The sequence below is a fragment of the Coloeus monedula genome (assembly GCF_965178545.1).
Source record: "Coloeus monedula genome assembly, chromosome: 2".
Classification (NCBI taxonomy): Eukaryota; Metazoa; Chordata; class Aves; order Passeriformes; family Corvidae; genus Coloeus; species Coloeus monedula.
Window position 1 is genome coordinate 105082569 of NC_138782.1, and position 70581 is coordinate 105153149.

General features: G+C 47.5%; 3 protein-coding genes across 3 annotated transcripts; 2 read left to right on the forward strand and 1 right to left on the reverse strand.

Moving 5' to 3' along the window:
- Nucleotides 1–1951: 1951 nt before the first annotated feature.
- On the forward strand, nucleotides 1952–15359 carry KLF11 (KLF transcription factor 11). The gene is made up of 4 exons (XM_082303293.1): nucleotides 1952–2099; nucleotides 4500–4754; nucleotides 10841–11834; nucleotides 13861–15359. The coding sequence occupies exons 1-4, from the start codon at nucleotides 2058–2060 to the stop codon at nucleotides 14163–14165; spliced, it is 1596 nt and encodes a 531-aa protein (XP_082159419.1). The 5' UTR covers nucleotides 1952–2057; the 3' UTR covers nucleotides 14166–15359.
- Nucleotides 15360–21433: 6074 nt separating this feature from the next.
- CYS1 (cystin 1) lies at nucleotides 21434–37101 on the reverse strand (the record flags this gene model as incomplete). The annotated part of the gene is made up of 4 exons (XM_082276774.1): nucleotides 21434–21835; nucleotides 22811–23011; nucleotides 28303–28352; nucleotides 36889–37101. 3 exons carry the CDS (start codon nucleotides 37099–37101, stop codon nucleotides 22909–22911), a joined length of 366 nt encoding a protein of 121 aa, XP_082132900.1. The 3' UTR covers nucleotides 21434–21835; nucleotides 22811–22908.
- A 22947-nt stretch (nucleotides 37102–60048) lies between these two features.
- Nucleotides 60049–64830, forward strand: RRM2 (ribonucleotide reductase regulatory subunit M2; the record flags this gene model as incomplete). The annotated part of the gene is made up of 10 exons (XM_082299494.1): nucleotides 60049–60177; nucleotides 60254–60331; nucleotides 60806–60940; nucleotides 61067–61183; nucleotides 61688–61821; nucleotides 62513–62607; nucleotides 63417–63550; nucleotides 63935–64039; nucleotides 64171–64284; nucleotides 64678–64830. 10 exons carry the CDS (start codon nucleotides 60049–60051, stop codon nucleotides 64828–64830), a joined length of 1194 nt encoding a protein of 397 aa, XP_082155620.1.
- Between the last annotated feature and the right edge of the window lie 5751 nt (nucleotides 64831–70581).

The following is a 70581-nucleotide window of genomic DNA, read 5'->3' on the forward strand; positions in this document are numbered from 1 at the left end:
TGTGCCACCTCAACTGTGCTTTTTAGGCACCTATGGCATTTTCACAAATTATTTTTCATTCTCTGTCACACAACTGATTCCCTTTTGCGAACAGAACTCTTTAACGTTAGAACTCAATTTGCAGTTTGAATTATCAGCATTTTCCTCACCATCATACAGCAGAGGCCAGGGCTGCAGCACGGCAGGTCCCATGCAAACACAGGGAGAAAGCTGCTGGTAACCTACGCACGGCACAAAGCGCTGGCCAGGGAGATCCTTCTAATTTGTTGTTTGATGGGCTGGGAAGTGGTAGTGCCGGGAAAGCTGAAGGACATGAAATGTGCAGTAATGGAGACCAGTGCGGTGAAGCTTTAGAAACTACATGGGCAGCAGGGAAGTACGGGGATTCGGGAGAGCTGTAATGGAAAAAATAAACCCCAGTGGCCAAATGAAGCTGACAGCAGAAGGAGCCAAGAGATTCAAGATGATTCTCTGTGTGGACACTTGAGGATGTCACATCTTGAAAAACCAGGGAAGGAACAAATAGAGATAATTCAGCAGGATAAAATGCTTTTTGCTGTCCATATTCTGTGTCAGGGAGGCACAAGGGAGGGGGCAGGGGCGGGTTGGGATAGTGCTGGCAAGGCCAGCAGCCGTGAGAGGCCTGCAGGACCCACGTCTGTCCTGTCCCAGGGGACACAGCTCTGACCCTGACCCTCCCTGGGGACCCAGGTCTTTCCTGTCCCGTCCCAGGCTTTGGGATGCAGAGCTGCCCAGCTGGGGTCAGTGCTGCCACTGCCAGCACAGCCACAAATCCTGCTGGAAATCACAGGGCCAATATGCTTCAGCGGCCATTGGAAAATGAAAACAAGGGCTGGGGACAGGAAAAACCGAAGAACACAAATTTTTAACAGAATATATGTTGTGCCTTGAATGCTTTTAAGAGGCACATGCTGGGCTGGCCCAGGGGAGGCCTTCCAACACCAATGGATGCAATGATCAATCACACTGACCCTTCATGGGTTTTGGGAGGCGGTTTAGGGTTATTTTTAATCCCAAATCCTCCATCCGGCAAAGCAGTGCCGTGGACGGGAAGGCACCCGACCCCCTCCCTACCGCATGTGGCACGCAGGACCTCTACGGGAAAACTGGCGTCGGATGCCGGGAATTTGCAGGAACACAGGCGCTTCCCCAGAACGGGAATGCCGGCGGCGGGTGTCGGGAGCCCGCGGGCACAGGGCTGCTCCCCGGAACGGGAATGCCGGCGGCGGGTGTCGGGAGCCCGCGGGCACAGGGCTGCTCCCCGGAACGGGAATGCCGGCGGCGGGTGTCGGGAGCCCGCGGGCACAGGGCTGCTCCCCGGAACGGGAATGCCGGCGGCGGGTGTCGGGAGCCCGCGGGCACAGGGCTGCTCCCCGGAACGGGAATGCCGGCGGCGGGTGTCGGGAGCCCGCGGGCACAGGGCTGCTCCCCGGAACGGGAATGCCGGCGGCGGGTGTCGGGAGCCCGCGGGCACAGGGCTGCTCCCCGGAACGGGAATGCCGGCGGCGGGTGTCGGGAGCCCGCGGGCACAGGGCTGCTCCCCGGAACGGGCGCGCTTGGCGGGAGCGCTCGTGCCGCGCCGCACGCACCGCGGGGGGAGGGGAAAGGCGGCGGCCCCGCCCCCCCGCGCGCGGGCATTCCCGGCCGCCGCCCCGCCCCCGACCTTTCCCCCAGTTTCCAGCGCGCGCTCCCCCGCCCCTGCCGCCCCGCCCCTCCCCGCCTTCCCGCCGGCCGTGCCCACGCGCCGCCCTTCCCGCCGGCACGCCGCGATCACGCCGCCCGCCCGCGCTCATTGGCCGAGCGCGGGCCGCGGCGGGCGCTGATTGGCCGGGGCCGTCCCCCCCCCCCCCCCCCGCGCTGCTTGGCGCAGGCTGCGCTCCGAGCGCTCCCCCAGCGCGCGGCCGCGCCGCGCCCGGCGGGCGGGGCAGGAGGAGGCGGCGCCGCCGGGTGCCGCTGCCGCCGCTGCGTGCGCGCCGCTGCCGCCGCTGCCGCTCCCCGGGCGCACCGCTGCCATCGCCGCCCGCCCGAGCCGCGCCATGCACGGCTCGCCCTGCTCGGACATGGAAGATGCGCCCGCGGTGAGCACCGGCCGGGCGGACGGAGGGAGAGAAGGGAAGAGCGGGTGGCGGGGGTAGTACTGTACCCAGTACAGCCCGGGCACGTGCTCGGTGCCGGGCAGAGTGCGGGGACCGTCGCCACCTCAGCAGGGTCCGCTACTCGCCCTGCGGGGAGCGGCTTGGTCGGTCAGCGGGGACGGGGTGGCTGTGCCAGGACAGAGCCCTCAGCAGCGGGTGTTGCTCCGGTCACCTGCCGGGAATGGGGGTCGCCCTCCCGAAGCGACCGTGTGGGGGCGGCGGCAGGGTGGGAGGTGCCCTCCGCCTCCTCCTCCTCTTTCCCTTCGCGCCATCCTCCCCTCGGCGGCACCGCCCGGCCGGGGGCAGCGGCTGTGGGGAGGGGAGCGGGCGGGGGCGAACGCGGCTCTGGCGGGCGGGCGGGCGGAGGCGCTGCCCTGCGGGGTGACCCGCGCTGCCCGCACGGCAGTGCCCGCCCGTTCCCCTTGCGCCCTCACTACCCGCACGTCCTTGCTCGCTGCTCCCAATTGCCCGGGAGCGACCCGCCCTGCCCGCCCGCCATGCTCCCTGCCCGTGCCCCATCCTTCCCGCCAGCGACCCGCCCTGCCTGTCCCCATCCTGCCCACAGCCCGTGCTACCCGCGCCTCCTGCCCGTCCCCATCCTGCCTGCAGCCCGCGCACGTAGTTCCCGGCGGGGTGATGTGAGGACAGGCGCCCGGCGCGGCTGGCCATTTCCCTGGCAGCAGCCGGGGAGCCCGGGCTGCAGCGCTCGTCTGCAGAAAGAGCTTTTTTTGTGAGGTTTTTTTTTGGATTTCGGGGTTTTTTTGAGGAAGCGAGGCACTTTTTTTTTTTTTTTTCACATTTCTTTACGGAGAGCTACTCGTCTGAAACATAAGGCTGGAAAAAATAAACCCGCTGTTTGCAGGCGCACTTAGAGGAACACTGGCAGACTCAGCTCAGTGCAGAGCGTCGCCTGGCGTGGCCCCGGTGTGACAGGCGGTTGGGGTCCAGGCTTGCAGGCACACATCGTGTTTTCCTCTAATTTTTCAATGGAAAATTATCCGTTTTTCAATGGGAATTCTTAGAAGTCTCTCTCCAAGCTGTTAATCACTTTTACCTCTTCCAAACCCCTGAATCTTGATATCTCCATGCCTGGTACCTCGTGTTTTAGGTGAAAGTCCTCTATGAGTATGGTACCAACATTTTTGATCCATTATATTTAGCATGTTTGCTTCCACATCCCTAGAGTGTAGACAGTGTCACACAGCTTTACATCTTTGTGACACTGAATAAGGATTGAATAAGGATCATCCTACATTACTTAACTCAGTAACAAAACTCATTGACTTAAGTGCTGTCACCCATTGAGAAGAATTCCTTCTAGGGCTTGAGGCCATGCTAATGGTGTGGTGTTGCCTTTTGAGTTAAAACCTTTTTCCTGCAGTATATAAACACTCTGTGTAACAGCAGTAGGCTCAAGAGGCTTGGTCCATGCTTCTGAATCCCAGCCTTCAAGTTAGTTGGTGTGTCTAAAGACTGGAAGAGTTTGGATGCCTAGTTTGAGACTGAACTGGCGTGTGAGTAATAAACCACGAGTGCAGCATAGCTTTTGGAGCCACTGCCAAGCACTGTGAGAGCTTTATGAAGTTTGGATATCCTTTTGTAGAGAAGTCAAGTGTTTTGCATGTATACACATGCACGCACAAATACTCTGTGATGCTTGCAATTGGAAACAAATCAGTGTGATTACATTTGTCTTCATGTTACTCAGAGTGCATTTAAGATACCTAGCACCTATCAGACCTTTCTAAAGTACAATACAAATAGTTGCCACTGCACTTTGAAGACTATTTTCCTTCCATCCTTTCCCCATCCTGGCTTCCCTATTAAAAATAAGATTAAAATTCTTTTGTGATGTGCAGTACTCCAAGTCAATGATCATACCTTAAAGCATCTTACTGACAGCTGAAATTTATTTTATAAATGTTTCCAGAATGAGATTAGTGCCAAATAGCAGTTGTCTTTTAAAGGATTCAGGAAACAGCCTTGTTTAAACAGGGTTGGAAGTCAGCATTTTCCTCTTTTTTGCTTGTGTGCAAGCATGGGATGTGTTTATTCAGAGCAGTGTAATCCAGGAAAGTAAGCTTGGAAATGTGAGCCACACACAGATACCTGTTCTTTTCCTGGAAAATCACACGTCTTCCTTTTTTTAATTTTTTTTTTTAAGAGAAGGGATTGTGGAGACAAGCTGCAGGGGGGAAAGTGAGAGTTGAGCCAGTTGGTAAAAGGCTTGCCATGGGCATGGGATCTGTTTCAGATGACCTTCATTGTGAGCAGACAGTGTGTGGGTGGTGTGGGCTTTGTATTCTGACTTGTCCTAATAGCCAGTAATGTGATTACACTCAGGTTGACATTGTGGACATCTATGAGTCTATCCGTGAACGGCAGCGTCATGACAGTGAAAGGTCTACCTGCAGCACCTTGGAGCAGAACGACATTGAAGCCGTTGAAGCCCTTGTTTGTATGAGCTCCTGGGGTCAAAGATCACAGAAAGGTGACATATTAAAGATAAGGCCCCTCACGCCCTTCTCAGATTCTGGGGATTTCACAATGCACGCCGAGGCTACGGCTGAATTACCAAAGGACTATCTATCGACACTGGTAAGAAAAACATGAACACAAAATAAATATGCCCAACACCTGAATGCCACATCCGTGCAATGCTTTGACTTGGCTGGAAAAGATAGACTTGCTCAGGTGTCCCTTTGTGTGTGTGCACAGAATAGTGAGGTGAACATGTTGAGTTTAGGGTTTTCTTTCTGTCTCTGGTTTAGCAAATACAGGGGTTTTTGTTAAATTTAGGTGTGAAAGCCTTTGCTGACAGGTTATTTGATTTGACAGAGATGTCAAGATAGCTGTTGTAGGTTTCTTGGAGCACTTTGAGTAAGAATGGCAGAGTGAGCCTTGGTGATTTGGTATCAACATATCTGCAGACACTGTATAAAAAAAGGCCCTTGACGACATTATGCTTCACTGGTCATTGTAAGAGAAAGTACACGTTACCATTATGAAATAGGGAATTTAATTAGTTTCTGTACTATGTGTTTGTACATGTAGTCAGTTATTTCTCCAGACATTGGTCTATTCCAGCTGACTAATGTTGGTTGAATCCACTTTTTTTTTTCTTTTGTTTCAATTTATATTACAACAAAAGTAAGTATTAAAAAATGGCTTGGTGTCATTAAGGTTTTAGATGGTTAAGGCCCATTTCAACCAGTAGGCTTCTAGTATGCAGCTGCCAGGAAAAAGGGGAATAATAGAGGAAAGAGGCTGAGATAAGAACAGCCTGACAAGGAGCTGCCATAGTATCTCCTGCTGCTCAGTGTTGACACTGTCTCTTGAGCAGCACAGGAGATACCTTTCAGTGGTAAAGGAGGAAGGAGAGGTGATGCAGGAAGACAGCATAGAGAGAAATGGATGAATAAGGAGGGAGAGAGCAGTTTCATTTGTCTTTATCTTAGAAATAGCCATGAGATGATGAGGGAAAAGATCTAGGGCTTGCTGGGAGCTTGAAATGGAAAGGTACAGTATTGCTATCTATTGCTGGTCTGTTTATTCTGCTCATAGCCTCTTACAGCTGTGCCCATTCTGAGGGGGAAGGAATGAAAGACTTTTTTGTAGTGCAGTGATTGCAGTGTTTTATGCAGGTTTACAACTGCCTCATTGCCTTCCTTTTATTAATATGCTTTTGAGCATCATCAGAATGGCCATGAGATGAGGCAATGTAGTGTCCTGGTTTTGGCTGGGATAGAGTTAATTCTCTTCCTAGTAGCTGTCACAATGCTGTGTTTGTGATTTAGGATGAGAATCATGCTGGTAACACAGTGATGCTCTAGTTGTTGCTGAGCAGTGCTTACCCCAGGTCAAGGACTTTTCAGATTCCCATGCTCTGCCAGTGAGGAAGTGCACAAGAAGCTGGGAGGTAGCACGGCCAGGGCAGGTGATCTGAACTGCCTAGAGGGATATTCCATACCACAGAGTGTCATGCCCAGCATAAAAACTGGAATGACCAGTGCTGTTGGGAAGGACCTGGACATTGGTTAGTGGGTGGTGAGCAACTGTGCTGTGCACCACTTGTTTCTCTTGGGTTTTATTCTTCTCTCTTTGTTATCTCCCTGTAATAGTAATTACAATTGTCGTTAATATATTTTACTTTATTTCCGTTATTAACTTGTTCTTACGTCAACACATGAGTTTTTTCTTTCTGTTTCTCCTCCATGACAGATCTGACCAGAATGTTTTGAAACAAATTTGTTACCAGGATTCATTTTATTAGTTTAATAGTTGTTGATCACAGTGTTGAATTATTTGGTATCAGTTGTGTTATGTAACAGTTTACTTGCTGTGTATGTTTCCTCTTGTGTTGTGGTGTCATCTCTGGGGGCTGGGCTAAGGTTATCATTTTATTGCACTTCGTAACACTGGATTATGAAAGAACAGAACTGCTGGCCTTGAAACTAATCTGGTTTTCATACTCTCAGCACCTCTCTCATCACCTCTGTACTTGGGGAACCATCTATTAGAAACTGCTAATAATGGCATCTTTTACCTTTTTGCCTCAGAAAGCCAACCTGTGTAGAAGACACACACAGTCTTCCCCTTCTGCTCCAGGCATGGGAATTTTGAAAATTTTGAATATCCTTAGGATGTTGAAACCAGCATGGTCTGTGAATGACAAGGAACTGTGAACATGGTTCAGGTCTTGTTTAGGGTTAAGCAACTGTTTGTGGCTGCTCAGACTGTGGCATCATGCACTGTGACTACTCAGACCCCAGCAAGGGATGATGCAGCTGAGCCAGAGGATGAGCTTGTGCCCTTATCAGTTGTCCTTGTACACAAGAAGAAATGGACATGAAAGTCAGCTCATTTAGTAAAGGGGGATGAAGCAGGGCCATCACAAAAACTGGAGGAAGAGGCAGAACAAAAGGTTCTGGATCCCTATCCCTGAGGGAGCTGTGGGATACGTGAAAAGGTTTCAGCTGCCATCCAGTTGTGCGCATTATCACCTGGCTGCTCCAATGGGGCTAGTAGTCTGGAATTAGGAGATGGGGAAGCCAAGCAGTTGGGATGACTTCCTAGGGAAGAGAGCATTGACAAGGTGATAGGAAAAATGACACAAGTCTTCAGCCTCTGGAGGCAATTCTGTCAAGTGCGAGGGAAAGGTATCTCTTCAGGAAAGAGATTATGTCACCCAGGCAGGTGGGCCACTGTGGGGAGAGATAACTGGTACCTGAGGGAATTAGCTGTACCAGAGGGGATTTCTTATGACATGAGCAAGGCACAGTCACCCACAGATCCAGATGAAGTCAGTGTGCACAACCCATGACTGAAATTTGAACCATTTGCCATGGACTGATCCAGTTCCGAAACACCTGCAATATATTGGTGATACCAATACAGCGCCAGAAGTTTTTGAGAAAGGGAAGACAGTAGTCCAAATCCCTCTGAGAGCTGCCATAAAACAAAGTAAGGTCTAGGAACCTGCACAGGAGATCCAGTTTTTAAGAATAAAATAGCAAGGTGGATGTCATCAGATCCCAATGGATTTGATTAGCAAAATAACAGCTACGTTTCTAGCAACTAGTAAGAAAAACACAACCTTTGGTAGGCATTGTGGGTTTTTGGAGAATGCACATTCCGAATTACAGTCTGATTGTCAGCCCTCTCTGTCAAGTGACCCAGAAGAAGAATGATTTCAAATGGGGCCCTGAACAACAACAAGCCTTTGAACAAATTAAACAGGAGATAATTCATGCAGAAAATTAACTCTGTCCCAGCCCTTTGGCCAGTCCAGGCAGGACAAGATACAAAAAATGTGCTCTACCTTGCAGCCAAGGAGAATGGCCCTACCTGGAACCTCTGGCAGAAGGCACCATGCGAGAATTGGGTCAACCTCTAGGATTTTGGAGTCAGGGGTACAGAGGATCTGAAGCCTGCTGTACTCCCAACTGTAAAAGAGATACTGGCAGCTTGCGAAGAAGTTCCAGCTGCTTTGGGAGTGATTGGTACTGAAGCACAGCTCCTCCTCGCTTCCTGACTGCCGGTGCTGGGCTGGGTGTGCAAAGGATGGGTCTTGCACATCATGTAGCTGATGCTGTGTGGAGTCAGTGGGTCTTGCTGGCTACACTGGGAGCTCAAATTGGAAATCCCAGTCATCGTGATTACTTCCAAGACTCCTGAGACTGGCCAGAGAGCAGAGATTCCAGGATGCCACCTGAGGAGGAGGTGACATGAGCTGAAGAGACTATTGTGTAATAAGATATCAAAAAATCAGAAACAATATGCCTTGTTTGATGACTCCTGCTGGATTGTAGGAAAGCACTGGAGATGCAAAGTTTCTGTATGGAGCATCTTACAAAAAATTACAGAAACTGCTCAAGGAGAAGGTAAATCGAGTCAGTTTGCAGAGGTGAAAACTGGCTTTAGACACTGCTGAACAAGAAAAACAGCCAGTGCTTTATCTCTGTACTGATTCACGGGTGATGGCAAATGCCCTGTGATGGTGGTTGCAGTGATGGAAGCAGAGCAGAGGTAAACCCATCTGGGCTGCGGCCTTGTGGCAAGATACTGCTGCCTGGGTGGAGACCCTGGCTGGGAAGGTACGTCACGTAGATGCTCATGTACCCAAGAGCTGGGCCACTGAGGAACATCAGAACAACCAACAGGTGGATCAGGCTGCTAAGATTGAAATGGCTCAGGTGGATCTGGATTGGCAACACAAGAGTGAATTATTTATTTCCTCGTGAGCCCATGGCATCGGAGGCCATCAAGGAAGAAATGGAACATGTAGATGGGATGGTCAAGGGGTGCACTTGACCATGGACACTACTGTAGGGCTATCCATAACTGTGAAACATACATTTCAGTTACTCAAGCTGAGCAGTTTAAAGTCTCTTTGGTGGGGAGGACAATTGCTGAAATAATATATGGGGAGACCTGGCAGATGGACTCTATCACACTCCCACAAACCCACTAAGGCAAGCACCGTGTGCTTATGATGGTGGTAGCAACCACTGGATAAGTGGAAACCTATCCCACGCCCCATGCCACCACCTGGAGCACTGTCCTGGGCCTTGGAAAGCAAGTCTTACGGCAACATGGCACCCCAGAAAGAATTGAGCCAGACAAGGGGACTCATTTCCAAAACAACCTCATAGACACCTGGATTGAAGAGCATGGCATTGAGTGGGTTTATCACATCCCTATCATGCACCAGTCTCCAGGAAAATTGAATGATGGAATAGACTGTTACTGAGAGCAGTGGGTGGTGGGACCTTCAAACAATGGGATACACGCTTAGCAAAGGCCACCTGGGCAGTCAGCACTAGAGGATCTGCCAGCCCAAGCAAAACTTTTACATACTGTGGAAGGGGGATAAAGTCCCTGTAGTGCACAGAAATAAGACTCCGGGGAAAACAATCTGGGTTATTCCTGTGTCAGGCAGTGACAAACCCATCCATGGATTGCTTTTGCCCAAGGACCTGGGTGCACTTGGTGGGTAATGTGGGAGGATAGGGAAGTCCACAGTTTGCTTCCAAGGGATGTGGATTGTATGAGAATAGCCAGTGATGTGGATTGTATGATGTTAGTTGCCATATAACACTCATGTCACCACTGCTGAGGTGGCTACGTGCAACATCGAGAGTATTATGGGAGGAATCACCCAGATGAAGGAAGACCAGGCTTCGATGAAACTGGACAAACACAGCGATGGAATGAGAGCTGACTTCAGCAGGCAGCAATCCTGCCTAACACACCATTTTTCCTGTCCTAAAGGGACTGCTATGAGATGGAGCCCAAAGTGATGCATAAATGAACTCAACAGATGTTTTAGTGGGATGGCCCACAGACTAAGGGAATGATACTTGTATCAAAAGACAGAAAAAGTGATGGTGGTTAATTGGGATGTATTGAAAAGCGTGGGCATGGTATAAATGGCATAGAATATGGGGTGGGTATTGTCCTGTTTTCAGCTGGGATAGAGTTAATTTTCATCCTAGTAGCTGGTACAGTGCTGTATTTAGGATTTAAGATGAGAATAGTGCCACATATTGATAACACACTGATGTTTTAGGGTAAGCACTGCTCAGTAACAATTAAGTCAAGGACTTCTCAGTGTTTCCAGCTCTGCCAGTGAGAAGGAGAAGCTGTGAGAGAGCATGGGTAGGACACTGCTGACCAAACTGGCCAAAGGGATATTGCGTACCATAGAGCATCATATTCAAGTGTATAAACTGGAGGGAGGTGGCCAGAAGGGGCCGATCACCACTTGGGGCCAGGCCAGGTGTGTGGTGAACAGTTGTACTGCATATCATTTGTTTCTCTTGGGCTTTATTTCTCTCTCTCTCTTTTTGTTATCTCCCTTTTTATTGCAATTAGTATTTTTATTATTGCATTTTCCTGTATTTGAATTATTAACTTGTTCTTATCTCAACCTATAGGTTTTACCTTTTTCTGATTCTCCTTCCCATCCATCTGGGGGTGGAGGATGAGTGAGTGAGTGGCTTCATGGGACTTGGTTGCCATCTGGGATTAAACCACTGCAGTATACTTTAATCACTTTGTCCTAAGAGGCATATTCTGAGATGCTGGGGGAGGGGTTGTAATTTTACTTTTCAGAGTAAAGATAGGGGAAAACCGTGCTATGGAATTACACTGATCCATGCTGGTGTGGGGTTTTTTTGCAGTGCATGACTCCTCCGCACAGCCCTGACTTCGTGGAGATGTCGGCAGCTACGCTCCTCTCCTCACAAGTCACTTACTCCAAACCAAGGACTGTCATGGCAAACACAGCTGCCTGCTCAGTCACATCAGCGACCGGTGCCTCTCCCATAACCAAGCCATCCGTTCTCAGTGTGGGGCAACAGTGCAGTCAGAAGCCAGTGATCTCTGAATCCTGCACACCTCAGCCTTGCAGGGCCATGGCAACAAGTGTCATACGTCACACAGGTGATAGTTCTGCTTACCATCACATTCCTGCTGCGCAAGAGAAAACAAAGGTAACTTCAGGTTACAGCACTTCCAGAGATTGGTATGGAGTGGATGACCGAAAACATTCCAGACTGCCACAGGACATGTGTGCTGCGGATGATTTAATCAACAAAACCTCTCCAGTACATCAGCCTTATGCACATGACTCCAGTGATATTGTGACCAATAAAGGGCAACTACCAGTCCGGCCTGTTTCGCCACAAGCCCACTTACCAAAGAATTGTGACAGTGACTTGCAAAAAAGAGCTACCCCAGTGACACCTGCCCCTGTCTCAAGCCCCCAGGTTCTCTGTCAAATGATCCCTTTAAATGGACAAAGCAGCATGATCAATGCGTATGTCAAGCCTTCAACTCCAGCACTCTCAACTCCCATGAAGCCTATTTTACCGCAGACAGCCCCGCTCTCCCAGCCTGTACTCATGGGACCTTCTGTGCCTCAGGGGACTGTGATGTTGGTTCTTCCGCAGCCCGCTGTCACGCAGACACCGCAGTGCCCGCAGACCGTGGTGACTGTTGGCAGCACCAAGTTACTGCCCCTCGCTCCTGCTCCCATGTTCATCGCTTCTGGCCAGACCTGCGCCCCCCAGCTGGACTTCTCCAGGCGGAGGAATTATGTTTGTGACTTCCCTGGGTGCAAGAAAACCTATTTCAAAAGTTCCCACCTCAAAGCGCACCTTCGCACCCACACTGGTGCGTACGAGAGGGCTCTGGCACTGCTTGTGTTGGGATGCTGAAATGCACGTTTTTTGTGGGAGGGGGGTGGGAAAGGGAAGAAGCAGGTGGCAGGGAAGCTTCTGCTCGTATCAGGGATGGAAGGAATGTTCATTCTCTGTGGACAAGCAAAACAAGACATACTTTGTTCTCAGACCTCAGCTGACCTTGTAGTGTTAGCTGAATTTCACAGGCTTTAGCTGGAGTGAAGCTTTGCTGTTTGTGTGCGTGTGTTTAGATGTAAGTGGAATCCTGCCATCTGGACTAGATTGAAATGAGTTCTGCGAGTCCCTTGTTTTGGGGCATGGAAAGGTCTGGTGTAAGCAAAGCATAGTACAGGTAGTTGGTCTTAATTGTTACATGAGTAAAAGAAAAGGGAAACTCAGAAGCTGCCTTTTTTTGTTGTTGTTGTTTTTTGGTTTTGTGTGGGTTTGGTTGGTTGGGTTTTTTGGTTTGTTTTTTTTTTTTTTGTTCCCCCAGAGTTTTGTTTAGGCTAAATGGGAATGCACTGAGATTTTGGGCTGCTGTGTTAGGAAGTATAGCTGCCACAGGAATGTAACTGTTTATTCAGTTACAGAAGGGAATTTTAGAGGTAAATGGAAATTAATTGTTATTAATATGAACTGATTTGCTCCATAAAATTTGGTCAGTGTGGAAACAGTATACATGTGTTTTACTTACACTTTTCCTGGTTCCATGATCTTGTTAAATTAAAACTAACTTCGACTTCTGAGGGATTATTTTTGGTGTTGAAGGATAGGCATAGTAGGAGATTGGTACAGGATAGTTCTGTCTATTTTTGGTTTTCCTTGACTTTTTTCCCCTACCTGCTGTGATCAGTCACTGGTTTATTGGATGTCAGCTTGTGTGATGGGATTTGCATTAGTTTGCCAGCTTGTCTTTACAGTTCCTTTGGGGAAAGGCTTAACCTCTACATGAAGCTGATAATTCTTGTAAACCATAGTTCAGAAGTAGAATGATGCTTCTGTTTCTGGCTTGAGAGGCTGCTGAATTAAACCTGGTGCTCCAGGATAAACAGACTATCAGCAAGTGCCTCGCTTTGTGCACATCTGGGTGCTGATCCATAGGGAGCCTGTGTGTGTCCCTGTATCATCATTAAGACATCAATGGGAGGTGAAACACACTGATCCCTTGCTAGCCAGTTCACATTACAGGATCAGGAGGAAGAGTAGTTCAGCTTTCTTATTCTACCTTTCCCCTGCATGCTGACTAGCTAGGTGAGAGCACATCCAGCAGACACAGACTTTTCTCTCAACGCCTGAAATATGAACACTCCTATGGGGCTTCCTTTCTGCAGGCCCCTTGTCTTCCGCTCCCAAGTGTCCCCATAAATTTGGGCCATGTGGTAGATGCTTATCTGGAGCTCTGTGGGAGTTGCAGGCAGTAGTTGCAGTTGTGGTTGTTCAGGACAGGTGGGATGTTCAGCAGTGGCCCAGGATGAGCAGCGGCTGATGTGGGCAGCCTTGCTGACTGCTGCCATCACTGGTCTGTGGTTCTGAGCTGGCAGGACAGGCTGTGCCTCAGGAGTGCTTGCTGGGGTGTGTTTGCGTGCAGGACTGGATGACTGGAGCAGCAGGACCCTTAGGCTCCATTCCAGGCTTCCTGTTTGCCTGCAGTATTTGTGGATGACATGCTGCAGCCATAGAGATGTGGAGACACAGGGATGGGGGAAGGGGCTTGCTTCTAGTTTAGTCAGTGGATAAGGCATCTTTATGAAGGATTTGTATCTTTAAACTGGGATTTTGGACAGCTGAAAAACCAGACTTGATTAAAGAACACTTAAAAGAGATACAAGGGAATAAGTAGAAACGATACCTATTATTTTTCTCTGGAACAGAACTTGAGCTTAAGCTTGTGTTGACTGCACACGTGAGCAGTTCTGTGAAACTTGTTGGTTTTTTCAAGGCAGGTTTTAATTTAGTTCTTTGATAAAACTGCAGCACAGCTTCGCAAAAGTAACACAGGCTTCCTTTATGTCCTGCAGGAGAAAAACCTTTCAGCTGCAACTGGGACGGCTGTGACAAGAAGTTTGCCCGCTCGGATGAACTGTCACGGCACCGCAGAACGCACACGGGGGAGAAGAAGTTCGCCTGTCCCGTGTGCGAGCGCCGCTTCATGCGCAGCGACCACCTGACGAAGCACACCCGCCGCCACATGACCACCAAGAAAACCCCCAGCTGGCAGACAGAGGTTGGCAAACTCAGCAGAATTGCCACAGCAGAGAAACCCAAGAGCAGCAGCGCTCTGAGTATGCTCATCCCCGTGCCATCACCTGTCTGCCAGGGCTAGAGTGAAGAAGCACCTTCTCTGCAAACTTTCTGAAGATCAGGAAGAGCTCCAATGGCAACAACAGAATGGGCAATGGTTTTTGTTTTCCCCATGTTTATGCATACTTTAGTTTCCTGCAGTTTAGGTCCTCTGTTGATAGTGCTATGTGAGAAATCTGTCATATTTCCTCATCCCTTCCCTGTTTGTTTTTTTTCAGTACTTGGGCAATTGCAATCACCAGCACTTCAGGAAAGTAGAACTCTTTGGAAATTATTTTGGCAATAGGTTAAAAAAAGTTACTTGTAATGCTTGCTGTTAATATTTTGATGGACAGTAAAACAGGGTGGTTTTTAATTTTTATACTACTATTTTCTATACCAAATATATTTTCTATTTGTTCATTTTGGTCTTGTTATGCAGGCAAATTACCTGCACTAGTAGGGCTGTGCTGGATGAGACCCAGAGTTTTGAAAACTCCTTTTCAGTAAACCTAAACAATTGCATTCAGACTGTTTTGTAAACACTTAGTATTTGGTAACTCCTACTGGTTGGTGTTTTCATACTTGCAGCTCCTGATCCTGCAATAGGCTAGTGCCATTGCACCCTCTTATGCAGGTGACATTGGAGATCAAAGTGCATCAGTCATTTTTAAAACAAACCAAACCAGAACGACTTAATTTGAGAATACAAGTGTTGAAATCCTCAACGTTTTATGAATTCATACCCTTTGCAAGTAGAAGCCAATGTGGCTTTTGGTAGAAGCACTCCCGAGTCCACACTCCACTGGAGCAAAGTTTGGAGGAGCCAGACTGCTCTGATGGAGGTAGAAGCACAAACACTGTTGAGAAATTTTGACACTAAAAGTTAAGCTTTATTTCTGGTCCTATAAACCAACATATCAAAGTAAACTGAAAAATGCAAAAATGGCAAGATAGCCCATGAAAAATTAGTGGGTCTCTATATTTTTCTGAGTAGAGGAGAAATAGAAAATTAAAGGGTTTTTTTGTATTGTGGATGCTTGTGCACCTTATATGAAATTGTTCAAGGCTTTCTTTTACCTGTATCAAAGCACCAGAGGAAGTACTAATTGTGTCCTGAGTTAAGAAATAGCCACCACGTCAACTTGATGATGCTCTTCATGTGGCCTTATACTTCTCCATAGTACTTTGTATAAAATCACCCTTTTCTATTAAACAATATGCTCTCCCTGTTGAATGGATTTTCTTTTACACAAAGTGTAATGCTAGTTGAGAAGTGGAAGCAGTGGCTGCAGGAGTGCTGTGTTGTACTGGCATGGTATGAGTAACAAAATGCCCGTAGCACAATTGGACTGCTCCGTTCCCCTGGTGCGGAAGGAGTGTGTATGTCCTGTAGCACAGCTGACAGGAGAGCAAAGCACCAGGTGTTTTGCTGAGAGGCAGCTCCCCACTGAATTAAATATTTCTGGAGTGTTTACTCTTTCTGGACTCTTCTGCCTTCAGCCACTCCTGCACTGAGGCTTAATTGAGCACTGAGGATTGTTTTTCCTGTATGCGTCAAATGTGGATACCTAGGAATGCACTGTCTCTTTTACTGCTTTGTTCTGAAATCCTGGTCTTGCTTCGCAGTGTGGGCACAGCATGGATCTCATCTGTGTAAGTGCTGACTTGCCGATCTCAGCTGGCACTCGCCTGGAATTGGCAGAGACCTGTTTCAGTTAAAGCTATTCATTATTTTTTACACTAAAGTCTGTAGTTATATAAGTAAGTTTTCAAACTGCACTAAATTGGAGTATTGTGCTAAGTGTACTGAAGTTTTTGTGCCTGACCTTTCAAAGGCCCACACCCTGTTCACTGACACGTGCTGTAATCCCACTGACCCCAGCGTACGTGCCAGTGAGTGTGTGTGTGGAGCTTGCTTTGGACTCTCCAAAGGGCTCAGCTGGAACCTCTTTTCCTGGTGAAGTGGATCCGTGTAGTGTTGCTGTTCTCTGTTGCTACCCAGTTTTCCGAGTTTCTGTGGTGAACAAAGAGATGTTGCTGCTCTTACTTTTTTGTTTGGTTTTTTTCTCAGAAATACCTTAGAACAAGAAGTCTGGCTTTTGGATGCTGTTTTTGCATGCTTTTAACCAGGGGAAGCATGTCCTGTCTCAGTTCAGTAGCCAGTTTAGTACTTCATTTTTTTTACAGACTAACCATTTATGGTGCTCACCTGAGAAAACAGTTTGGAAACTCGTGTCATAATTATATAAATTGTTATGTTGTTGCATCACGGGGGGGGGGGGAAACAGTGGACTGGAGAATACAGACTTTTAAAAAGTGTGTCATGTATGTGTGTCATGATGTGGAAAAGCAACTGCTCCCTCCTTGTTTGGGTGTACCTGGCCTGCAATTCCTGGCAGCCCATTCTGGGATGTGTGGATTGTTCTCTTGTGGATGTGCATGAATAGCTGTGCCGTGGTGTGGCTGTGTCTGCTCTGTCTGTTCCTTCCTGCTGTGTAAGGGTTATTTATGGATTAAGCATGACTGGCATAGCTGCTGTCTTTGCACTTTACTGCCTGAACTCTATCGTTCAGTCTTTTTATTTTGAGCCTATATTTTAAGGAAATGGAACTGCATTTTTGTACGTGTTTTTAACTTTTATTAAATAAAATGTATGTAACGTGACTGGTTTTAAGTCATAAAAAAATCATGAATTTTCAGGTTTCATAGGCGTCCACTCCAGAACTATGTGAATCTTCAGTATTAGGTTGTATGTCTAGGCCAGTGGAAGACTTTGGAGCTTGTTAGTTCACTTATCTGTAAAGGCAGGATTTTTTGGATCCTGTTGGGTGACCAGTGCTCGCTCGATTATGACTTTACACCACTCATCTCGTGTATTTGGTAGAAGGTGCACACTCCCACCAGGGCTTGAGGCGTCTCTGTGCTCTCTGGGAACAAGAGTTCCCAGCTCCACACCACTTCCAGCCCAGCCTCCAGCAGCTGTCAGCAGAAGGGATGTGCTGGGTGCTGCTCTGGTGGTGTTGCAAGCTGTGCATGGAGTGAATGCTGGAAGTAAGGCAGAGATGAGAATTTAACTCAAAAGATGGCTGTGCTAGCCCCAGCTCTTCCTGCCCTGGTGGGGAAGTGGCTCTGGCAGGCTGGGTGTTACCTCCCAGTCTCAGCTGGGAAGGAGGTGTCCAGAGATGGGACAGCAGCAGCAAATACCTACATTTTTCTGCTGTTTCCCTCTGACCAGTTCCTGAGCTGCAGAAAGTATTTCAGCAGGAAGGGAGAAGGTGTAATGATTCCAGCTTTTTGTCACAGCCTTTAACTGTGAGGTGGCTCAGTCTCTGCAGGCAGAGCCCTCAGAGCTACCTGGGAGCAGTGACTCAAGGTTTTGTCCACAGAAGAGCACATTGTTCTTGCAAGTGTGAGGAAGGTGGAAAGAGAGGATCTCATGGATGGTTCTGCTTACTCGTCAGGAGAACAACTGGAAGGGAAAGCTTAGGTGCAGGTTCAATGCTCTGGCAGAATAGCACAAATTCTTCAAAGAGCCCCTGGGCTCTGCAGCTTGCCACAATGCTTTTGTCTCCCAGGGGAAAGATATCCTACCTGTCCCTACTGTTATTTTTCAAGGAAGATTTTTCTGAGCATCCAATTATATCCCTAAGAATACTTGGGGGGTTTTTTTGCTGATTTTTATTTTGTTTCCCTGGCTTTGTTTGTATGAAACATGGCAATGGATTTCACAGTCTGTGCTCACCTTTCTGCTTTTCCTTAGAACCAAGATGTGATCTGAGCTGTTCCATGCAGCCAGGAGGTGCACTCAGAACACATCCTAATGGGGCTGGAGTCTGGAACAGCTTCATCTGGTGAGAGAAAACAGCCTGCACTCAAGGAAGCCTTCCCAACTGCCCCTTTGCTGACACAAGCATTGTTGAGGGCAAGTCTTTCTGTCTTGAAGCCATTCTAAATCCATGAAAAGAAATAATTTTCTTGAGGAAAATGGATTTGTGTTCAAACATGCCTGTTGGCTTAATGCTTCATTTTGCAGAGTGGCATTGCTTGTTACACACACCACCCTGCGTGGTTGTACACCAAACCTTGGGCTGAGCAGCAGCTTGAGTTGCCTTGCAAACCAACGAGCACAGATCCTCTTGAAACCTGGACACTGGAAGAGCGAATCCAGTCTGATGCTGCAGAGGTGGCCTGTGCTGCACGCTTGGTGTGCTCCTCCCACTGAGGCCACAGCTCTGGCTAACTCTCCAGCTGTGAAAGCTGTACTCAACATCCTTCATCTGTCATCTCATGAGCTGAGTCCTACTCCAGGACTGCCTCTGGCTTGAGTTCATCTGCAGGGGTAAATCTTCTGACTGGTTTCGAAGCTTAATCTGTGAGCCCATCTGCCTGTTTACCTTCCGTTCATGTCTGGCAAGGCAGCTTGAGGCAGGCAGGCAGGCTCTGGCTGTGAGAAGGCAAACTTCCATGCGTGCAGCAAGAGTAAATCATGACTCAAAACCCAGCAACCTGCAGGCCAAGGAAATGGTGAAGACAGTCCAGGAGGAAGCTGCAAAGCCTCAGCCATGTCTCACAGTCCAGGCTGTCCTGGGATTCCCTTTCCTGCAGCATGTTAGCACTGAGCCATTTTCTTTCCAGACTGCTTTCATCCTCTGTCAAATACAGTCTTCCTCATTTTCTGCTTCAGCCCTCTGGTGCAGGAGAAGGAAATTGATGGCTTTTATGTCCTGATGTGTGCAGAAAGCAATGGGCACATCTTAAACATGCAGAAAACTCGCAAGAAAGGGAGCATACCCCTTCTTGGGAGAATTTGTCTTAGATGGGAAGAATGCCTTAGGTTTAATTGCTTTTCTTGTAGCATCTCTTGAGTTCAGAGCAACTTCTTTCTGTTGGTTATCACTGCCCAGATTAACCCACTTCACCCTGTGCAAATAATTGCCATGACCTGTGTCCAGAGTGGGGCAAGGGGGAGCCCTGCTGTGGATGTGGTTTGTGCCAGGCAGCTGGTGCTACACCTCCCTGACAAATGTGGTGGGGAGCTCCGTAAGATTCCTGTGGCACAGCTCCAGGCCTGTGGGCCCCTGTTGCCCCCTTGCAGCCCCCCTTGCTGGGGCAGGGGCTCTGTTTCAGCAAGGCTCTCTTGCTCCTTTTGGACTAGTGCAAAATGCAGCATGTAGCATTTGTCTTTGTTAGATGAATAATGTGATTTGGTTAAAAGCAGTGGCCTTTTCCTGGTTTATTAATGGAGATTAACAGTGTCAGCTCAAAAACCATCATCAGCTATCCTGTCTTATGCTGCAGGTATTGAATAGGAGGGCAGTTTCCAAAATGATGAATAGGAGACTCTCCAGAACCCTGCTTAATTCCAGCAAACTGTTTTAGGGGCAGGAAGTACTGGCAAGCTGAATAATTTTTTATCCTTCAAGCAGTTTTGATTTGATGGTGGTTATAAAGAAATACCATGAAAAGGAACTTTCCCATAATTCAGCTGGTAGGATGTCAGCATTCACTCCCTGAAATGAGGCAAAGTGATCTCTATAGTGCAACTGTCCTTTTTCTGAAAAAGCCATTAATTCAAGAAGCTTCTCCTGAAATCTGTCATGGGCACAGCTACTGCTTCCATACTATTATTTACCTACAAATGATCTAGTGTCCTATTTTCCCTCAGCAAAGGGTGCACCAAAAGCAGAGTTACACTGACACCAGGTAATTAAACTGTAATTGTGCCTTGCTGGACACCAGCCCCACTGCCACTATCCCTTTCTGGCGTGCTGCTGGGTGCAGTATGATGCGGGTGGAGGAGCAGAGTCCCCATCAGTTCTTGGGCAGACTGGGAAGCTGGCTGGGTACCACCATCCTGTTCTGCATGGTATGAGAATAAGGCAGATGGCTGTGAGCTGTGTGTGCTGGCTGGCTCTGTGATCTGAGCTCAGTGCTGAGCACTCATCATTTCATGGCACAGGGGAAAGCCTGCAAGACCATGCCACAGTTTGAGGTCCCTCCTTGCATCCCCAAACTTACTTCTTGCACCTTTTCCCTGGTGCAGTGACTGTCCCAGCTGCATCACTCCTTTCTGGACCTTCCTGTGTTCCTGCAGCTCCTCTTTTTCTGTTGGCGATGATGAAAATGTTATCTGTGAAACCCACTGCGCCTTTGTTCCAGGTACAGAAATGTGCTTGTATCTTGGTTATTTTAGAAACTCATTTTATAAAGCAGCTTTGCTGTGTTCAGTTGAGAGAGATTTTTTCGCAGCCTAACAGTATGTTCAGTTTAGGTGTTCTTTTTAATTAGCCAATTTCTGTAATTGTTAATACTTAGGCTTTCCTGTAGGAGAGTCTGACATGGGTTGTAGAGCTGTTACCTGGGCCAGTCACCAAGTGCAGCCTCACAGAGAGAAGCTCTGTGAGGGCAGGTAGGGCTCTGGTCCCTGCCTGCTCCTGTCACAGCCTGGTCTGACAGCAGCGTGGCTTTCCTCTGGTTTGCTGTGTCATTGGAGACCACCCAAAACAGCAGCAATCCACTGGGCCTGCCCTCACGAAGGGGCAGCTGTGACTGAGCTCCTCGAAGTATCTCCCCACATGTGCCAGAGACTCTGGGGACCTTGACAGAAGGTCTTAGTTGGAAGAATGAAATCCAAATTGAAAGAAAATCTAAACCACTACAGTGATTAGAAAAGAATATGGAGTACCATGGTCCCCTGTGGTGCTGGGGTCACTGTGTTTCTTCTGCCCTCCACAGGCAGTCTGTTCATCCCAGTAGGTCTTTGAGAGCTGCTGAAAACTAACACAAGCTCTGGGAGATCTGCTGAGTGGACTCTTGACACATTGTAGAGAAACTGTGTTCCTGCCACAGCTCAGTGACATTAATAGGTCTAAAAATGACTGTTCCTGTGAATGAAGTGCTATTGTTCAAAACTGGATTATTTCCGAGGAGGGTTAGAGAGCCATTGCTCCAGAGGGCTCACCCAACTTCTAGCAATTCAAGGACATCTGCTCTCTACTCCAGCTATTTCTGGGCCACCAAGCTATCACAGAATCATAGAATGGCCTGGGATGGAAGGGACCTTTAGGATCATCTAGTCCCACCCCCTGGGACACCTTCCACTAGACCAAGTTGCTCAGAGCCCCATCCAACCTGGCCTTGGACACTTCCAGGAACAGGGCATTCACAACCTGTTCCAGTGCCTCAACACCCCTAAAGTGAACAATTTCTTCCTTATGCTCAACCCAAATCTACCCTCTTTCAGTTTAAAACCATTATCCCTGGTCCTGCTGATGTGCCCCAGCTGGTGTGCTGGGAGCTCCTGCCTCCAGGAATGCACAGCTTTGTGGGAGGTTGGCTCCCTTCCCACTGCCCACCCCTGGGCTCCCAGGCAGAGCACAATGTCCAGCCTGGCTGAAGGCTGCTGCAGGGAAGACAACTGGGGTGTGATCTAGTGCCCCCTCAAGGCATCCCACCTGCCATCCTCCAGGGATGCATCCTGCTTAGTCTCTGCAGGTACCAGAGGATGATTTCCCAGGTAAGACAGAGAGCCTTTTTCAGAATATTTGATGCTTTCATGGAGGGCTACATAGAATAAGATGCATTTATTTCTGTTTCACAGGTCCCAGGAATCAAAAAGTACTTAAAATACAGCATCTTAAGAGGTGTCCTGCAGTTTCTTCTTGCATTTACACATAGTGAAGATTTCATCTGATGCCTTTTATGCTTCAGCTGAAGATAGAAATAAAGTATTTTTCTACTTCTGATAATAAGCAGATGCTTATAATATGTTAAGATGCAAGTAAAATAAAAGCAGAAACCAAATATACCAGGCTTCCCTGTCTGGGAGCACTGAAAAAGTACTATTTCCTTAGGAGAGGTAACTTTCCACTTTACTTTGTGGTCAGCTAATGGTAAAAGGTAGTGATTTTTCTTCTAGGATAAAAAGTGTAGGGGAAGGCCAGGACTGGTAATTCTGAAAACTGATCACAAACAGCTGCTCTACAAGAACATGCAAGTCCCTCTCGAGGTGGCTGATTGAAATGGGGATGTGCCTCCTGCTTTCACTGGAGAATCCACACCAAGGAGCCCCAGGTAGGACACCTATGCTAGGATCCTGCCCCAAAGGGATCATACAAATTCTGTGTTCCCTGATGGCTCTCAGGAGCCTGATTTGCCTGTGTGGTGGGATTTGAACTCTGGGATTACACTACCTGTGTACTGGATGGTGGGCTCAGTCCCCTTCTCCTCCTACCTCCCCTACTGGGAACCAGATTGAAAGAGACAGTACCAAGTTCAGACCTGGACCTGAGGCTTGCACAATGCAAGGAGGACATTTGGCATATTTTAAGTGGCAGGAACATGAATTTCATTCAGCATCCCCGTAAGTAGGTTCTGGCTCAAATGATATTGATGCATTTTTCTTATTAAGTCAAAGCAAGATCTTACTTCCAAGCACCACGTTTCAACACCTCTAGAGTGACACTTCAATTCTAGTACATGTTAATTTATAAACAGCATTTAGAAATGAGCTCCTAAATATTGACTCTTAAGATGAACCGGTCCCTCTTCCAGTGGCACCATCAGCAATCAGCAGTTGGTGAGGATCTCTGTGCTCTCACCCAGAGCTGATGAGGTGAACTTTCTCCTCCATGCTCCCCAAGCAGCCACGCTGCCTCTCATGCACCACCACCCTCCACCACCCACCTCTCCCCTGCTGTCTCACTGTTGTTCTGTCAGTAGCAGTTCTGCTCCAGCTGAGCTCTCAGGATCATGCCTGACATTCTCCTGCTGTGGAACTGGATTCAGCGGCAGTACTCCCGCTCGATGCTTGCCATGAGCTCCTCCTCTGAGTAATCATATAATATTGTGGACTGTCCCAATGGCTTCTTGTTGCTTTCTGGGCACCTGTCATGGAAGGGAATGAATTATTGGTGTTATGAGAGACAATCAGGCTCTGAAGACACAAGAAGACCCTTACTTAATTTTTTTTGTGAATGGAAAGATCGAGCTGCATGTGGCTTGCTGAGACACAGATACTCTTGTCATGTCTAGTTCCCATACCCCACTGGCACACTGCCTGCTGACTTCTGCTATCACTTGGCACCAGTTTAGTCTGTGAGCTCATTACAATACAACCCTTGCAATGCTCCAGATCAAGCTCCCAGAACCTTTGCATGAGTTAAGGTTCCAGGCCCAGCTAAAGGACTGTGTAATCTTTATGCTACTTTTACAGTTTTATGGATAAAGAGATTATTTTGTTTGTATTTGTAAGGGATCTGAGTTTCAATGAATGCAGCTCCCTCAAACTGCTCTTACGGCTTTTATTTGTTTCCACATCAGCACAGCCCTTCCATGAGTGGGAACTGATCTATGACTCAAAGGGAACTGGTATGGGGTTTACTGGTGTTATCAAAGGTGGTTTATGTTGGGTACAAGAGAAATCTGTCCCTACCCGCATGAGGAAGTACACAGTGCATACTGAAAAGTCTTCTGCAGGCTTTGACCGCTGCACCTCATGCTACCAATTAAATCTACTTGATTTTGCCCTCCAGGACTCAATAGAGGAGCCATCAGCTGACAAGTGGGTGCTCTTCCTTGGCCTTGTAGAGATCTGGGAGGCGAGCAAGCTGGGCTGTCAGGCTTGGAAGGCATGGCTCCTTGGAATGGAGGTCATGGTGAGGTGCAGAGATACGTGGAGAATTGAGCTGGTAAATCCAGACTGCAAAGTGCTCTGCCATGCCTTGTGAACCAAGGCTTTGTGATCATCCACTAGTGAAGAATGAGTAAACAAGAAATAAATGCTTCTGTGTGTCAAGTTAGTTCATTGCCAAAGAAGAGAGATTTTCACATGCACTAGCATGGCTCCAGATCTGCCCCAGACTCACCATGTATTATCTATTGAATTACCATTCCTCTAAAGATGAGATCAATCCCAACCATTGGTCTTGCAGCTGGGATGAATAAAATTCATCCATTACCATCCTTTAATGAAAAAACTGAGGACCTGTTTACTATATGAAACCCCAGAAACTGCCCCAAAGCAGGTATGTAAATGTAGAACCAGAAGTGAAGGAAAGAACCCTGAAATGCTTTTCTAAGGACACTTCGTCCTATAGAGGAGGTGCCTTCATTCTGCTCTCCTTGGGCCTGGGAGCATCCTCTGTGTTCCTCCCACAGGCAGCAGCTGCAGAGTGAGTGGCCACAGTGCAGTGCCACCCTCCCTCTGCTCTGCCCTGCCCTGCCCTGGCCACAGAGGCTCCTGCCCAGTGCAGCTGCTCTGACCAAGCTGTGTTTATGCTGTGCCCCCCATGTGTCAGAAATAGTCTGGTGTTTTTCCTGGAGTCACCCAATGGACAGCTGGTGACACTTGGTCGTGTGGGTGTTCTACACTTACTTACACTGCACCGTGCCCTTGATGGCAAGTTCTACTAGCAGCAACTAGGGTTTAGCAGCTGGACTCTTCTCTTATTCCTTTTATTCATTTTCCTGCTCAAGGGCTGCAGGGTATCTGATTCCCACTGCAATAAATAAGACCTGAGAAGAAAGCTACAAGCCCAAGAGCTTGAACCACACAGCAGTATTTACAAAGCAATAATGGGAAAAGAAGTGCAGAAATCTGAGTTAAAACACACGATTTACTGATTTAAACTCTGCATTGTGACAATCCTCAAACTAATTTTATGTTACGTGGTGAATAAGAGGCAGAGCTCCTGGCAGCTTGCTTGCAGGCCCACAGAAGAGCCATTGTTTCCCTTAGCACTTACATAATTTCCCACTGTTAATTATTCTTGATGCTTTGGTTTGCATGGAGAAAATCTCCAGGTAAAACTCTCTGAGGCACAGACATGCTTTTGAAAAAACAAAAGCAGGCTCCACTTACCATGCACACCCCAGAAATGAGAGGAAAAGAGAGGGCTGTGTTTCTTTCAAGAGCAAAGGAAAAGCAAGCTGCTGTTCATACTATTGCTGTATTTGTGGCAAAGTTCTGTATCATTTAATATGGGAAAATGAAAATAGAATAAAAAATGAGAGCTTTAATCTGGATAAAAGGAGAAACTTCTGCACCCTGAGGACAGCAAGCAGAGGAACAGGCTGTGTGTGGTCGCACAGGCTCTACCCTTGGAGACTTTCAAGACCTGATGGGACAAAGCCGGGAGCATTCTGCTTTGACTTCACAACTGATCCAGCTTGGAGCTAGAGCTAGGAGATTGGACTGGAGACCTCCTGAGGCCATCCCAACCTAAGCCTTCATCTCAAAGGCACATTGGTGCAGCTATTTCTGCTGATCCTAGAATTTAGTGAGAGGCTGTGGCAGGGAAATCCCAAGCTCAGGATGTGCACAGGACAAAAGCTGGTGGACCACAAGCCTGCTCCCATGCTCCTCCAGCTGCTCCAGCAGCAGAGGAGACACCTTGCTGCTCTCCTCACCACATGCCAGGGCTGCAGAGCCTGGCTTCAAACACATTGAATCCAGCTGAGGGCTGTTAGACCTTCCAGTCTAGAAAACAACAGGTCAGTACCTTGAGAGGAAAGACTTTTAAACTCCAGATGTTTGAGGGAGGAGAGAAACCTGTGAAGCAGCAAAGCTGAGAGAGAAGGAGTTAGCTGAAAAGCATACAAGAGGGAATTTGCTGTGTGGTAGGACAGCAAGGCAAAAGAAGGCTAGTGCAGCTCCATCAGGATTACTGGGCAGGCTGCTGGATGCCTCATTGCTAAAGTGTTATTAACAGCTTGGAGGGAGTTTAGAAAGCCGCAATAAAAGTGATTTAAAAGGCTAGAGCAAAGCAATTTAGGAAAGAGGAAAGCAAGAAATGTGCTCCATTTTAGCTACAGGCCTCTGGGTGTTTCAAGTTTCTTACGGGAAGCAGGAATTAATGGGTAGCTTTTCTTGTTAACTGTAAAGACAACGAGCTATGCAATGTGGAGAAGGAAATGCAAAGGGAAAAATTAGACCAAAAGTGAGCAAAACCACCTTTGAGCAAGATCCCAGCAGTAGGGAGGGCTGTCAGTGCCATATCCCTGGCGTCGGGCAGGTGCCTGGGGGGAGCGGCCTGAGGGCTCCCATGACAATGGCCCTGATGGGTCACTGGGGTGACAAGCTCTGAGGCGCAAACCTGAGTTAAGTGGCTGAAAACTAGGTTGGGATGAATCTAGGCCAGTGGTTTTTATCATTTTGCTGAGGATGGGGAAGTCCAGGGTTAATCATTAAAATGCCTTCTCCAAGACCTAGCAGCTGAAAAATGGGTCAAAACAACGCCCTGGTAACTGTGCCAGTGACACGAGCCTTGGCAGCAACTGTAAAATCACTGCCGTGTGCCTGGGCTGTGTCATCCACCCATGAACTACCAGATGCTAGAGAGCAGTTCCCAAAAGATTCTGGGGGAGGGAGGAGGAGAGGTAACATAGCCCAAGCAGCAGCACATCCAACTGTGTTCCCATGCACATCCAAACTATTTACCAGGGGCTGGTTTAGATGCTTGTGTGGTGTCACATGAGCATGCACCAGGACAGGAGGTGCACACCCACCTCTGCCTCGCATGACTGCTCTCTTGACAGACAGCATTAAGTCTCTATCTTTTTTCCTTCTAGCTTTTCTTCTCCTTCCTCGACGTTTACCTCTCCTTTAATTGGCTTTATGGGAACTTCTTCAGTCAGCAACTCTATCAAGACAAGGCTGACTTTTGCTGTTTGTAAAGTGAGTGTCCACCTAGAATGATTCCAGCCTCAGAAATGTGAAGGATGAGACAGCTACGCACACACACTGACCTCTGTTTCCATGGCTTGATACTATTTGATTTGATGTCTTCAAAATTTTGCTTGGTGCTGGGCCATTTCCAAAAAAATATTTGCAGAGTTCTAGCCAGCAGAAATTGCAACTCTGCTTATCTCAGGCAGTACAGGCACGTCACATGTGAGCTGTGCTATGGGGCTTTGCAGTGGGTATAAAGTAAACGTTATCTAAATGAAAGTAAGCTCCTGCTCTGTCATCCCAGATCAGAAAACATTTTCTGCTCTCTCAAATCTTCCGTCTGCATGTCAAAAAGGGTGGGAGAAGGAAAGCCTTGGCAGGGTGTGAGGGGCCAGCGGGTGCCTGGGGCTGGGGAGCTGCGTAGGGGACGGCAGGGCTGGCTGTGCACCCCAGGAGGAGACTGCTCAGTTGCCATTGTAGCCCAAAGCCCACCGACAACACTGAAAAGCACAGGAGAAGTTGAAGTCCCTGTGAGAACACCTGTACAAGCCTTGCCATCAGAAAAGCCAAGGGCAGCTGTGTTTTCTGAGCGCTCTGGGAACCAGCAGCCTTGCCAGGTGAGCTCCCTGCCAGACGGGAGGGAGAGAGGGAGGGAGAGCAGGAGGGGAGGGCGGACAGCAGTGGGTGCCTGGGCTCTGCTGACACATCTACCAGCACTGCTGGGTGTTGGTAGGTCACAGCCCACGGCCAAGATCTGCAGATTAGTCTGCTCATGAGTACTGCAGGAGCAGAGGCACTGGATGACAGCCAGAGCTTAATCCTGAAGAGAATCACTCTTTAGTGTAAGGAGGTGATAAATTTTAAGATGTTTTTTTAGGACTGTTCATTTCACCTGGGGTTTTTTAACATGTGTTAAACTGCCCCATTGCTCTTGGTGCAGGCAGACTTGAAGGCTCAGTTTGCTGGGCAGCTTTTGCTTACGGAAAATTTCAGATTTCTTTTGTTTGGCATCCAGAGCAGCAGGTCCCCACCATTCCCCTGTCCCCGAGGGACACTCATATCTCTAACTGGTGTAGCACTGGAGCATCTCATGGGCTTTCTCTTATGATTCCTAGGGAGCAAAGTGATGTTATTCTCCTTTTCCACATACTGCAGAGGCCACAGGTGAATCAGGGCCTGAGCTCCTTGTTGCAGCAGTTCTCCACAGCTTTGCACCAGCTACTCCAAGGTGCCTCTCTGACACGTGGACATCCCAAATTCTGATTGCTCACGACCTCTATACTACACTTGAGCTGGAGCCTGGATCTTTTCAAGCAGTGCCTCATTTTCAAAAATTCGCGACTAAGTAAAAAGGCAGAATATTTAGGGCTATAAACCATTTCACACCATTCCCATCTCTTTTGCATAGTGTTAGGAATGCAGGAATAGCCTTCCCCTGAAGGGGAAGGTCCCCTTATTCCAGCTACTTTTCCCCTCTGAAGATACCGTGAAAGCAGGGGATACTCACTGATGGTCGATGGTGTTCTCTGGGCCTGGTGGGCTTCTGGTTGACAAAGCCTAGGATAAAAGACAAGGCACAGTTACAACACTTTAAAGTCAAGGAGGGGGCTTCTCCCCCTCTGCTCTGCTCTGGTGAGACCCCACCTGCAGTGTCGCACCCAGCTCTGGGGTCCTCAGCACAGGAAGGACATGGACCTGTTGGAATGAGTCCAGAGGGGGGGCCATGAAAATGATCAGAGGCGTGGAGCACCTTTCCTGTGAGAACAGGCTGAGATAGTTGGGGTTGGTCAGCCTGGAGAAGAGAAGGTTTTGGGGAAACGTTACTGCAACCTTTCAGTACTTAAAGGAGGCCTACAAGACAGATGGAGAGAGGCTGTTAACAAAACCTGTAGTGACAGGACAAGGGGCAATGGTTTTAAACTGAAAGAGGGCAGGTTTAGATTAGAACTTGGGAAGAAATTCTTACTGTGAGAGTGGTGAGGCACTGGAACACGTTGCCCAGAAAAGATGTGGCTGCCCCATTCCTGGCAGTGTGCAAGGCCAGGCTGGATGGAGCTTTGAGCAATCTGGTCTAGCTGAAGATGTCCTTGCCCATGATGGGGGCCTGGAACTAGCTGATCTTCAAAGCTCCCTTTCAACCCAAACCATTATTTCTTTCAATGAAACCTATCTCTGTCTGTAGTGGGCTACATGCCCTGGTTTGAACCCCCAACCAACCTCTGTGGAGACAATACAGGTTCAAGAGACTCTCCTGTACTAGCCCTGTTCTGCCAGTTCTGTTTCAGCATTCAGGGCAGCTGTGTGGCTGCACGATACAGAACTGAAACCCTGAATGCTGACTTGTTAAACCTCCCAGTTGTCCATGAATGCCCACTGTGCCACTAGCTGCAGGCAGCACTATGAAAACACCTGCTAAGGGAGGAAGTTATTGCAACATCAACCCAATTTGCACCTGACAAAAGATGTTTCCGTGAAAAATTATCCATCTGGAGTGAAACATCCATCTTCCCTATGCTGGAATCCACAGGCTTTCAATGGGATACATGGGGAGCAACCAAAGTCAAACCTAACGGTATTTAGGATGAGGGCAGTGATGGGACCCTTTGTCCCCAGCTGGGTCAGTAATGAAATGAACCCTCTGTAGCCAGGTGCTACTGAGAAGAATATGACTCTCATCTTTTTCTACCTTTTTACTATACTCTTACAGGGAAAGGGAGTGGGACAGGAACATCTCTTTACATAAAACTAGGCCCATCTTGGCTTGTCATTATTTTTTCTGAGGTGCGAATAAAGCTGGTGGGCCTCCCTCATACAAGCGTTCCTGAATCTCACAACGACACTAACAAGTTGAACAGGTAGCACCAAAACAGGGCCCTCGAGAAAACAGAAAATAAAAGCTGTTCCATCAGTGTGGAAAAGAGGAAAGTATTTTCTGTACAAGAAAAAAGGGAAGCAAAGGAACCAGGGAGAGGCTTGTAAAAGCTTGCAATGTAGAGCCATTGCCTGTTCCTCTGCTGTGTTTCTGCAGGGCTGGATGGGATCAAGCGATTCCTCAGCAAGATCATGTATATGCTCTTGGAACAGCTCTAACCTGTGCTACCTCGGGACTGGTGCTGGCAAGTGTGGGAGCTATGGAGGGGCGATGCCCCACTACAGGCACTGCTGGTACAGCAGTGATGGCTTCACACACAGTTTTGCACCAATTTAAATCTACTGGTGTTGGTCAGGCTTGTATGTGCCATCTGCTGGGTAGAAATGTCCACCTGGGTGTCTGCAGTTATTCCACAGCATTTGATTTTAATTTGCAAGGAGATTTTTTCACTACAGTCCTTCCTCAGCTGCTTCTCATGGCGATGGACAGGAGTTGAGGTTTAAACACCGTGGTCTCAGACACTGCTAGGCAGATAGAGAGGTGCTTGGCAACAAACTGCTCAGTTCTTCCCTGCCTCTTGCAAGGGCTTTGTGCTGCTGCGGTCATATTTGGCTCCCATGCTTCAGCAGGTGAGGAGGGTTGCAGCAAGGACACCTCTCATGGCACTGGGTCAGCATCTCTTCCAGGTGAGCCCGTAGTAGTTTCCACTTCAGCAGCTGGGAAAGGTATCTGTCATCCACAGTATTTCACATCTTAGCTGCCTGCTTAAAATGACAATAGATGTTGCCAGTCTTTTGCAGAGTTTTACTGTAATACCTGTCAAAAGGCATTCCACATCCTTTCAGAAGAGTCCCAGCTCTCTGGCAACACTTTGTTTTCTCTGGAAGAAGCTGAACTACTCTAAAATCAGCTTCTGGGTCCAAGCAGAGACAAAGGGATGTGAGAAAGCTGACAGTGAGGTAAGACAGTTCTCTCCTGGTTATTTAGGATTGTTTCTTGGCAACCTCCCACAAGCAACAAGAGCAAGAAGCAGTGCCAGGAAAACAGCGTGCTAAGCTCTGACGGCTGACTTCTCCTGGGATTGCATCCCACAATGCAGCTCCTCATCCATCATCCACTGGACTACTGTTGCCGCCTGAGTTTCCTTCCACCAGGCGAAGAACGTTATTCATCCTCAGCACCGAGGGAAGTACACTTCTTGAGGAGTGCTTTGATGATGTTCTTCCCACAATGAGAACGCAGCTTCCAATACTTCTGTGCAAAGGATGGGTTGGGATCATTTTAGGGAGGGGTTTGGATTGTACAGTAGGTTGTCTGTTTTCTCTTCCCTTGTGGCTGACTCCTCCATATTACGAGCTGTACGTGTTGTGTGGGTGGAAGGCAGAATTAATTAGTCATCAGGACAGAGCAGCCCTGGTTAGCAAAAATCTGCTTCTCTGTGCAAAACCTGCTCCCACCTTTTCCAAGGGATCTGTCAGCAACAATGCCTATTTCCCAAGAGACTTTGGAACTGGCACAGGTAGATCTCTACTGACATTTCATCCACTGCATGAGTCAATGGTGGCAAGTAAATGGTGGCAAGTAAAAACAAAAGGCACCTCCAGCCTCTGCCTTTTCCTGGCCATCAGAGTCTCCGTGCTTTGAGAGCTGCTCCAAATTCCTGCGGGGAAAGGACACCCGGCTAGGGAGTGCCCGGGTGACACCGTGCGCCAGGCAGCAGGCAGGGTGCGGAGCACCAGCCGCCCCGGGCTGTGAGACACAATAAAAACTGACCCCACCCAGCCGGCTCGGGATTGCTGTAATGTGTATGTTGCAAGTTCAGCAGATAATTAGTATTAGCCCTTTATATGGGTTAGGATGATGTGCATGTCAGGACACTTTAATATTATGGGTTCTATCCTACAGCTAAATAAGTAATTGCTGGCCTGGTTGGCCTGTGCCCTGTTAAGAGATAAATGAAGTCAGCTTCTCCTTTCTGCAGCTTGCAGTCATCTTTTTATTACTCATCTAGACTGTGGCGTGTCTCCTCGTTTTCCACCCTATTCTCAGCATAGGCATCTTGTGCTGAGGTCTGCTGTGCCACAAAGACCCACATCACCCCCTCCTCCAAGTTTAAATGCTTGACTATTAAGCTTACCCAGCATGTATCCACATTTAATTTAATGTCATGACATGTGAGGTGGAATGGTTTGACAGTCATTGCACAGACAGTTCAGCCATCCTTTAGGGCAGCAGCTCCTGGGAGCAAGGCAGAGTGGAGAGCTGGAAGAGCTATTTCTCTCTGCTGCATGCATGAGCCAGAACTCCTGGGGTGTGGCTTCCCACTCCCCCCAGTCCAGTGCAAGTTCCTCACGGCCCTGCCAGCCCTTACCCACCTTCTCTCTGTCAGCTCCAGCACCTGTGAGTAAGCTGGGTGAGAACACCCTTCATGGGACCTTCCACAGGGTGATCTGGAGCCATGTACCTCTGGATGCTCTAGAGCTGCTCCCAAGCGGCATTGAAACACCCAGCTACAGTCTCGACTATTAAAATTCTCTCCAAAACTGGGAGGCCAAATTCAAGCTCTCTTGGAGACAGTCCCTGTGCTGGCCCCTGAGCCATGCCCAAGCATTACTTGGGAGACTACAAGCTGGTCCTGACCAAAAATCATGCCAGCTCAGTGGGGCAGATCATCCTGGTCCAGTGCCAGGCAGCTGCTATGGTACAGTTTACCAGTACAGATACAGCATTGGATGCAGTAGAGATACAGGCCCTGAGTGCAGCTCAGGTGCAACTCACGTCCAAGGCAGCCTGGTGAGTGATTGAGCCACGTGAAATACCTACATGGAGCAGTGTGCTCTGCCACTGGATGTGGTTTAATAGTGCAACATTTCTGAAAAATGTAAACCAGTGCCTCCTTCCCAGCCTCTGCTCCTCCCAAATCCCTCTTCACAAACACCCCGTGAATGGGACCAGGGGACCAGTCTGAGCTGAAACGCCAACCTGCTGCTGTGGCAGGCAGGGAGGGGATCAGCTGGAGAGCCCTGCAAGTGCAGTCTGCAGCGGAGCACGGAGGGCTGAGCTGGTACCACAGCAGGGCAGCAGCCTCCAGTGACACCAGCACAGGACTGGGGGCTGAGCCAGTCAGCACTGCCAGAATCAGCCTCTCCAACCCGCAGCCAGTTATTGCTGGCAAAAAAAAGGAGCTTACCTAAGGTGCCAGTAGGTACCAAACGTGACACATGGCCCCAGCTGCACCCCAGGCAAAGCACTCATTCCCAGGCAAAGCATTCCCAGCTTTGCTCTGGTCTGCAGCAACATCCTCTGGCCAGCCAAGGAATTAATAGCAGGCAGTGGACGGGAAGTGGGCAGGGATGCAAGGAGTTCCCACGCTTCTCCTCTCCTGCCAACTAAAACACCAGCTCCCAGCTATTCTACGCATGCCCTGGGCTTACTTTTTAGATCACAAATAGTTTCCAGGGCAAATGCAACCCCTGCTCTGCCAAGTGAAGGGAGAGGAGTTGTGGAAAATACCTAGTCAGCAGTTTTCCAAGTTCAGGTGCAACACAGCTGTGGCTGGGAGGGTGATGCTGGCTGAGGGGACAGCACAGCTCACCGCCTCTGGGCTCTGGTGAAGTTTCAGATGCTTTTAACAAGACAATGAATGTAATGGGAGAGAGAGGGAGACCTCTAACTCAGCAACCGCCAGATCTACAACTGGACATTAACTGCAGAATCTGAAATAATCTGATTTTGGGAATTTCCAGGAGTCCCAGATGTTCAGCTGGAAATGACATTTTCTGAAGGCCCAAGGCTCCCTATGAAAGTGTAGCACAATGTCTTCACTCGAGGGCATTTCTGCCTATTAACACAACCAGGAAGAAAACGCTGAAATAAACTGCCAACAACGTGGAACTAGAAAGATCAAATTTCTGTCTGAGGGAAGCACATTTTAACAAGAGTAGAAAAATAAACCTGAGTTCCTGTAAGAAACTAATAGGGTGTGACATTTAATGTCCCTTCAGGACCCTAATGTGTTTGCAGCTGGGACCAGCCAGCCACGAGGTGACGCTGTGCCACATCACTCTGCAGGAAAAACATCCGGCTGAAAAAATCAGGCAGAGCTTTGAAGACTTGGGTGTTCTACAAGTATATGATAGTCCCACTAGAAGTTGGTGAATACAACCTCTACCTGTTGCTCCTGTGCTGCAGCCGAAATCACATTGCTTATTGAAATCACATCCCGTCTCCAGTCAGGAGGAGCGATGGTGTCATGGAAAAAAAGCTGTTAAAACCAAGACCCTAACATGTCTGCATTATTCCTCCATTTCAGGAAACCAGTGGGGAAATGCCTGAGGCCACAGCCTCTGCCCTGGCTTCCACCAAGAGCTGCCTCCCCTGCTCTGTGCTGCAGCAGCACCCGCAAAACCTCAACAACATTTTTCTGTCTTGAGCAAAGAAACAAGGAAAAGCATGTACAACCATCTGGAATTGAGATCAAAGATGAAAATAGATGTTTGATGCTGACAAGAGGTGTTTGGGTCTGCTCTGAGCCATGTCCAGGCTTCCCATCAGGATTTGGTTCCAGCCTGTTGCTGTGAGACGCTTTCACCCTTGCTCCCAAGGACTGTTTGAATATAACAGAGGTGGCTCAAGCCTTTAAATGCAGGTGCATTCCCCTCCACCAGCCCTTGTCACCTGGCCTGACTGCCCACCGGCACTGCCAGCTTGCTGCTGGATGGCAAATTGTGCCAGGGTTCAGGTGTGAAACACAACACTGATGCACACCAAGCCCAGGACAAACCCAGCCGTGACAGCAGAAAGATGAGTCCTGCTTGCAATTCTGCTGTCTTCTGACTTGTGTCAAACATCTCTTTTACTCCCACTGGCCAAAATCTGCTCCTCCAGGGATTATTTCTCATCAGACCTTCCTACTGTAATACCTCCTTGTTGCCTTTCCTCCTCCTGCCTTATCTTTCCCCCATTAACTCTGTTAAATTAACTCATCCTTTCTTCTCTGAAGTTTCTCTGCTTATCCTCCAATTTGCACAGCTGAACAGGGCAAAGCAAGCAAGTTCCTTCCACAAGACAGGATCAATGACTTGAGAAGCTGCCAAGACTCAGATGAATTGCCCTCAAAACTTCTAGCGAGGAACCAGCGACGCAGTGAAGCTGATACCCCTTTCCAGAAACCTCCTCCACCAGCCTCTTGGGAAGGACGGGACTGCACTTTGCACAACAACCTAAAAGACTATATTGCCCCAGTAAACAACCAAAACCTGGCGCTACAAACTGTTTCCTCCCTCCTTTTCACAGGCTAGTGACATTTTAGGCCTCAAGGAGTCAGAACAGTAAGCCCACGACTGCTGTCTCTGCCATCTCAGGTTCAGGTAAATAAAGTGCTACCAAGAAAAGCTTCAAGTTTACCCTGAAACTACCTGAGACTTCTCTTGTATGTCTTTTAAATCTTTGAAAAATACTTGTAGTTCTTTGCTGTTTTTGTCTGGGTGCAACCAGAACTGTGAATTTCCTCCCAAACAAGAGGCAGCAGCAGCAGCAGCTGGAGGAGGAAACACACAGGATGCTCAGCATCATTGCTGCCTCACTGGTAGCACAGCTGTGGGCTGCACCCATTTGACCTCACTGGATGACCAAGGCCCACATGCCTGCTCCAGGCTGAGTTTTGAGGACCCTCATGGACATCTCTGTGCTGCAAAGCTTGACAGCATTCCCACCCTGGGGTGGCTGAGGTGACGCTACAGGTTTGTCACCATAATTTCTGCCAGAGAGGGAAGTCTGAAGCAGGGAGTGGGGCATGGTGACCCCCCCCACACTACCCGAAGGGCCACATCTCAAATTCTTCAGCCTCTATAGTTTGCTCCTTGTCATTAGTTCATTGGTATCTACTGCTGTAGCAGACTGTCTCTACTGATACTAGAAAAGAAAGATGAGAGGCAGATCCACTGCTTTCCTGATATGTTATTACCCAGAATATACACCGCTTCAGAATAGAGCTGAATTATTGCTTTATGCATAGGAAAACTCACAGCTTATAGAATTAGTACTTTTAAAGATCCAGCCATGATATTCACATGTGGAAAAAGTGGGAAAATGAATACCAGCAGCCTCTATTTCTGTAAGTAAAGAGAAATGGTAGAAGTCAGGAGGATTCCTCATAAATGAGAGTCCCTCAGAGCAGAAAGCAGTGCTGGAGTGAGCTCTGTTCATTCTGCAGGAGGGTTTGGAGTTTAAAGAGCAAGGAAAAAAAATGTCAATACAAGATCTCTATTTTTTTTTTCTTCCATTTCCAAACCTTACTTCCTTTGAGGTTTTTCTTTAAAACCTGTCTAAATAAAGGGTTCTCATACAGAACCCTGCCAAGTTTCCTAATGGAAAATTTATTTTGTATTAAAGTAGTCCTTAACCCATGGATGTGCAGTTCAGTGATGGAAATGATACACTTCTAAGGAGCAAAACTGAGGCATGCAAGGCAGAATGTTCCTGGGTCCTAAATATTTCTTTCAATTTTTAAATTTATTACTTTATTCTGACAACTCTTGTGTATCTGTGGAGAGCAGTGTTTATCTAACAAACAACACACAACTTCCAAAGCCAAGCTAAAATGAAAGATGTCGGTGATTTTTGGCCTCATCACCAGCTGATATATATGCTGCTGTTATTCTAGGATTGGGAAAAAAAGCCCAGAAGATAAATCTCAACTCTCTCAGAAGCAAATCCATTATTTGTTAAACTGAAAGAGACTGAAATGTGCCTTTAGGAAGAGCCAGACTGCAGTTGCAGTGGATTGGCGAACATTAAAGGGCAGCTTTATGTTCACATTTTTAAACGTCTGTTTACAAGCCTGACCCAGGGAAAAGCAGGAGCCGAGCTTTATAAAGCAGAGCTATTTCCACCAGTCAGGAGAAGAAACTTCCAGTAGCACCGGGAGAAGGGAGAACGGGACGGCCCCGCTCGGGACCGTGTTCGCCTCGCAACGGAGACTGAAAGTGCAAAGAGAGCAGCAAAGAGAAAACGCAAAGAGAGCATCGAGCCAGTCTCGCAGCGAAGATCAAAAGAATTCAACGCCGCTGATGTGCGGAGGAAGCCACGGCCGCAGCGGGTGGCCCGGCTACGGCAGGGCTGCCGGGGCGGCGGGGACACCCGGGCTGGGCCGGGCCGGGCCGGACCGGGGTGTCCCGGGGCCGCCGCCGGGAGGGTCGCGGGTCCCGTTCGGGCACTTACCGCCTGCTGGAGCGGGGCCCCGCCGCCGCCTCCCGCCGCCTCCGCGCTGCTGCCGCCGGCGGCCGGAGCTGTGGGGCCGGCCGGGGCTGTGGGGCCGGGCGGTGCCGCCGCCCTCTCGCTGTCGGGCGGCGCGGTGCCCGGCGGGCCCCGGCTCAGCCCCGCTCTGCCCGCGGGCCCCGCCGCGCCCCGCCGCCGGCTGCTGCCGCTGCCCATGGCCGGAGCCGGCGGGCAGCGCTCCGGGCCGCCGCCTCTGCCGGCCGGGGCGGGCGCTCGGCGCTCCGGGAGCCTTTCGGGGGGAGAATCCCACCCCGGAGCGCCCCAGGGCGGGGGAGGGAGCCGGCGGCGCAGGGGAGGGCTGCGCGGCCGTTTCTGATCGCGGGTTTGGGCAGGCTGCCGCGCTCCCCTGTCCTTTCCAAAACTTTCCAGCCCAGCCCGTTAGCTCGGGCTTCCCCAGCACCAGATTCTTACATACATCTCCCGGAGCTGGGGGAAGGACATTGGCATCCTCGGGGACCGTGCAGCAGGAGCAGCACTCCTGGGCTACTGAAGGTTTTGCACACCTTTGGAGAACACCCCAGCCCGGGGGATGCCCTGCGGGGCAGGTCTGTGGCACTGAGCGGCGGTTCTGGCCACGTTCCTGGAGTTTCAGGGAAGCCCCCGTGCAAAGCATGAGTCAGCCGGGCACCCCCTGGGCCCATGCCCACAGACGGAGTCACTCTGCTTCCCGACAGCCTGTCGAGCCTGTGGAGCTGATCCCCCAACCTTCCTCGGCTGCTCTTTGCTTCCAGCAGTACAATATTTGCGCAGTTGTTGGACAGTGGAAGATTATAGGTGTTAAAGGCAAGGCTGTCATTCCCTCCAGGGAGGGAGAGCAGGGGAGGACAGTGGCTGTCTGGTGTCCAGCCTGTTCTGCCTCCCTTCCTTCCAAACCAGAGGCTGATAAAGGCAGAAGACACAGAGGTGTAATTCCTCTTGCTGCTCCTCAGCACTAGCTGTAATGATTGCATCTACCAGACGTTCATTCTGCTGGCCCTTCCTAAACCACTGAGCTAAAGCCCAAGAGTTTGTAATGGAGGGGCTGGAGGAGAGAGGGCAACGAGTGGTCAGATCACTGCCAGAAAGATGAGCTCATAGCAATGGGGGTATGCAAGAAAAATGGGGACAGACTTTTTACTGTAGCATGTATTGATAGGACAAGGAGTAAGGTTTTAAACTAAAAGAGGGCAGATTTAGACTAGATGTAAGGAAGAAATTTTTTACAATGAGGGTGGTGAAGCACTGGCACAGGTTGCCCAGAGAGGTGGTAGATGCCCCATCCCTGGAAATATTCAAGGTCAGATGGATGGGGCTCTGAGTGACTGGGTCTACTGGAATGGCAGGGGGTTGAACTAGATGCCCTTTAAAGGTCCCTTCCCACACAAACTGTGACTGAGAAGGATGTTCTGTTGGAAGAGGAGATCATCTGGGAGCGTGGGGGTGTGATGTCACATGTAGAGCCCTGGGTCCAAAGCCAAGGCAGTCACAAAGAAGTTGTTTTGGATCTGAGGCAGGTTTTGGAGAAATGAGAAGTGATGAGGCCTGGTTGCTGAGGAGGAGATGGTGGAGCTGAGTATAGGATTAAATAGCTCCAAACAAAATGTCCCAAGGGAACAGGCTCTGCAAGCATCAGAGACAAAAATTGTTCTCAACAAGAAGTGAGCAAATTCCTCCTACTTCTCCATCCCTGCAGGCTGTCTCTGAAGGAGTGGAGCCTCCTGGAAAGTTTCCTGGCTGCCCCCATGGAAACAGTTCATTCCAGGACAGTTCCTCAGATTCACTTGGAAGCAATGCTGGCTCCATAAACCAGCTGTCAAAATGAGCCAAATGCCTTGTGTTTTGAAGCAGATCACTGCTGGAGCCAGGAGAGTGTTTGAGCAGCAGTGACCTCAAATGCTGCTGTGGTTCAGCAGTGACACTGAAGGACTCTGAGGCCATTCAGTGATATTTCCCTGCTCCTAAAGGACTGCTGAGAATTAAAGAGAAAATTTCCCAAAAGCTAAAGGCCTGATAAGTACATGACTCCTCAGAAAAATCAGTGAAAATTGGCAAATTCCTCTTTATGATGGCCTGATGGCTGTTAAGACCATTTCCCAGCAGGGTCAGTGGATAATATCTTGGCTGATCTTCAAGAGCAAGGGTGTAAGTGTGTAGTGCAAGTGCCAAATATGGCATGTGGATCAATTTTGCATGGCACCCAGCCAGACCAGCAGGGAGCCAGAAGCCTTCATATCAAAAGCACAGCGTTAGGGAGCCAGTGGTGGAGCTGGCTCCTGGCTTCTCCCAAATCCTGTGGGAGCCCAGGAGCTCTTCTGGACAATGATGCTGGAGTTACATGGTAGATGGCCTTTTCTGACTCCTGCTGTGCTGGCACCCTCAGCTTCTGCTTTGGGAAAGACAAGGGTGTATGCTGTGGATGCCCTCTGTTAGACAGCACTCTTCAATCATGCCTTGTAATAAAAGATTTAATTATAGAGAGATAAATGCATGCATGCATATGCACACACATTTGTACTTGTATGTATTAACATCCAAGTCTTTCTAAAGCATCACATTTATTTGAGGTATGTGGGATTATTTTAAGATTACCATTATCTATGGAAGCCACTAGCACTGATTTACCCTGCTGTAGAATTTGACTGGACTTTTGTGAGCAAAGGCCAAAGTGGAGTTGAGGCATGCAGTTGCCAGGACAAAATGTGACTTTCAGTTCTTATCTTCAGATTGCTCACTCCCCAGGTATGAGACTAAACCATTTGGTTAGCTCATACCTGACTCTGCCTCATGCCATGTCTCATCCTAAACACAGGCTACAGGCAGGACTGTCACTCTTCTCTCTCCTGACAATCTTTCATCCGTGAAGAGAAAGGGAGTATGTGAAAAATTGCAGCCAGCTCCAGCAACATCTTTTGTTCCTTGCCTTCTTCCCAGTCCATGGTTGCTGCAGGGTGGTCTCACATACCCTATCATCCACCTCATCTTAACCTCAAAGTGAGACCCCATAGTTCAGACTTGTTCTCTGGTAAAGCCAAGGAATTGTTGTTCTGTGATGCAGAGCCTGAGCTTTTTGCTTCCTCAGGTCTTTGCTCTCTGTCTTCAACCCCTGGAGTGACTGACTGGCCACAGGACAGTTGTCCATGGCTGTAGCCAGTGCAAGGACCAGTCCAGCCAAGCCCAACCTGGCCCTTGCACTGGGCAGTGTTGGTGCAAGGCGGGGGTGGGGAGGATGGGAGAACATACCCTGTGTCCCACAGACACATTCCCCTGGCAGGGAAAACACTCTGGGAAGGTCCCAGCACCAGCATTTGGGAGGGGTGTTGTGCTGGGCTGTGTTGCTGTTCACCCTGGTGAAGGTGAGGTGTGATAGGCAGCTGCAGCACTACGAGGAGTCATGATGGGAGCACCAGAGAGCCAAACACATGAGGAGTTTCCTTGCTGGGTAAAATAACAGGCTCCCTCTGATACACTAATCAAAACAGAACCTGGGGAGCTGTGTTTTTCCAAGCTTTTGTTCCCACCAGAAATTTTCTAGGCTATTTGCAGTTTGTTCACTGAAGGAGCTGATCTTGTAACAATAAATATCACAGCACATGTGTTTAGATTTTGTTTGGTTTCCTAATACTTGGTGTGTTTTCAGCAACTCTTCAACAGAGATAGATACAGTCCCTTGTCATAACAGTTATGGAAAACTACGAGGGGTTTTTTGTGGTCACCTGTATTAACCACAAAAAGGATTAAAATTCAAAGTTAAAATACATAGTATCAGAATGCATCTCTCCCTCTTGCTTGCTGACTGAAAGGGTGATTTCTCCCATGCTTCCCAGGCATCACTCACAGGGTATCCACTTCCCTGGAGTGTAGCATGAGGAGATACTGCCTCTTCCTGGCTGTCCTCCACAATAGCATGGATGCTGGCTGACCACTACTAGGACCTGGACACTCCTGCCTTGCACCGTGAGGACACCATGGCACGTTTGGAGAGGGCCTGGAGATCTTGGTACCGATTTTTACTGTGGATTTGTTACAAGCAGCCCAGTGAATGTCCATCAGAAAGTTGTTTAGATTTCAAACTAGCTTGGACCGCTTTTGCCATGCTCTAAGAAGAAAATAGTAAGATTTGGTCTCTATGGAAGAAGTAGGAAAACCTTCGTCTTCCCCACTGCAAATTGCTGGACTGGTGTTACCCTTCAGTGAACAAGTTTATATATTAATCTGCCTTTCTAACATTAACCTGTGTGTAGCAAAGGCAATGTGTACCTTGTTCAAAGTTCAGCCAGCATCCATCACTTGGCTTTCCAAGCATTTTCCCAGGTATTATCTTCACTTGGGTTTTTCTAAAGTTCTGGCCCAAAACCTTCTGCAAAATTTATTTCTAATGTTAACAGTTCTTCAGGTATTTGCTTTGATGCAGAGACCTTATGTCTGGTGGGTCTGAGCCACGTCCTGACCTGATGTGCTGTGAACTTCAGTGGATGGAAAAACCTGGGCTTGAGAAAGAGCACAGAGCCAGTGTTGTCTGCCTGGGGACCCAAAGGGGGAGTGGGAAGAGGAAATTGGCTTTGCCTCCACAAGTTCTCCAGAGAAAAATAACTGCAAGAGAGAGGCCATTGAGATGCAGACAAGAAAGGTCCAAGAGGCTGAGTTGGAAGGTGATGGTTAGGAGGTAATGTTCCTAAACCTGCTTCATTTCTGCTGCTCCTCGAGGTGCTGCCTCACCCTGAACATACCTTTCCTGGCTGAGAGGAGCTGGAAAGGTGGGTGCTTCACAGCAGGGGAGACAAATTCCCTGACTGAAGAACCACCCTTAAGCAGTTTGGGGCCAGGATGCCGTGGGGAAACCACAGCTGGAGGAGGGAGGGAGGTTGCTCCAGTGTAATTAATGGAGCTAGGCTTTGGCCGAAGGCTGGGGTTTGACTCATCTAATTCACAAAAAACCTGCTGAGAACAGATGTTTAAATATAAAAGCATATTTTTTAGGGGTGTTCTTTCAACACATCTTGGATTTTACTGCAACGTAGGCATTGCCAGTAAACATTTATTTTCTCCATGCTTCCCACATTTCAAGGGAAGGGCTTTGCTTTGTTCAAAAACACAGGAATAAAGACCCAGCCCAGTAAAGAGTCGCCTTTCGTGTCTCTTCCCATGCTGTCTTCCTGCAGTCTTTCCTCTGGGAGCACGGAGGGCTCAGGCCATGGGAGCGCTTCCATCAGCGGCAGCTGCAGCCGGCTCCCGCCCGAGTGTCAGAGAGGCAGCTGTGCCACAGCTGGAGCACGACGGTACGTCCTGTGTGAGCAGCTTGTGTGCTCATAGGACAGCCCTTTCTTTTGAGTCCCTCTGTGAGTCTCCAACTATGGCCAGATGAGGAAAAAGGCCAAAGTCACTGTCACCTGCAGTGGAGGTGGGGGAAGCTCCACAGCAGGTGAGACACAGCACCATGCAGATGAGCTGGTGTCCCCCTGGTAGTGCTGTGCTCCCACCAGTGACTTACAACTCAAGCTGCAAATTCCAGTCAGTGACCACAGTATGGATGCAGTTACCAAAATGGGGACGACTCAAGCAGTCTGCATGGTGTTCTCACATCATCAGTAGGGTAAGTGCCACCCCTAGCTCCCCTCAGCCCCTTTGAGTTTGTCCCAGTTTGCTTGTTTCAATTCTGACTTCCCCCCTGGCCTTTCCCACTGTGACTTCCAACCCCAGCATATCTCCAAACAGGGATATGTGCGGACTCCACACCCCTGCTCTATCCCCAGGGGGCTGCTTTCCTGCAGAGAGCCCTGCTGGGTGTCCTGCTGAGGCTCCCCGTCCTTCTCCTCTCTTTGTCCTGGTATTCATGGTGGGACTTTGTGGGTGGCCCTTAGTGATGGCTGCCTCTAACTCTGTTGGGTAAACGCAAGAGCGTAAGGAAGCAGGAGAGCTCTGCAGAGATCCCGTGGGTGTGTGAAGCTAATCAACAAGAGATGAACCTCCCCTTCCTGCAGAAACTTTGTTCTTCTGGTTTTGTGGAGATTATTTCTCATCCTCAGTGAGGACAGGGTTGAAGTCTCTGAAGACTGGCTGACCTCAGACAGGCTGACATTCCCAATGTTTGGCGGGCTAGAGGATTTCAGCTATGGCACTAAATCCCAGACTTCAGCAGAGTTACAGGTGCTGCTGGGCTTGGACCTCAGCAGACCTGCACAAGCCTGGGGTGACACCAGGCAGGGTGTAGGGAAGCAGGCAGGTGACAGGCCTGGCTTTGTATGGCAGAAACTGCTTTGCTGCCCGGACAGCACCCACTTCTCCTGTGGCCTTTGTGCTGTCCCAGCCTGGAAGAAGGCAAGGGGCTACAGCACTTCCCTGGCTGCCTGCCCAGCACAGGCCTGCTGCAGCCTGGTGATGCTTCGTCCAGAGACCAAAAGGCAGCCGTGACATCTGGCATTGCTGTTGGTCCCCTTTGCCAAGTTGAGCTATTGCAGGTGTCCCTGACCAGGGACACCTCTTCTCTTACACCTGCACCTTTGCTTTCTGTGCTGGCCTGAGAGCCTGGAGCCCTGCAAGAGAGGCAACAGGGGTGGTCAAAGGCAAATGTAAACTATTGTGACTTGAGACACTGTTAGGTTGGTTGACTCCAGCTCTGCACCCTTCATTACCACCAAACTGAGACTCCTGTTATTAAATAAATACTCTGCTCTGTGGAGCCAGGACCAAGCCCTGGTTGTGCTAGGAAGCCTGACAGAGAGGGACCACCAAATATAGATGCAATCAAACTGGTTTAACTTGCACAGAGGAAGAAAATAGCTGAGGTTAATGCCTTATCAGCAAGTAATAAAACTGACCTGGTATTCAGACACGTATCTGAGTTATGGGAGCTGGCAGGATTGTCCCCTGACAGCTGGGCTGTGCTGGCAGTCCCTCTGCCCCTAGCCCACTTCAGGCTTGAGCTACATCCATGCCTCACAGGTGACCTGGAATAAAGACATGCATTTGGGTAATGTTGGGTTTTATGGCACAGGCCATGGAATAACTTCCTGTTAGCTGTACTGGGAACCTGCCCAATGCCTCCATGATATTCATGACCTATCTGGTGCTAGCAAACCTGTGTCTCCTAGCCAACCCCAGAGATGAGGAGGGTTTGTTACAAAGATCTCTGAAGCTGGCCTGCGATAGAGCATATCCATCTCCTGGCTGGAGTGGAGGTGGGACCAGAGCTGAGTGGACTGGGGGAGAGGCAGGGCAGGTCTTCCCAGGGATTTATCTGCAAAGGGTAGAGTCAACAGGCTCAGATCACTTGTGAAGAGCCTTTCCTCTCATCTACCCTCTCTTTAATGCGCAAAAATGTGTGCTTTTACCTGAGAGGAAGCCGTTGCATTCTTCTAGTTGAAAGAACTTGTACAACTTTTGGTATTTCACATCTGAAGGGATTAATGGCAAGGAAGTTTTTAAAAGCATTTCCTTTATAAAAAAGTTCACCTGTACAGCAGTTAGCTAATGTACAATGTACCCTTTCAGTGTGTAGTTAAAAATGCCAAGCTGTGCTTTTCCAGAGGGCAGATATGGGATGTATGGGAGCCCAGGAATTGGCATTGCTTTCCCCTTTGTGCTGCTGGGAGTTACAAAGAGGAAGGAGGAGACACAGGATTGTTTCCTTGAACTCCCCAGAAATATGGGTCATAGATCCAAGAGTTTGGGTATTGCAAACTCAGTGACTGCATCTCTTTTGAGAGGCAAATCTGCAAACACAGAGTCACTTCACTAGGAATAGAGATGAGCAAATTGCTTCTGCTGTCAAAGATTTTTTCTTTTCCAGCTCATGGAGGAGCAGAGACTCCAGCAAACTGAATCTCCACATGGGAAAACAGAACCATTTGAGATGTCCTAGAGATGTCACCCCTGGAAGGTCTCTAGTCCAACCCTCTGTTCAATGCAGGGCCAGCCAGATAGGGCTACTCAGAGTCTTGTCCACTTTTAAGTATCTCCAAAGATGGAGACTCCACATCCTTTCTGGGGAGCTTGCTCCAGTGCCTGACCACATTCACAGTAAAAACTCATTTCCCTTTTTCCAGTGTGTGGCTGTTACCTCTTGTCCTGTTGCTGAGCTCCTCTGAGAAGAGTCATGAATGCTGTGATTGAGTAGAGCACTGACACCAGCCCATGACTGGAATAAGAATCACAGAATAAATAATAAAATCCTCCTGAGCTGGAAGGGACCGATGAGGATCACCAAGTCCAACTCTGGGATTGTTTGGGCAATCAAATCCCACCTGGAGAGGAGGGTGTATTTTTGCTAACATGCATGCAGCCTATCTGCACAGGGGAAAAACAGCACATGGCCCTGCTCCTGATCAGTAGAAACAACTGAGCTCAATGGTGGTGCTGCCTTCTTCACCTTTCCCACAGAGGCTACTGAACTGTGCAGGTTCTTTGCTCGGGATTACTCCCAATACTCCTTTGTGTGACCAGATCCATCAGTTACTATTCTCTCAAAATGTCCATCCTTTCCTTGGCCTCCACAGGCACTGGGGAGGTCAGCTTTACACCCTCAGGTCTGACTGGAGACTGGTATGAAGAGAATGGATCTGTGGCCAGGCTGTGTCAGGTGGCCCCTGGTCATAGAGAAGTCCTGCCCAGCCTTATTTACACACACAGATGGACCCTCTGAATCTTCTCTGGAGCTGATGGAAAGTTGGAGGTAGATATACATGTGTGTAAATTATAGACTTGATAGATTTGTCACCTATGTGTGGCTGAAGATTGAAAACCCAAGAAGAACTGGGGAGATGGGGATATTTTACGGGGGCAGACCCCAGGGAGCAGAGATGCTCTGCATAGAAAAATAATTTAAAACAAAATGATGGGATTTGTCACATGATGTAGTCATTACCTTTAATCTCACATGTGAGTTTCTACTGCCATTACTCTGATATTCTGCAGGCCTGAACTGTTTATTACCATGACCCCAGTAATGACCTTAAATAATCCTTTATGCCCTTCATTTTGCATATCCGTGTACAATACCACCTGGACATCATCTCTGCAAAAATCTTTCCTTTTCTTCCTCTGGGGATCTTGTCCCTGTTTAGCCAGCTCCAGGATGTCATGAAATGTCAGCAACACTTCAGCAGGTCATGTTTTCAAAGCACAGGGTGAAATTCCCAGAAGAAAGAGGTCAAGTGCCTCAGGTATTTCTAAGTATTAGCACTCAAATACCATCTTACAGTGATCAAATGGAAACATGGTTTTGTCCAGAAGATATCAAAACATGTATCTGCTGACGGCCTGTAGTGACCTTCATTAACAGACCATATGGAAGCTCATTGTCACATCTGCTCAGGTGCCTTGGGCCCAAGGGAGACCAGTGCCTTGCCCTGGGGTCAGTCACACATTGCAGCAAAGTCACAGCTCAGGTCTCACAATGAACAGCACAGCTTTGGCAGCTCTGTTGACCTGTCCTGAAAAATATATTTGGTTTAGCCCAGAGGACACCAATTCACCTGCCTTTCCTCCACTCTTGTGGAGGAATAGCCTCCTGATAGCCACCTGAACCAGGCTTATTTTCAATGAAGGCAAAACATTTTTTTTTCTAATTTTTTTTTTTTTTAGCAGTGGGGTAAATAGTGCTCCTTGCATCAGAGACAGTTAGTTAAAGCAACTTGGTTTAATGTCATTGAGTCATGAGCAAGTAAAACTTTTGCCTACTACCTGCTTCTTCTGAGACATGTCAGGGCATCTGTAAGGCACAAGTGTACTTATGTGGGAATACTAGATTGCTTAATAGCAAATAATTTTTTTGCTGAGTTTTGTGAAATGCCCCTTACACAAATTGGGTATTAAAGTCCTGGAAACACTGTTGTAGTATGTAACCCTAATTATGACAAAAGGAAACTGTAAACATGTGGCTTCCCTGTGAAAGTATTGTGTAACCTATGTAACCATCAGTTAATGAAGTTTTCCTGCCCCTCTTGGGGTGGATGTGGTTATCTCCCCTCTGTAAAGGCAAAGCAGAGAGTGCAGAGATGCTTTGTTGGCTGGTGTAAACACTTCCATCATCCCCAGGAGAACTTAATGCTGAATCTGCTGCTAATGTGGGTAGGTCTTGGTTTTGAAGTAACTTGTTTAATTAAAAGGTTTGTATGGATTTGTATGGGTTTTTTTTCTATTACAACTGCGGTTACAAAGGCTGTGGAAGAGGCTGCCTTCACTTTCCTTTGTGGCAACGTGCTGCACAACTGACTGAAGAGACACCACATTGTGCCTTATGGAGGCCCAGAGTGGTGATTGTTAGTGAATGTCCACGATGTTGCTGCAGGATCAGTCACTAAGGTGCAGTTACAGGCAGAGTAATTGTGTCTCCTCTAAATGCACGTGGTTAATGGATTTAACTGCAAAGCTTCCAAAGCCTGTGTGTAACTGAGCAGTGTCAGTGTGGGTTTTGTGCTATCATGAAATGGCTTTCCACAGAGCAAGGCAAGGGTTTATGAATTGCTGGGACTCACAAACCAAGTGGTCGCAGCCTGCTGGAATAATAAAGATGTGAGAAAAGTGGAATGCCAGACATAGCTGCGCTATTTCTAGCAAGACAGTGCTCCAAGCAAGAGATGGAAAGGTGAGGATTTAATTGCAAAGTGCTAATGCCAAGGCAGGCTGCAATTTTTTTCCCAGCCTGAGTGGTTTGTAGGGTGCTGAAAATCAGTGTAGCCATTAGCATCCTATCTGCTGCTGTTGCACCTTCAGGATCTTGTCTGACACCTTGGTGTAATAAGGATGGAAATAATAAATTGTGTGCCATAAAACCTTGTGCTGGACTCCCTTTGTGCTGACGGTGGCTCATTTCCCATAAGGCAGTGTAATGCCATGCTGCCTTTAGCTGAGTCAGTCCACAGCATCATAAAGAGCCTTTGCTCAACAGTTGGCAGTGATTCACAAGCTGTTGGGTTGGATGCAGCAGATCTCCATGTTCCCTTTTGAACTGTGGTGTCCCCAAAGGATGCTTATCTTAGAGGCGACAATAGATTTAGTTGATTTCTGAAGATCTATTGAAATAGTATGAAGTCTGTGGAAAACATGCAGTGGGAACCATTGGCAGTGGGTCTCTGCCTTGGAGCGGGAAGATCAGATTTTATTCTTCATTCTGCTGTTAACCTGCTCTGTGACTGAATTTATCTTTTTTTTTTCAGTTTATGTGCTCCTTGTACCTAAACTCGGCACCCAGCAGAGGGAGTCCTGCTGTGCCCACTGAAGACAGGGTTTAAGTTGTGCAGCTCCTGGCCACTCAGTGGTCTGAGAAATGGCCATGCCCCGACACTGGTGTTTGAGGGATGCACCCACATGCTAGACCACACACAAAGTACAGGCAGAACACGCCAAACACCAGGCCCTCCTGTGCACTTGTGTCCATCCCTCTGTGTCCGAGTGGTGATGCCTCCTGCACCCATCTGAGAGGAACTTTTTCACCTCTGGGTCACTCTCTGGTGTGACTGGCATGGAGTCCCCTCCCCCAGCATCCCAACTGGACACTGGGGCTAAGAGAAGCAGCCTCACTCACTGTCTTTGCCTGCTTTTTGCAGTGTTTCTAGCTCTCCATGGCAAGAGCAGACCAAATGGGCCATAATCTGAATGATCTGCCACCTACTGATATGGAGATGTCCTGGACCGAAAACCACAGATCGGTGCAGGGGAACACCACCACATTCCTGCAGTGCTTTGGATGCCTCTGCAGCAGGATTGCTTAAAACTCTGTAATCCATTAACACTGACTGCTTTAATATTGTACCAAAGTTACTGTGGTTTTATTAGCTAGAAGAGTCATGCAATGACTTTTAGAGTGTGCTGCTTTTACAGATGTATCCTTAAATTGTCATTTAAGACATAAGGGGAACAAAGACCTTTTGAAAGTTGGATTAAATAACTTTTTATAAAGGAGAGCTAAATTTATATCACCTGGTAAGACATGAGAAATTCTCAGTCCTTTGATTTTTTATTTAGCTTTCTTTAGCTTTTTTGGTAATATTCAGACTCTTATATGAATTTCTGATGTGGCTATTTCATAGACTTTATTTTAAATACTAGTAATCACACTGAATCAACATCTTAGGAATCCACATTATATTACAAACACAAGCTGGCATTGACAGGCATTGCATGAATATTTTGATTGCTTTTCATCTAGTTTCATTTAAAAAATGGGAGAAAGGAAAAGTGGTATTTTAAAATAGTTGTATGATGGCTTATTCCTGTTAGTTTTGACTACTGATTACAGGCATTTCTAAGCAAGCTGTTGCTCTCTTGCAATCTCAATGTACTTAATTTTCATCTTATCACAAGTGAGCCTTTTAACCCTTAAATACCCGAGCCTGCTAATAAATGCTTGTAGGATTGGGATTTGCACATGATCTGAGCTAAGGGGGATCACAAAGAAGGACTCTTCACAACATGGAGGGTAACTGTAGCAGTAGATGTCTGATTTGAGAAGAAGGAAGATATGAATTCTTCTTCTCTTTCCTTTTTTTTCCACCAATGTTTCCAGAAGAGCTTCCCATAAAGAGGTTATTCGAGTTTGAAACAAAGCTTCTGTTAGCTCAACAGAGAAAGCTTTCTCCCAGCTCTTGTTTAACATGGATTAGACTCAAAAGCAGACATTGGAAGGCATTTTAAGTAGAATAATAATCATCTTGAAAGGATTGTGAGTGAAAAACCCTCCACCATCCCCCTGATGAATAAATCAGCCATTTAATGCTTAATAGAGACCAGGAAGATTTTCTGGGTTAGAAACATGGGTATTTTTTCTAGCTCATTGCCTAGAGGCTAATTTGGCTTTAGGTCCAAGAAACCCAACAAATCCCCCCAACTTCACCATGGTTTTTCTTTTGCTAAACCCAAACCATCAGGAGTCTTTTTTTGTCTTACAATGCTAAATGTAAAACAACCTTATCTGGTTGTACAATGTTACAAGAAATTGAACTGGCTTGAGCTAACAGTGAGAAGCTGTCTGAAAATATGTTCATAAAACATCACTGAGGGGAGCCTGTGAAAAGGAGATAACACAGAGCAGGGAAATGTTTGTACAATTTGGTGACAGCAGTCACTGTTTTCTGTTACCTCAGTAGATGGTGATTTTTATGAGCACCTCTCAAACATGACCATCTAATGTGTCACCTTTTGGAGTTATGAGCAGACCCCAGGGGTGCAGCCAGCCGTGCTTTCATCTCTGACACTACACAGTTCAAAACACGGATGGACGTGGAAATGTGCTACTGTTTCAGTCAATATCAGGCACTGGGGAAGGATGAAAACCTGACAGTGACTGTGGTGCTTGTCTGGGAAACCCACTGTTTACCGCCAGGACTGATGGCACCCAGGATGTCTCTTGCCCAGCACTGTCCCTTACACACAGCCTGGATTACATCCAGGAGCTCAAAAGAGGGGATGGGGAGGGTTGACCAGTTCAGCAGCATTTCCTTTTGCATGACTCTCTCCTCCCTGCCAGGTCCTGGTCCCCTGGGAGTTAACACCACTTCTGACTGCTTTTGTTGGGTTATTTGGCTGTGGCCACCTAGTTTTGAAGGCTGTTCCCCTCTGTGCTACTTGTAACCCCTGAGGATGCTGTGGTTGCAGCCTGGGGAGTGGCAGGAGATCGAGGATGAGACTCAGTTTGCTCCTCAGCTTTGCCGAGCTGTGCCAGAGCCGCTAAGGGACCAGCTGCTGCTTCTGTGCTGGGTACAGATTCCCAGCCCATGGGACATGCCATTGCTTGGCACTTCAGAAGGTGCTCAGAAGTTTGCAGCCTGCCCGCTGCTCCCAGCGTGGGTTTTGGTGTGTTGCATGCACAGGCTGTGTGCAAGCAGAGCATCACAGTGTGCCTGGTGCAGCAGGGATGCACCTCCTCCTGTGTCAGCAGCAACAGGCAGGGCAGCTTTCAGGCCCTGCCTGAAATTTAGCTGGCTCAGAGGAGTTAATAGCCAGAGGGGTGGTGCTGCAGCATTTTCTCACATCTTACCACCTCTGGAAGTCAGCAATGCTTTGTTCTCAGCTCTCACTTCCACTTGCCAAGCTGTAGATTGCAGGGAGACTGCACTTCACCCACTGAAGTCTAGGCTTACGCCATGAAATTATTATCAAAAGCCCCAGCTGACTCTGGAGGCTGAGTAAGAGCTGTGGAGGGAGGTGTTGATGTCTGTGCTGTGCGCCCTGAGGCCTGGACCTTGGTCAAGGCAGGCAGCCAAATGCTTATTTTGGTTTGACAGCAGGGTGGTGGTTACTCTTCACTTCATCAGGTACTTGTATAAATGCCCTGTTGCCAAATATGTCTGGTTTTGCTCTATTTCTGGTCAACCTCATCAGAGCAGATGATAGCTGCTCATGTCTCTCCACAATCAATGGGAGCAGAGCCAGCTTAGTCCCACTGAGAGGTAATAAACTTCTGAGCCATGGCTGCTCCTCCTGTGCTTGCCAGGCAAGCTCAATACAGCTTTCTTCTCTATTTAACAAAACTTTGCATGATTTGTGGCTGCACTCAGTTGGACTAATATGAAAAATGAAGCAGTTGTGTGTCTATGTTCCTCACAATCCCTGACATCTTCCCCTTTTATTAGTGGTTCTGTATGAAACCAGTGTGAGCACATTAGGAAAAGGCGTTGGGAAAAGGTATGTTTTCCTCCTGGCAACGGTGGGAGCAGGAAATGCTTGGCCAGAAGTTAAAGTGTAATTTCCCTAATCTACTGTGGGAGACAACAAGGGCCTGCTCATGGCTCTCATCTGATGATCATTCCGCTCAGCATTTAAATGTCCATGTGAATATTTTTTTGGTGGTTAAGTAATTCCTGGTGCTGACAGGCACCTAGGAAAACAGTGATGACCTTAATTCCTTCTGCTTTCTTCCCATGGCACAACTTTCTCTGATTTTAAGGTTATTGCTATAGATTATGTACAGGGTATTGAGCGGTGTTTTGTAGGAGCAGAGTGATGGAAGCAGCCCTCTAGTGCCTGTTTCTGGGCGCTGTGGCTGAAGTCTGCTCAGCTTGGCTAGCAAACTGCTCTCTTCCAGTGGCACAACTTTCTCTGGGTTTTAAGATTATTGGCCCATCAGCTGGGGAAAGAGGAGGAGGTGATATGGAGAATGGAAACCTGAACATAGTGGGGGGCGAATTTAACCCAGTGCTTATCTCCACCTCTGGTATTTCCTTTGCAAAGTGTTTTGATAACTGCCAGCACAAGATAGGGAGAGTGTATTCTGCTCAGGGCAGGGCAGCTGCTGGCAGGAGCTTGGGCCATTTTAATGTTTTTTCTAAATAAATGGGCACCCGAGTGCATGAATTTCAGGAAGACCAGAAGGAAAAAGGAAAGGAGCTCTGGTCTCTTCTACTCCTGCTCCCCACCTTGTGTGTGTCTGGTCTGCTAATCTGTGTGAAGTCTTGCTCCCCTTCAGGCAGTGCCCAGAGAATGCAAAAAAGAATTGTGCCTTTGTTGGACTGGCTTACAAAATCCAAACAGTGCAGATCCTCTGCACCCTCTCTCCTCTCTCGTGTGCAGCCTTGCTGTTCTGAGCTCTGTGCCTGTGCTCATTACCTTTGCAGCTGAGGATCCATGAGCTCTGCAGAGAGGAGATGATAGGACAGCAGCTGCGTAGCTGTCTCATCCCTTTTCTGGACGGGGACCTTAGGAAACACTTCATGCCCAGGTTATCATGTGCCTGTGTTCCCCCTGCGTGGAGCTGGAGACATCAGGTCTCATGGTAAGGGATGTGTAGCTGGGGTGTCAGGGCTGCGGCCAGGGAAGGGATGTGTCTTGCATGGGGTACTTGTTGCTTTCCAAAGCTGCTTTGAGCTGGGATCTGTGCTGAGCTGGGACAACTGGGCTCTGGATCTGGGGCAGTTGAGGAAAGTCAGAATGTAAGTGGCTGAGGAAAGCTGGTACTGAAAGCTCAGACATGAGCTTCAGGGCCAGGGTGAGGAGGGAGCAGGATCCCAGTGGAAAGAGAGTGCAAATTTCCTTGTCCTGAGCAATTCATGTGGCAGCACTGGAGAAAAGGGGATAGATGGGAACTTAAAGCTAAATGAAAAAATAAAGAAGAGATGAGGACAGTCACAGGGAAGGCAGCTATTGTAGAAAATTGTATATAGATATGTAGTTCTGCAATGCAGTGTAGGCAAAGAATGGTCATATAATGCCTTGCTGTCTCCATCGGTGATTGATCTAGGAGGGTTACAAAATGGAAGTTTTCCCAGTTCCTGCTAGGAAGGAAACACCAGTAGTAATGCAGCTGCAGAAATATATCTGTTAAAAAATAAAATAATGCCTCTTTTTTGCCAAGGGCTGGTGTGGGAAAGGAGGAGGGAGTGGATCTGTTTAAGGGTTTTAAAAGGAAGGGAGCATGGAAAATGCTATATCCTTTAAAGGAATTATTTGTGTCTCAGCTTCACTGAAAATGCTAGAGGTCACTGAAGCCCCAAGAGGGAGATGTGGCAATATGTGGTGGAGCAGGTAAGGTGGGGCTCTGTTGGTAAGAGACGTGTTGTCTCCTGTTTTATAGTGGGGTTTTTTCCTGCTGGAGTTACATGAGACCAGTGTTTTGCTGCAACAAAATATCAGTGATTGATTTATTTATTGATGTATTCAGTGTTAAAACTTTATCTTGAAGATTCTTTTTTTTCCCCTTTATTTAGCTGTGTGTGCCAACAGGCATAGCTGGGAAGAAGCTCCTGGTGTGCCCTTGAGCTTGCTGTGCAATGAAAGAACATCTTGATGGATGCCAGACAAAAGGACTAATAAAACAATATATCCTAATTCTTTTATGCTCAGCAAAACTTGACAGTAACTGCTGACTGAAATATAATGTGCCTGAATAAAACTGTCATGTGAAATCTTGAAATCTTTACTGGGAACTGAGGAATCTGCCATGGGAATTGAGGAATCTGCCATGTGCCCAGGATAGCTGTTCGATGCATCATTACCCCTGGTGGGAAATACCTTCTCTCTGAACCTCATGTTCTGGTGACTGTTCAAAGCTGTAAGATCTTATGCCTTTTTTCCCCACTGGCTGATTACAGCCATGCTTGGTTGGGGTGGTTACCTGGCTGCTCCCCAGCTCGCTCTCACAGCAGTGAACAGGACAGCTTCCTCCAGCATCTTGCTCCAGGGCAGGTTTGTAATCCTCTGGTGTACCCCGAGCTGTCTTCTGAACGGCTCCCACATTGTCAACACCCTTTCCACCCTTTGCTGATGGGACTGGGCACAGGGAGTGGTTTGGTTTGAGATAATGACAAAATGCATTTAGACATCCAGACAACTCATTGGACGGCTTGACTCAGTTGCCTAAATATGGATATTTGTGCCATTTGAGAGGCTCTGGGGGGCATAGATGTGTGGCTGGCAGGAGTGGCACAGGAGATCTGAAAGGCCCCAAGGGCTCAGTGAGGTCAGACAGGATGCTTCAGAATGTCTCAAGTACCCTCAGTGCCTGCACACCCCACCCATGAGCAGACCCCTGCCTTTGCGTGGCTGCATCTCGAGCTGAGCCCTGCTGGTGCTGTCCCATGGATCCTGTCCCACACGATGCAGGAGGGAAGCAGTCATGCCCCCGATGCCAATGGAGCAGAGGATCTGGTTTGCTCCCTTGACCATGGGTTAGCCTGGAAAGCTGCTGATGGAGCTGCTGTGAATCATCACCCAGGAGCCCCTCTCTGCAGGGCCAGTCCAGCATTTAATAAATGTGATCTTCAGTTTTCTTCCCTAGTGCATGATCCTGCATTTACATTCATTAATACCAAGGACAGGTTACTTTTACACACATTCACTACCCACCACATCTACCACATAAAACTTTGCAGGCACCTCAGGACATGAGCTGGTAATGACATGCCCCTACAGTGACTTTTTAAAATCTATCAGTTAGCCAGTTTTAATCCTCTCAGCATCATAAAGCAGTGAATCAAATGCACCCTTAAAAAGCAAGGGATTTTTTTTTTTTATCAGCCTGACTGTACTACCAAAAGGATAATGGATGACAATCTTTGTCACCCATTACACCCCTTTACATTCCCATGCAGGCCTCTGTCTCATTTAATATCAGACCTGCATCAATTTATCTAACTGTGGTTATCCCTTTGAATGCAAGTGCAACATAAACCAAATTTTATGTGTTTTCATGGTCCCCTAAGTGCTGTGGGCACCTGCCTCTCTCTAGTTTTCTAATTTCCATCTTCTCTCTTTTTTTCCCCTGGTTACAATTCCCAGGGTTAATTACTGCATTCATATATAGGCATATTCCTAACTCATCTTTCACTTCCTTGAATGTATTTGGGATCTTTTCTACTGCTGCCAGTTTGTGCACAGGGACTGACCAGGTAAACAGTCCATTGCACCTTCTCCTATCACCATGGGATCACTGCTAGACCCTACAATAAAATTGCCATGGCAGAACAATTGGACAGAGTATGGAAGGAGCTGGCTTTTCCCAGTCCCTTCTTTAGCAAAATTATAATTGAATCCTGACAAATACTGAACCTTTTCATGCTCTGCAGGGAAGCATCTGGCAGATGCCACCAGAAAAACGTGGAATGATAAGTCTCCCTGTTTTCTCTGCACTGCTGGATGAGTGCAAATGTCATGGGCATCCGGAGCAGAAAAGGGCTAAAATGTGTGTCCCAAAGGTGGGAGGCAGCATCCTTTCTCAGGCTTTTCATGACAATCTTGACTAGGTGGTTTCTTAGGATAGAAATACCCACATACACCAGGAAGTCTGGTAGTAGGAGGTATCCACTTTGTTGAAGACAATCTGCATTTTCCAGGGGGGGAAAAAAAAGTCTTTGCTGGGGAAGAGAACGTCATTGGAAGAAGATAGAGCAGGGATGGGTAATACATAGGAGTTCCCCACAGGTGAGTAAGGTTTGGGTGATAACCAAACTGCCCACTGCTGACCCAGTTAAGAAAAATTATTTGAAGTCCTGCCTTTGTCTTGTCAGTTATTGACTTTCATGATTTGAGGCTGGTTTTCTTTGGAACCATTTGGAAGTACAGGGGGGCTCCTGGCTGCCTTGCTAAGATGGCAAGGTTGTCTTCTGGACCAAGAGGGAAAGAGTGGCTCAGACCACTGCGTGTGTATGGTAGCAATGAGATGTCCCAGAAATGCTGCAGTGCAACAGCCCTGCTCAACATAATCAACACAGCCTGCCCAGAAATGAGGGACCTGGGGCTGCATCCTCCAACAGACAGTTTCGGATGAGTAAGTGCTGAGGAATGTAACCCTCAGGAAAGTTCACTGCTCTGTGGTAACTGACAGGCTGCTAGAGCAGGACTTGTAGTTGTCCATGTGTGGCAAGAGATCAGCCACTGTCTCCATGACCAGAGCACAGGAACTGAGACAAAACCTGCTTGAGGCAAGTGAGTGGTGGGCCAAAAGGCTGGAGCCATTGCCTTCTGCTGCTGCAGGAAACAAGGAGGTGGTGCTACCAGCCAGAAAAAGTGACAACCTTCTTGAACATAGGTATAAATGCAGTGTTGGGCCTTGCTATTCCAGCTCCCCAGCGTGCTCAGAGATCCTGAGGAAGGCACCAGAATCAGTGCTGCTCTTGTGTGTTACTGACTGCCGATGGCCAGCAAGTGCAGCTACTTGGAAAGCTTAATTTTTCCAGCTCTTGAAAGCCTTTTAATGCTGCATCATCTACCTGGCACTTGTGGGACTGTGTCTGCAGCACTGTGCCCATGAACAGCAAAGAAACAACATGTCCAATTATACCATTAAAACACCATATGTGGTCATATATTATCTGCAGACTTTGTCCTGAGAGTTGTAAATGTTGAGTAAGGACCTTGAATAGGCAAGAACTATGGTTTTAAAAAAAGTCAAGACACTGGGGATGTTAACCCTGTGAGGACTTTGCTTTCCAACAGCTTGTTATCTTCAAAGAGGCTGATTGTCAGGTAACCAGGTCGCTAATGATGGTGCTACAAATGAATGGGCTGCATTGGCAAATGTGATACCCAGCCAGAATCATGCTATTGAAGACTTGTTTTGTTCTGCTCTGGTTTTCTCAGTGAAACAGCCTGTTGAAGTGCCTTGGCCCTGCAGTTAAGTTTTTTGCAGTTGTAAATCCTGGAGTTAGTGAAGGGTGACCACCTCTAAACAGGTAGACAGCTATTGGGGGAAATAATTCATATTTTTGAAGTTTTGGTCTGAGTCCTTATGGTTCAGATCAGTTCTGGAGGAGTGTGGAACATTCTTCTCCTCAGCACAGCTGGGTGAGGAAATGCTGAGGCCTACCTCCAAACCTGCTGGAGAAAGTGGAGGCCATTGAGACCACCGCCTACCATCTTGGAGGTGTTGGCTGATGGCCTCACCTGCTCACCTACCCTGCCTCAGCTTATATTTAGAGTTCTTAGATTCCTTTGTGCTGCACATGGAACTCAGACCAAAGCAGGGGCCCTCGAGCATGGTGCTCTATACAAATATCAACATTTCCAGACTGAGCAGTGGGTTAGGATTTCAGGATGGATGAATGTGGCTGCTTGAGACGATGCAAACAAATCAGGAGAAAACCATCAGCAAACACTGAGTCCTCAGCTAGTGATGAGTCAGTTCTCCTCACTGACTTTCATCAGACCAGTTGCCGAAGTGGTGGGAGGCAGTCAGCAACCTGTCTATCTGTTCTGTAGGCAATCTGTGTTAGAATGTAAGAAAACCAATCCTCTGCGTAAGGAGAGCCCTGTCCTGAGCGTTACCAGCAGGCTGGTGGGCTGAGAGCCATGGCAGTAGCCATCCTGAGGAAGCAGATGTGTGATGGGGATGTGAGGCCTGGGGGCTGTAAGCTGTGTCTGGTGAGACAGGGCTTTGCCATGCTGGCACTGAGTGTGCCACAACAGCACTGGCTGGGACAGAGGCTGTTGCTGAGCTCCACATGCAGCTGATGGGAATGTCAGGGCCTGGGTGGAGCTGGGTGCTGGGACCCCAGCGTGGGGGCCTGGGGGGCACCTGTTTGAACAGGGTGGTTACACAACACCCCACACCTGCCTCACCCAGATGCCCCAGGCTGCTCTTACTTCCACCTTTCTGAGTGTCTGGATTCCTGCAAACAAAGAAAGGAAGAAACCAGTACAAGTCTGGGGCTGGTTTTTTTTAAACACACAGTACTCAGAACTAGTGGCCAGAAGCCATAAGGGCAGAGCATTCTTTCACGCACCCAAAGAGAGGGCAGGAGCTAGCTGACATCCCTGGTGTGATGATGAGCACTTCAGAGCAAGGCAACAGCCTACTGCCCCCAACCCAGCTCTGCCAAAGAAGCTGCTGTGAAAATGCCCATCCCAAAATGCAGTTGCATCATGGAGAAGGAGGTACACGAAGGAGGAACAAATGCAGTTGGGTTAAACTGCTGTAATCGGAAAATTCAGCATGGACACTCATTTCTAAATACCATGTTGTGGCAGCTCCAGCAGCACAGAGTTGCAACACACTTCCTCACAGACTCTCTCTGTGCTCTCCCTGGCGCTTTTCTCTCCTTACGGAGCCATCATCCTCAGGACAGGGCTTTGATGTCCTGCCATGGGCTTCTGAGAACAGGAGCTGGACTGCAGAGATAGCACAGCTGTTGCATTGTGACAGACCTTGGCCCAGGGCTTGTGGTGGCTTTGGGGTTCTTTATTGGGGTGGGAGGGTAAATGAGTTTGGGTGGGATGGGGAGGGTGCTGCTCTAGCTCTCTGCCGACTATCCCAGCAGCTGTAGAGGTGGCAGGAGATAATAGGGTGTTACATGGACACTTGTAAGCCTTTTGAGAGATGCCTGGTACTCCTGCCTCTGGGACCAGCTTCCTGGGACAGAGTAGGAGTGTGTTTGTGCTTGTCCAGGCTGCCTACTAGGATGGGGTTTTGTGGTGCTCCCTCTCCTGGGATGGAGATGTATATTTAAGTTTGTATATTGGGATGACTGTTTAGCACAGAAAATCGCACAGAACATCTGGGTGGGTGTCTGCACCAGTCTGATGTCCTAAACAGGACCAAGAAAAACCACAGGCCTAATGTCTCTGTTGGCCATTTCTGATAACATCCCAGCTGAGGAGAGCTCAGAGCTAAATTTGTGACTTTGAAACTGACCTGCTAAAATGAATAATCGATTTGAATTTACAGTGTCAGAGGTGGTGATGGAGGGGAGTACTTTTGTTTTTCTTCCAAATCCAGTAAATTTAACATAGTACCATTATATAGTTGTGCTACTCTCCTGCTCTACTTGCCTCTTCTCCAGCCAAGCATAATGCAGTGCTGGGCCATGTAACTCATTGTCCCTGAGAACACGCTCAGGTGACAGGGACCAGTCCAGGCCATTCTGCATCCTGTGTGACTGAAGAGTGTCCAAGTCTCATGGAGCTCCTGGTTTCATTAAAACTGCTTAACAGAAAACATTTTAGCTGGCAGAAGCAGTTCCCTTGTGGAGCTGGATGAGGAGAACGATATTGCAATTTAATTAATTAAAAATAAATGCTGACTTTTAAAAATTATGAATATTCACCTCTTCTTCATACATGTGTTCTTCTTTTATTGTGCTATTTCTTTAAAACACGTGAAACTGGGTGGCACACAGAGCCAGTTTCTTCAGGAAGCCAATTTCTGCCTGCAAATACAGGAATGTGGAATCTCTATCCAAATTCAGAGATCAGTGTTGAAAGTGAAAATGAATGGGTAAGCAGGAGGGACCAGAAAAGGGGGAAATCCAGGCAAAGTGGCATTTCCAGATCTGTACCTCAAGCCCAGGCTACGTTCTCATATCCAGAAAAGAGTTTTGGACTTTTCCATCGCAGCCGAATCTTTCCCAAACAGGCGCAAGCTGCAGGTCCCGCGCTCGGGCCTCTCCGCGCAGGAGCGGCGCGGGACCCGCCGCGCTCTCCCGCCTTGTCCGCGCGCCGCTGGCGCCAAAGCGAGGGGCGGGGCTCTCCCTCCGCCGCCACCGCCCCCACAACGGGAGGCGGGGCCCCGCCCGCGGCTCCAGCCAATGGGAGCGCGGGGGCGGGCGGCGCTGGGCGTGGCGAGGGCTGTGAGTGGCCAGCCGGCCGTTCTGGCGCCAACTTCGAAGGGGATATAAAGGGCCGGCGCGGGATTTCTCATTTCCTGCCGCTCGCCCCACCGCTGCCGCTCGCCCTGCTGCTGCCGCCGCCGCTGCTTCAACCATGCTGTCCGCCCGCGTCCCGCTCGCTGCCCGCCACGACCAGCCCCAGGTTTCGCCCAAGAAGAGCCAGTCTCCTATGAAGAGCTTGTCGCCCATGAAGGGTCTGGCGCTGAGCGACAAGGAGAACACGGTGAGCACCCGCCCGCCCTCTCACCCCCCGCCCGGCAGCCCTGCAGCGCGCTCACCTTGCCCCTCTCTCCCCGCAGCCCCCCGCGCTCAGCAGCGCCCGTGTCCTGGCCAGTAAGACAGCCCGTAAGATCTTCCAGGAGGGCAACGAGAATCCGGTGAGTGCAGAACCCCCGGGCACCAAGCCCGCCCTTGTCCTGTTCCCCGGAGGCTCCGGCAATCTCTGCTCCGCTCTTCTCTCCCCATCGGTGATCTCCTTTCTGCCCCCGACCGAGCCCGCTGGTCCCCGCCGGGTACTGCACCACAACCCCCTCGGTCCAGCCCCTCTCCTTTATTGGAGGGGGGGGGGGTCTCTCCATTCTCCCGGGCCCTTCTCCCTCGGGGGGTGGTCTCTCCATCCTCCGGGCCCTTCTTCCTCGGGGGGTGGTCTTTCCATTCGCCCGGGCTCTTCTCCCTCAGGGGGGGTCTCTCCGCCCTGCCCAGTCCCTGTTCCTCGGGGAGGAGTTTCCGTTCTCCCGGCCCCACTCCCTTTCGGGGGTCTGCCCGAGCTGCCGCCCCTCAGTTTCCCTCCAAAGGCCGGCACCGCCTCAGCCGCCCCGAGCCCAGCCCGAGCCCCTCTCCCGCCATTCCAGGTGCCGCGGGGCGTGGAGGAGGAGGAGCCGCTGCTGCGGGAGAACCCCCGCCGGTTCGTCATCTTCCCCATCCAGTACCACGACATCTGGCAGATGTACAAGAAGGCCGAGGCCTCCTTCTGGACGGCGGAGGAGGTGAGGGGTGGGCGGCCACGGCCGCTCCTGCCCGCAGTTCTGGGGCGGGGCCCGGGGCGGCCCCGGTGCTCAGGGACGGGCCTCCCACCGGAGCACCCGTTTCTTATTTGTCCTGCAATGTTTTAGGTGGACCTTTCCAAAGACCTCCAGCACTGGGAGTCCCTGAAGCCTGAGGAGAAGTACTTCATTTCTCATGTCCTTGCCTTCTTTGCTGCCAGCGATGGCATTGTCAACGAAAACTTAGTGAGTGTGTAGAAAATCCCGACAGAAATACCACTTTGGGCAGATAACTCACATGTTTGACATGCTTGCTGTGGCTGATCCAGCTGGTTTGCTGGATGATGGAATGTTACAGCATTACAACATGTAGTGCTGTCCTGTGTTAATTAGCAAATTGGTGTCGGTTTTGTAATCCCCAAATTTGCCCAATCCCCATGGGGCACTGAGTGCTGCCCTACAATAACATTTGAACGTTTCAGAGCTCATGTTCTGCTTCTACCCTCTATGCTCTTCTCCCTAATGGGGGATAAGTAAAACTAAGAAGTTTTCCCATTTCCCATGGGAGCAAAGAAAACCTCACGACTTGAAACTCTGAGGGCCTACAGCTCTGCATATTGCTGTTAGTAATCCACATGTCTGGAATTAATCTGAAGATGATTTTGTGGGCTGATCAATAACTGGTCTATATGGCATTAATCCCTCTAACCTACAAAAACACTTTTGCAAATGCTTATTTATTTCCTCTAGGTGGAGCGGTTCAGTCAAGAAGTACAAATCACAGAAGCTCGTTGTTTCTATGGCTTCCAGATTGCCATGGAAAATATACATTCAGAAATGTACAGTCTTCTTATTGACACCTACATTAAGGATTCTAAAGAGAGGTTTGTATTGTTTGATGATGAAAAGTTCAGAACTCGGTAAATATTCAGAACTTAACTAATGCATGTCTCTTATTCTCTGACTTTCAGGCTAATTTTAGGATGTAAATTAGACTTATATAAAATGCCACTGCTGCTTAAGAGCAGTTTAACTTGACAATATCTTTTTTCCTCTGAGGTGTAAGACCTTGCTTATATTAAGAATGAAACTGAAATCATTCAGTACTGAAATAAAGGAATTACACAATGTAGAAGATGGAGCAGTCAAATAAGGGGAGTATATTAAGTTTCACAGTGAGTTTTACTGCTACTTAGAAAGCTTGCTGTGTCATTTTGACTCTGAGATGCTAAATTCCAGCAAGAGCTGCTTACATGAGAGGTCTAGTGCCTTCATACTGTAAAGTGGAGCCTGGTTAATCTGTAGTTTTGAAAGCCTTCAACTACCACACTTGGTGAAACAGTTTTCCCCCCTTGCTATTGTCATGGGAATTCATGTGAACTGGTGTTGATGTGGTGGGTAGGTGAAGAAAAGGTAGTTGGTTGGAACAAATAGAGCTAGGTTGGTGCCAGGTGAGCGGGGGAAGGAGAATTACCGGCATGAAGGTGCAGAGCCTGTTTAAGTGATCAAGACTGTTTATGGCAGTGAATCCTTGTTGTGCTGAGATCTGATCCTAATGAGTTTTATTTTTCTCAGGGAATTTCTTTTCAATGCTATTGAAACGTTACCATGTGTTAAAAAGAAGGCAGACTGGGCCATGTGCTGGATTGGGGACAAGAAAGCAACATATGGTGAGTAGAGCTATTGGAAGCAAAGTGAAATTCCTTCCCTAAAGATGGAAGGAACCACCATTTCTCCAGACTTCACAGTTAACAGGGATTATTGCTGTCACAGAGTACATGCTCTCTCCAGTATAAGACACTGCTATAATCCTGAACATGAAGAAAATAGTTTTCATCTTCAAATGAGCTACTGACAGGAAATCTTTGTAAGATTGCTGACATTGTGAATAATGTCATGTGGCAATCATCATATACCTGACTAACCTGACTATATGATCAAACTGTAAATTGCTGCCACATGTCAGGACATGTTACAGCCATCTTTAGCCATCAAACATGTGTTGGAGGCTGTAGCTCCTCTGCCCTGGTGATGCCTCATGTCTTGCTTCAAAGGTGAGATGATGAGATGGTACAGATCGTTATTTCACTAGTATTGAAGCATTTTTCATGGCCAAAGATTAGCAGACACTGACTTAAATCAGCTGCCAAAATGACTGCTCTTTTTAGTGAGCTATCTGAAAAAGGACAATGTTGGGGGTTGACCCAGGGGGAAGGAGCCTTGGCTTCAGCTACTTAGTAGCTATAGCTAGTCTGATTAGTTCCTACTTCCTCTCATGTTTGTTTCGTTTAATGATCAGAAATCTTTAATAAGTTGTAAGTACAGGCCATAGCCCTTAAAACTTATTAGGCAAAAACCACTTAGGCAAAACCAACTTCATTTGCTTTGCAGAATGCAGTTCACTGGTCTATTTGCAATTTCTGTGTATCCATCCTGCTAAGCTTTCTGGGTAACGTTACTATCAATCTTCTCTTAACAGGAGAACGTGTAGTAGCCTTTGCAGCTGTGGAAGGAATCTTCTTTTCTGGCTCCTTTGCATCAATTTTTTGGCTGAAGAAAAGAGGATTAATGCCTGGACTCACTTTTTCTAATGAACTCATCAGTAGAGATGAGGTATGAGTCAAATTCTAGCAGTTAAGATGGTAATGTGCCACAGTAGCTCAAAGTAATGATACTCAATTGGAGCCTGTATTTTAAAACAGGAGTATATTTAGAAACAGGCAGACTATAAAGCTCACCAAAGTGTGTAAACATGTGTCATTGTGGATCTTGCAGAAGTGTATGAATGAACTTAGCATTTTACTTTTCTAAAGTAGTTGGAGGGTTCTCACCAATGCTCACAGCTGCTGTGCCTCGCCCTGGCAGAACTTGCTTGTGATGCCTTCTGGTGAGGCAGAAAGTTGTCTGTAGGGAACAGTAATGTGGCAAAGGTGATGCCACTTACTCTGTGCTCTTCTAAATCAGTGTTCCTGAAATAATTTTCTGAAACTTTTCTAGGGTTTGCACTGTGATTTTGCCTGCCTCATGTTCAAGCACTTGATACATAAACCATCAGAGGAGAGAGTAAAGGAAATCATCATGAATGCTGTTCTCATAGAACAGGTAACTGTCTGCCCCTTGTTTAGGAACTTCATTGCAATCAAACAAAGCTGGGGAGCTGTTGGGCATAAAATTAACTTAGATGATAGAGAGTGAATACCAGTTTCTGTACATAAAATGCTTGTTATCTGCAGGAATTCTTGACGGAGGCGCTGCCCGTAAAGCTGATTGGCATGAACTGCACTTTAATGAAACAGTACATTGAGTTTGTGGCAGACCGGCTTATGTTGGAACTGGGATTTAACAAGGTAAGGCTCTAATACACTGAATATTTCATGGGGGAAAGATAATGTTAAATTTAATTTCCTTCAGAAATCCAAATCCTAAATTGGCTGCAGCAATATTGTTTTAACTTGTAAAATGATTTAGCAGTCATGCTGCTACATCCTGTTTGAAGACCCACAGAAGAAAAGCCAAAAGGATGCTATGGAAAAAGCTATATTAGTAGTTGTGCTTGTGTTTACTGCAGCTAAAAGAAGACAGGAACAAATAGAGTAAAGGCTTGGGGCAGAGATTTTTTGTTCACTACATAGTCAGCCTGCTGATGCTGCCATTAGACTCCTTCCAACTGATCTCTAATGCTCTTGCATACTCAAAATGTGAGCACCTGCAGTGACTGTAGATTTGCCTGTGTATTTCAGATATACAAAGCAGAGAATCCTTTTGACTTCATGGAAAACATCTCTCTGGAAGGCAAGACAAATTTCTTTGAGAAGCGAGTAGGTGAATATCAGAGGATGGGAGTCATGTCGAAGCCCACAGACAACTCTTTCACCCTGGATGCGGAATTTTAAGTGACCTGGGACCATGTGTGTTAATGTGCATCCTGCCCTGTTTACAGGGAAACACTCGATGTGCTGAGTCACAGTGTGACTCGGTTCCCGTACTGAAATCCCACTCTTGTAAAGTGTGGTGATATTGATGTCCTTTAGAGGGCTGGTGTAGCTCCAGCAGTAAAACCCTTTTTAATTAGACTTGGCCAATGGTGTTAATGCATAGAATGCTTAGGTGTATCTTAACAATACGTGCTACTCCACTCCATGAAAGATACAGGCACTTCCTTCTGCAAGATGGGAGGTTGTGGGCACTGACCCCTGGCTTCTGTTCTCACCATAAACAGGAACAGCTGAGAAATTCCAGTTGTAAATTTGTTGAATAGCCTGTAGAAAACTCTGGAGGCAACTGCATGATGACCTCACTGCTTTCTTAGCAGGTTTTAAGTTTACCATTTTTACTATTTTAAGTTTGTACATAAACCTGGCACTTTAATGTTTAAAATAAACAACTGTCTTTAATATTCAACAATAGTAAAACGCACGTCAAAATCTTTTGCAGCCTAACCTTTTACGACTTGTACTTCTTTCTGGGTATGTAATTTAAAAATGGTGCTGTGAATTAAACTATTTGCCTTGAAATATATTAAAGAACAGGAAGAAACTTGGTGTGGAAGGTAAAGAACTAAATTGGGTATTCTGGGTACTGAAAAATAAGATGCAGCTGGCTTCTGGACTTGATTGTTTTTTCTTTATTACCTGGGAACAGTATTTCATGTAATAAAGAGCTGGTTGGACTCTGTTGTGCTGGTTTCAGTGCTCCAATGGCAAAGCTGTGTGCTGATTTCTGTTTAAATCACAGTTTTTCTGAGGACATGCAAGTTCTTCAGGAAATAGCTGCTTACTCATGTGGTTGGTAGATGTCTAGTGAAATTGTTGTGCTTAGCTCTGACTTTCAGATGGACTGCACTAAACAGATGATGTTTCAGGGTAAATTCAGCTAATTCAGAGTGGGGCAGTATTCTGAGCTTCTGCATCATGCAGTTAAGTCTTGGTTTTAATACATAACAGTAGTGAAAACAGTGCATACACTAAAACATGGTTATTCTACACTAAACAGCAGTAAAAATGACTATGCTTTATATAACTGGTGTAAGGTGTTTGGTCTGTGAAGGAGCCTGGAAATGATCTGCAGTGAGGTGAAATGACAGTGGGATAGACTGAAAATGGCTACTGCCTTGCTGTACAAAAGGAGTTTATCCATGATACAGGCTAACATCCAACAAGGACTGTTCCTGCAAGCCTGTCTTTCTTCAAGCATATTTAAAGTGAATAAGCTTTATAGAACTCAAACCCTCTTTCTTCATAGGAAGGAACACTGAAGTTTGCTTCTTGCTGCTCAAGCACTCCCTCTCTTAAAGCACAGTATTTGTGGTGCTTCTTTGAGAGATGCTGTCTTGGTGTACAATTACCTGACTTGCTGGTCTTTCTTTGCTCCTTTGCTCTTGATTGCATGGGAGATGGCATGTGACTGCTCTTCCCCTGAGTCTGAAGCTAGCAGGATGCACAAGGCTATCCTAGGGAGAAAACCCTGATAAATAATTAAAAAATCCTAACCCCAAAGTCGAATTCAAGGTGGAGGACTGTTAGCTGGCATCTCTAATAAAGGCCTTGCAGCACTGATGCTGGTAACAGGTCAGTGATTGCAGCGGCCTGAGAAGAATGTATTAGGAACTGGAATAGGGATGTGCTAAATTGGACAACCAGACACATTATTTTGAAGCACTGAAATGTAATGCTTGTTTCTGCCTAAATACCAGCATTTCCTTCTCAGCAAATTGGGCTTTGTGCTTTTTCTTGGCTTCTCTTAGCAGTCAAATCTTTGATCAAATTAAGTGATAAAAGCATCAGAACTCAGTGTTAAGGCTGTGTTGTTTAGAGCACAAAGGAGACAGTAATAAAATACTGAGATTAGTTTGGACCAAAGTATGATTTAGCAGCATTTAATTTATATTTAAATCTGTTAATTTATATATTTAGGTGATGTAGAAAAAGAGTAAAACTTCTGATCTTTGAGTATGGTCTACCTGTATTATAGCTATCTCTTCTCATTTGATTCTTGGTATGTGCCAAGGATCAATGTGCAAACAATTAGGGCAGAAAGATTTAATCTGTCTGCAATCCTGGGAAATAGGAACTGGAACTAGGACTGCTAGGAATGGATATGATGGCCAAGTAATCAGTTATAATGGGAGGTAGGAAGAATGTCCCTTTTAGCCAAGCATCGCTCTTATGGGGTAATAGATACTGTAGTTGTGCACACATTAGAGATAGATTAGATAGGAATTAGAAGTCATTCCACAAGAGAACAAGGCTTGCTGTGGCTGCTATTAATCTTACTGGTGCTACTGATGTCTAAATGCCTCAGTTTTGGTGTATGTGCCTGCTGTAATGCAAGTCGATTTTTCCTGTACAGTCTGGAGAAAAGCTGTGCATTTGATCCCACCTATTTTTAATTCTCTCTTCTTACAAGGATTGAAATGTCCTGCTGTTGCTTAGTTTGAACAGATTATGTCCAAGCCTAGATGAAACACTTGTTTACTGAAAATGGATTACTTTCCAATTTGACTGTGATACCAGTTGTTTGGACACTTGATCCTCTTAAGAATTGAGGAGATAAGTATTTTATTTCTTTCAAAAAAAATAAACTAATACTCCCCAAAATAAATTTCAATGAAAATTTAAATGGCCCGTTGGAATATTTTTTGAAATGGAGTTTGGAGAAACAGGAGAGATTTGAAGTGATGAAAGTGCAGATGTTTTTATTCATGTGTGAATCAGAATGGCTGTCTGGTAGGCTGTCTGCACTTGCCACAGAAAAGTGGAAAGTGATTAGGCTAGTAGAGGAAAAAACACCAAGGGATAAGTAAAACTGGATATATTTGATGATGCAACACTCTAATGTTGGTGGTAAATTTATGTGTAACTGATCCCTAGCTATCCCCTGTGTTTCTTCATTGCTGTTAAAATTAATGGCTTTTAATAGCAGCAGATAAAATGGGAGAAGAGTAACCTCAAGCATGCTTTCTCTTGTTACATTTTTTACTGTATTTTGTTAAAAAAGCCAAACACATGGGGTCAGGTAAGAAAGCTTCCTTAATTGATGCATTTTCACTTTACATTACATGTCAAACATTGAAATTTTGACAATGTGGAGGAGTAAAAAGCAACCTAATGTCAGCCTTGTCCTCAGGAAGTAAGTGCGACATCAGAGTGTAACGAGTAGAAAATCCCAATTTCTCAAATCTCCTGGGGTGATTACAGCAATTTGTGTCCAGAAGAGGTCAGAGAACAATTGCAGCTGCTCCTGCCTGCAACAGGGCACAGTCAGCCTGTGAATCTGAAGGCGCATTAACAGTCTGGTGTGATTCCTGGAGGGGTAACCACTTCCTGCACACCAGTCAATCAGAAATTTTGCCTGGCAGAAGCAGGGAGTGAATGGAGTTGTCTTATTCCAAGCCTACTTTTCACAGTCTGCCACAGCCTGCTTTATTTGAAGCTGTTGATTACCTCTTGGAGCTTTGGCCTCTCTTTTTGTGCGTAATGCACTATGAGAAGTAAATGCTTTCATCAGGAAAGATTTGAGAGCTACAGAGAGTTAAGTCTCGTGTCCTGTTTGCTGATGGACAGCTAGTTTTTTGTTAGGAATTCATCCCTTGGGACTGTTTCTAAGATCCTATGACCCACATAGTCTTGGTTTCTGTGGTAAAACAATCCTTACATGAAGAATGGTGAAAGATTAAGCTAACAGGAAAAATGTTTAATATGTGTCAGACACTGGTTTTACATTTCAAGTTATGCCCAATGGATCTTTGAAATAATGAAAATATTGCTGCTTCCTGGGCCTGCAGAGAAATGAGGGGAAAGCTTTATCCCTTTAGAGAATATCTCAGCCCCCAGTGATGAGATCTTACTGATATCATTAATCATTAATCATCAGATAAATGGTGTGTTTGGTCATCTGCTCTTAGAGATAGCTGTGGACCCTGGGTTGGGTGAAGAAGGAAAACCATCTTTTAGTCTTTTCTTTTTTTAAACTTCAAATATCTAGAGAACAATACCTTAGTGGAATGTTCTTGTAATTCTCTCAACCAAATTACTCCTGCTTTTCTCTTGGTTATTGTACAATATGTAGTTTGTGCCACAGGTGATACCACTTAGTCCATACAGCATTTTGGAGCCTTTGCCTGATGCTGAACATGTGTTGAGGTTTTCCTCTTGGCCTAAGGGTGAAGACTCCAGTGTTGGATAAACTCAAGTGCTTCTGAAATGCAGGCTGGGAAAAAATATACCCCAGGCCAGTTTCTGCTACCTGTCACTGGTAAGTAATTTGTGTTTTCTAAGTATTGCAGGACTTAGCTGAAAGTAGGGGAGAGTTTGCAATTCTTACGTGTCCAAATCTTGAGTGTGGAGCTTGGAAAAAACCTCCAAAATGTTGAGCTGTGTTTCTGTTCTTTTTGGGGTCGGGGGTGCTGCTACTTCTGTTACGAAGTGCTACTGATATAATCAGGGATGGCTTGGGCCATTCTTGCACCCCCTGGATTGGGCCTAGCAGAGAGTTGAGTTTAATTTTTTGCTAGATTTTCATTTTAACAAGGATCCAGTAAATGGATTGTCAGGTAGCTAAGACTTATTGCCATCCAAACAAATTGTGGGGTAACAAAGCCAGTCATATGAAGACTGAGGTATTTGGCCCTAGAGGAAGATGCCTGCAGGTATTTATTTGCAGATGAACTAATACTTAGGCAAATTAGTTCTTGCAATCTAAGTATATCCTGCGTATGTTCCTGGAGAAAGGGTACCTACCTCTGGATCCCTGGCTCTCAAAGGTGCAGCACCAGGGAAGGACAATGCATTTCTGTTCATTCCACATTCCTGCTTCATACTTATCTGCATCTTTGGCAGATGAGCATTTACACAACACTTACACAGCATTTTATTTCATATTTTGATGGTGGTTTCTGATACCTTTAGCCACATTGCCAGGTGTTTTCCTATCCTTCTTTTAGGTAGGGAGCTGCCTACCTTGCTTATCCTTTCAGTCTGCTGTCAGAATCCAGCTCCCTGAGGTGTTGCCCCAGTGTTCTAACTCAGAGGCATTTGTAAGCTCATGTAGATCTGGGGCAGGCAACAGCAAACACCAACCTTGTGTTGCCTGTTTTCCTTCTGCATCCTTCTGCAGCCTTGTAGGCTGCTCTGCTGCCAGGGACTGCAGTGAGTCTGCTTTCTGACTGGTGTTGGCCAGAGCTTCCCTGCTTCTCTCTGGAAGATGTTGCCTCATTAAAATGAAAATATTTTGTCAGTATTTATCTCCTAAATACTCAACCAGCAAAGTCCTGATATGATTCAAAATCAAGATGAAGCATTTGGCTTCAGCGGTGTTTTTTGTGGTAGCTGTAGCACTTCCTGTAATGATTTTGGTTTGATGTGATGCAGGAGCTTGCAGTAAGTATGTTTAAGTGCTTCAGAATGGATCTCCATCTTCCTAGCCCTGGACCTCTGCTCTAGGAGACATTGAAATGTATTCTTCTGATTCTGGACACAAACAGTTGTGAGTTGCCACCTGCTTTAGTTTAATCCTGGTTCTATAAGCAGCAAAGATTATGGTGACAGTTGAATTTCCACATCTCTGTCTCTTCTTGGTATTTAATTGAATGATTTGTCTCTTTTTGAACTTATTTTCAGGGTGAACCTCAAAAAAGAAACAACAAA

What these genes read in the sequence shown, in the direction of transcription:
- KLF11 (XM_082303293.1), top strand. Translation starts at nt 2,058, where the DNA reads ATGCACGGCTCGCCCTGCTCGGACATGGAAGATGCGCCCGCG. An exon ending in AGGACTATCTATCGACACTG is followed by an intron (nt 4,755 to 10,840) that starts GTAAGAAAAACA and finishes GTTTTTTTGCAG; the next exon opens with TGCATGACTCCTCCGCACAG. An exon ending in GCACCTTCGCACCCACACTG is followed by an intron (nt 11,835 to 13,860) that starts GTGCGTACGAGA and finishes TATGTCCTGCAG; the next exon opens with GAGAAAAACCTTTCAGCTGC.